This window comes from Diabrotica undecimpunctata, chromosome 5 (assembly GCF_040954645.1).
Source record: "Diabrotica undecimpunctata isolate CICGRU chromosome 5, icDiaUnde3, whole genome shotgun sequence".
Lineage (NCBI taxonomy): Eukaryota > Metazoa > Arthropoda > Insecta > Coleoptera > Chrysomelidae > Diabrotica > Diabrotica undecimpunctata.
The window spans coordinates 20,344,070-20,411,484 of NC_092807.1; the positions used below are offsets into that span (position 1 = coordinate 20,344,070).

General features: G+C 33.1%; 1 protein-coding gene across 1 annotated transcript; it reads left to right on the forward strand.

Moving 5' to 3' along the window:
- The first annotated feature begins 20,068 nt into the window (after positions 1-20,068).
- LOC140442108 (odorant receptor 83a-like) lies at positions 20,069-42,670 on the forward strand. The gene is made up of 6 exons (XM_072533185.1): positions 20,069-20,140; positions 26,314-26,485; positions 28,640-29,015; positions 32,763-32,865; positions 40,185-40,292; positions 42,386-42,670. The coding sequence occupies exons 1-6, from the start codon at positions 20,114-20,116 to the stop codon at positions 42,668-42,670; spliced, it is 1,071 nt and encodes a 356-aa protein (XP_072389286.1). The 5' UTR covers positions 20,069-20,113.
- Positions 42,671-67,415: the final 24,745 nt, after the last annotated feature.

Sequence of the window (67,415 nt, forward strand, 5' to 3'; positions counted from 1 at the left end):
ATACTGTGGTACAAGTAAAAAAAATTAATAAAGATATATTATCATTTACAGATTTATATATCAAATCTCTATTATTATAATGAGATAGATAAGTACATTCGAGGATCTGGAATTGAGGCTAGGGAGTCAGAAGATTCTTTAAAGAAACAAACTGCTCCTTTTTCAGGTGCGATTTACGAAATATTGAATTTAAATCAAAATGTGGAAATTATAGAGGAAAATGAAGAAGCTTCCGATTCACAACTATTACTCCTACAAGATGTAAGTTAAGTAATTTTTTTAGTGTTAATAAGAATGTTAAGTATTATTCAAGAATATAATACAAATATAAACTGCATTTTAAGTTATTTTAAAATTTTGTTTAGTCCATTACATTTACCACTGTACATATCATCAGTATTTTTGCAAAAATTAACAGGTCCATTTATTGAGAGGAAAAACTTGGTGTCCATTATACTATTATCTTTAATTGTAATTTTTTCTATATTTATATTTGACCTTGTTTTTACATTTTTTTTATTATATATGTACTCTTATAATATTTTCTATACAATGGAGAAAACCCAATTAATAAATATCTATCTATCTATCTATCTATAGCCCAAAATCTATTCATGTGTTGAATATAGGCCTCTCCCATTTGTCTCCATTTGTCTCTGTCTTCTGTTTGTCTTTTCCACATTGGACCTGCGCTTTGTTCAATGTCATCTTTCCATCTTATTTGCGGTCGACCTCTTGACCTTTTTGCAGTATATGGTCTCCAGCGGCCAATTTCTTTATTCCATCTTCCATCCTGATATCTTTCGTTATGCCCAGCCCATTTCCATTTTAATTTCAATGCATGTTCGACAGCGTATGTTGTTTCGGTTTTGCATCTTATCCCCTCGTTCCCCTTTTTATCTCTCAACGATATTCCCAACATTTGTTTTTCCATAGCTCTTTGAGTTTTCTTTAATAAATAACTAAATATAAAACTTATTTTGCTTAAAATATTAATTTGGACTTTTGCCAAAATGCTGACAATCTAGGATACTTGTTTTAAATAATAAATAATTCTTTTTAGGCCAATTCCCAGGAGAGTGAAACTATTTCATTGAGTCCGAATGTGAGTTGGGCAGTCACACCACAGTTTCTATCTCACCCACAGAAAAGAAAATGTCGTGATACTGAAAAGGATGCTTTTGCTGGAATGAGAGCTGCTGTAACGGATCTTATAGACACATATAAAAATAGAACTGCAGTACCTGAGGACCCCAAGCCAGATGCTACTGATTATTTTTTAAAATACTGCGGTGCAAAAATGAAACAAATAAAATGTCCCAATATTAAAACTAAATTGGAAACCACAATTTTTTAGGATATCCAACAGGCTGTAATGGAAGACAGAAATAATAAATAATTTGGTTGTAATAATTTATTTGTTTTTTTTACAAATTATGTGTTTGTATGCCATGCTCTTGAAATTCTACTCTCTTATTTGGCGACATAAAATAATCTTTAAACTCATCACGAATTTTTAGATCGGTTATGTATTGTTTTTAGTAATACATCTCCTTCTACCTTCAGTAGTTCCGATGCTATTTGATCCAATCCCTGTGATTTATTGTTTTTCAATTTGGCTACTGCTGTTCTAATCTTGGTTATTGTTGGTGGGCACTTTTCTCTGATGTCTGCTTGGTCTAATTGTATATCAAAGTTCTCCTCCATCGACCTTAAAATGTTCTGTTCATCTTCTTAGTATTTCTTGCTGTTCAGCGAATGTATTACCCTCCTTATCTCTACACATCGTTGTTCTCGGTTTGAATTCTTTTCTATATTTGTTCAGTTTCTTGTAAAACTTCCTTGTCTCTGTTGGCTTACTTAATTCTTGAAGTTCTTTGTTTATTTGTTTTCTCTTCTTTCTACAATGGAATTTTTTTTCTTTACCAAGTTGATTATATTCCTCCTCTGCTCTCCTCTGTGCCACTGTTGCATTAGTATAATATGCTCTGTTCTTTTTTTTGTTATAATCTGACATTCTTTGTCAAACCAGTCATTCTTGTTCTTCTTTGTGTATCTTCAATGCCTAATACTTCTTCAGCTGCTTCTTTTATGACATTTCTGCACTCTTCCCACTCCTCATTTATGTTTTCGTCTGTTTTCCAGTTTAATGTTTATTATATTTTGTTTATATTTCCTATTTTTGTTCATATCTTTGAGTCCTTCTACATTGTATCGTTTATGTTTAGACCCTCTTTCCTTTTTTATGTTTGAAATTCTGGCCCTTACTCTACTTTTGACCAGGTAGTGATCAGAATCTGCATTTGTTCGTCTCCTGGTGCGGACATTTATTATATCCGATTAGTGTCTTGAGTCTACAATAACATGATCTATTTTATTTACTGTAAGCCCATTTGATGATTTCCAGGTGCCTTTGTGTATATCTTTTCGAGCATGTAGTATGTGTTGGCAATCACTATGTTTAGTGATCTTGCTAGGTTTATTAACCTAACGCCATTGTCATTTAATTGGTTGTGGAGACTGTGTTTGCCTATTGTGGGTTGAAATTGCTGTTCTCTTCCAACTGCAAAAATGAACGAAATAAAATGTCCCAATATTAAAACTAAATTGGAAACAACAATTTTTCAAGCTATTGAACAGGCTGTTGCCTGTTGAATACTCAGCTATTTTCTATGATGCAAATATATGAAGTAATTTAAAAGAAAAAACCGAAACAGACTTAAATAAAATTCAGAAAATTTCAGTTTAATAAGCTCACCTTAAATGCAGATAAAACAGAATATATGCCATTTACATCGTGTGTAAGTAACCTCCCAAATCTTGGCTCAAAGTCAATGCAAAAAATGAAATTCCATATAGGTACACACGAGATTAAATAATATCTAGGTATAATAATTGAAAAACATTTACGATGGAATTCTCATCAAATAATATAGTAGTTAAATTAAGAGGGCTACCGTCAAGATTCAAATTTTTAAAACAATTTTTAGGAATAACACATTTAAGAATTCTTTATTATGCACTTATACAATCTCTACTTACCTATGGCCTTTTAGAATAGGGTGGAATACGGAATAATTACTTGCATTCTATAAACATTATTCACAAGTGGCTTATTAGAATTATTTATGAGAAAAATTTAAGATATTTTAACGAGCTGTTACATAATGAATGTAAATTTTTAACTGTGGGTAAATTATTATGTTACAAAGTCCTTATACATATACATGAAAGAAAGATAATATTAAACTTTAAGAATCATGCCCATCAAACTAGATATTCAAGGAATAACGCAATTTTACCTAAATGTAATAAATCCATACTCCAGAGATAATATCTGGTTACATAGGGCCCAAATTATACAATTGTCTACCAAAGAATTTAAAACGAATTTAAAATTATAAAAAACATAGATATAAATATGAAATTAAACAATGGATTGAAAATAAAACAACACAATTCTATGAAGAACTGATTAATGGACAATAGTAATAAATAATAAATATCTAAATAGACTTTGATTAAAAACTACATTTCTTGAATATCCTGCAATTAATATCATGTAGGTATAGTTAGAGTGCCCGCCGGCAATTTGTTTAAGAGATTTATACTCTCTTGAAACTTCTTGTACGGCTTCTTAGACCTAGTCTGCCACAGTTTTCCTCTATGCCTTTTTTTGTTTCGGTGGCGTTTTCCCCCTATATTTTCCGAAACATTTTCTTTTCCGACCGTTTCACGACATATTTATTGAATGGCTTGATTTCAGTGAATAATAAAAGGAAATAATATTCTCTGACGCCTTAGATGGGACGGTAAGGGTGTCCACCGCCCCCCCCCCCCAAACATGACCGAAAAATGGTCAGTACAAAAATGATAAATAACCAGCTAATTTTTTCGGTATGCCTTGCTTTAACGAGGAAACTAACGGTTTTATTATTGTCTGACACCAAGAACAAGCCCTTTTTCCAGTCTGCCCAAAGGTGCCCTTCTCACGCCATCTCTAAAATGATTAATACTCGTCAGATATCGATATATATTGTCAAAAAAAACCAATACTTAATGGATGCTAAAAAAATCTGATGTTTAAATTGAGATAAAACTCGAGTCTGACGCAAAAACCCTATTTTTCTTTAATGATCGTACTGAACTTTTAGTAATCATACACAACATTCATGAATGCAGCAAATTAATTCTACATCTAATATTATTATTAAAATTGCATTTCGAATACTTTATAAATTATGTATGCGTATTTTTGCATTACTTTAATTAATTAATTAATATAGTATATTACATATTTTAAAACTTAAAACTGCAACATTAATCAAGGAATTTTTGTTCCGCGAAACACTAGTAAAATTTTAACACATGAGTAATTTATATAATATGATGCATATGATTTAACTTATTTCTTAAAAATAAAATTGTTTATTTATCAAAAAAATTTTAATTAAATAAATTTAGTTATAATTTTTAATTAAAAAGTTACGTTTATTACGAATACGTGCTATATAATATCCATAAATTGAATGAAGATTCTTTATAAAGATTAGTTTTTATTTATATAAGAAAACGTATAAAAATACAATAATAATTGTCAAAAATAGTAAAAAAATTACAAAAATAAAAAAAAAATAGTTGAAAAATTACGAACGCATAAAAAAATATTAAAAAACATTATAAAGTAATTCTTCTTCACTTTCTTCTTCATCGTCAGAGTCTTCACCACTGGCATAGTCAGATTCCTCATTTTCTGACTCTGATTTTATTTTCAGAATCTGAAATTTACCAATTTTATTTATTTTTAAGGAACTGAGTTAAATATTCCAAAAATGTATATTACATAATATTAATTTACCTTCATCAGCAGATGTTATATTCTTAAACGAAGGGCTTTGGGGACCATCAAACCAATAATGGACATATCCATTATCAATCAATGTGCACCCACAATCCTCGGGTATGTATTTTATTGGTTGCCTTAAATGTGCACTGCACCAAATACTAGAAATTAACATGGTCCTTTTTATTTGCTGGAGAAATTCAGCTTTACTTGGAGGCATACTCGATGCATTTATTCCTTTGACCTGCCGCTTGAAATTAATCTCACTTGTTTTTGAGTATGAAAATGATTTGTCAAAAAGCTCAACTCTCGCTAAATTGACGTCAGTCGATTTTACAGAATACAATTTGCACACATATTTTTCAATGTCATGAAAAACGCCATGATTCCATTTCTGAAGGAGAAATCTCCAGAAGTTGCGGGAAAGCATTTTGATAATTTATATTGCGTTTTAAAAGTTTAAATGGCCTTTTTTTGCATTTAATAAAAAATGAGGGATTATAATAATCATTGCCCGTGAAAACATAACAGATGGTAAGAGCTATTTCCAACTATATCTCCATTTTTATCCAATTTCATTTATAAAAAGCTATTCCTTTTTTTTGTTGGTGCTCAAATCATCCTCTTCATGCATGGAAGAGGAATTATAATCGATGGTTCTGTTCATATGACCATCACGCCCTACAAAAACGTAGCATTGATCATAGTCAAATTTGACAGTTTTGCCATCGCACAACGCCGAGAATTCGTCATTTTTCCAATCTTCTATTAAAAATTCTATAAACTTTCCTTTAATGTATCTGCTTTGCAGTAATTTAGAGAAATCAAATAGACGCCTATTTTCTCGGCTAATGATATATTATTGTGTTTCATTTACTTCTCTTAATTTATGTTCGTAATCTTTAATAGAACGCTGGTTATACTTATCAAAAACAATATATACGTTATTTTTCTAGAAAACTAAAAGTTTGAGTATGTGCTTAGAAAGAGCTGAGTATCTTTCTGGAACATTGATAAAGGTTTGCTCCGGTTCTGCGAACGTTTTAGACTCTATGGCTGGACCTTGTGTCCTACCACCCTTGTGTTTCAATTATTCCTTGAGTAAGAGATAGTAATTATTAACTAAGATGGAATACACAGAGGGTACTTCGAATTAATTGGTCGAAGACCCTCTGTAAGGCACTGTGGAAGTGTATAAGTGGCCATACTTTGACAAGCCCTTACCGCACCTATATGGTGATATCCGAAAAAGAATGTCACGCACACCAAAACCAGTATTCTTACTCACACGTATACATATTTCTCCGACGCTTAGAAGCGCGAAATACAAAAAAATGCTAGAACAGCTGATTATGGGATATTTTATAAATTAAATTAATTAAATTACAGTAAGTATGTTTAAAAAGTACACAATTAAATTATTAAACAATATCTAACTAATCACGATTTTTTTCAATTTTTTAAAATGATTTTTTTGTTTTTTAAGAATTCATTTATTTATTTTCTTATTATTTATTTATTATTTAAACATTGTAATTTATTATTAAACAATGATTGCTGTAATAAATATATGTTTATGAAAACACCTAAATAGACGCATACACTAGGACCAAGTGCTACTGAAAAATTATATTTTAAAAAATGTTTTTTTGAAAATTTTACACTATATGCCCCGTTTTGAGTGTCAGACAAGTTATGAAATGTATTCAACATTTAATTTAAAATAGAAATATGTTTGAAAAAAAATGTTATTATTCATTTTAGAGATGGCGTGAGAAGGGCACGTTTGACGCGTCAGACTGGAAAAAGGGCTTGCTCTTCATGTCAGACAATAATAGAACCGTTAGTTTCTTCGTTAAAGCAAGGCATACAGAAAAAATAAGCTGGATATTTATCATTTTTGCACTGACCATTAATCGGTCATGTTTGGGGGGGGGGGGGGTGGACACCCTTACCGTCTCATCTATAGCGTCAGAGAATATTATATCCTTTTATTATTCACTGAAATCAAGCCATTCAATAAATATGGCAAGAGAATGTATCATTTTGGCACATGTCGTCAAACGGTCATGTTTCGGAAAATATAGGGGGAAAACGCCCCTGAACCAAAAAAAGTCAAAGAGGAAAACTGTTTCAGACTTGGTCTAAGGAAGCCGTACAAGAAGTTTCAAGAGAGTATAAATCTCTAAAAAATATGCCGGCGGCACTCTGACTGGTACTTACATTTGTGTACTCACAGTTGTGTCACATGCTATATTAAAATTAAAATTAATGTATTTAATGTAAGTACGCATGATGTAACTTACTATTTATATTTATACAATTGTTAAATATTTCTTTGTTTGAATATATATTTCTAAGTCTTACGCAAATTATAGTACAATGACCAGTAGAAACTAGTATATTCGACCACGCCATATTCAATAAGAAGTTGCCGCCTATCAGCACCGAACATTCCGGAACCTTTACAACATCAATTGCGACTTACTAAAACAGCAAATTTAGCAAGTGGAATTATTATAAATAAAGCATTGTAAAAACATTAATGTTATAATAATCTGTTATATTTGTATTTGAAGTTTAAATAATATATTTTGAGTTGTAACTAAAATCTTTGCTAGTGCAAATAAAAGTTTATTTTGAGTGTTCGTGTTTTCAAAAAAGGGTTTTTCAAAAGAACATTCATAATTCACATAAGGAGAGCTACTTTTATAGTAGCTCAACTTCAGTGTGTTTTTGTGTTTATTTAGTATTTAGTATGCTTTTTATTTCTTGTAATCTATGTAAGGTTCCTAAATAAACATTATTATTAATATTATTATTATATTAAGATTCTAAATAAAATTTGTCGAAGGTATTATAGGACATAGGTTAATAGTTCATCCATTTGCAAACACAATAGTGAGTACATATGAGTAAATGAGTACATATACGTAGGTGAAAGTAACCAGGAAAAATCTGAATGGACAGAAGTAGATAGAAGGAAAAAAAGAAAGCATTTAGTTGTGGGAAAAAACACTGAAATGATATTAAATGGAAAAGAAATCAAGGGAGTACATAAGTTGATAGACCTACATGTATACAGGGTCGATCCCGATATGACTGCGGAAAATATGAGGGAACTTATGAAGACTACATTTCCCGAAGTAGAGGTAGAATCCCTAAAATCAAAGCATCCTGATATTTACAGTTCATTTAAAGTTACAATTTTTAATAACAATTTTAAAGAAGCTATGTCTCCTAAAATATGGCCATGTGGAGCTCACGTACAACGTTTTTTTCACGTAACACCCAGAAAGCCGCAAGAGATGTAGATAAAAGTGTACGAATAGAATCAGCGGTAGTGCAAAAGAATATAGGAAACACCTGTTTTTGTGAAAGTGATATGATAAGTTCTGATAAACAAAAGTTGGTAGTAAATCCTGACCAAACCAGTTTGGTAAGCATTTTTCATATAAATACACAAAGTTTATTAAATAAAATTGATCAACTTAACATTTTTTTAAAAGATAAAACTTACAATATTTTGTGCTTTTCTGAACATTGGCTTAGAGAATCTGAATTAACAACAGTGATAATTGACAGATACTTTTTATCAACTTGTTACTGTAGAAAAAGTAGAGAACATGGGGGTGTTGCTATTTTCTGCGATGGCAAAATATCTACACGTCCAGTTTCTTTAAATGATATATCTTGTGAATATGAAGGTGAATTTTGTGCTTTGGAAATTATAGATATAAAAACTATTCTAGTATCAGTGTATAGAACAGGTAACGCAGATTTCCAAATTTTCTTAGGCCTATTTGAAAAATTATTAATATTCTGTTCTAATAATTATGTTCAAACAATTATAATTGGGGATTTCAATATTGATTTCAAAGGCACTTCAAACGAATTAAAATATTTTTCCGATCTAATTTCTTCTTTTGGTTTAACTATGAGGATTGATGAATTTACAAGAATCACTGCTACATCAGCAAGTTGTTTAGATAATATTTTAACAAATATAGATAATGAAATAGTTGGGTGTGGTGTTGTAGACCCATGCCTTGCTTATCATTGTGCTCAATTCCTGAATTTAAAAATAAAATCTGATCAAATTGACAATGATAGGATATTCAGAAGACACATAACATGTAAAGGCACCCAAATGTTAAAACAATCACTAAAATCTGTGGATTGGTCGTTAATAAACAATTCAATAACAGCAACGGAATTAGCTGAGTTCATAATTGACACATATGTAAAATTAACTGAAGTTTGCTTTCCAGTAAAAAAGTCAAGAATTCATTTTGAGGCACCTGTTTCTTGGTTTGACGATGAACTAAGGAAAATGCGAGTAAACCTTTCGAAGATAAAAATTACTGCTAACCTTACTAGTGATTACACTCTGTATAATCAATTCAAAAAACACTATCAATTAACAATATTAATAAAGAAAAAACTGGCATATGAGCAGTTTTTCTTAAAATCTGATAATATATCTCGAGATTCTTGGAAAGTCATCAATTATCATAGGAATAAAACTCAAAATAAAAAAGTAACTTCATGTAATATTTCATCAAACGAGTTTAATAATTACTTTACTTCGGTAGCGGGAAATATATTGAACTCGTTAGATGAGACAGATGAAAATGATGCCATGAATTTTTTGGAGGGAATATACTCCCCTTGCCACTCGTTGTTTTTAACACCTGTTAGTGATACTGAAGTTAGGAATACATTATACAGCTTGAAAAACTCAAAATGCACTGATTTTTACTTCTTAAACAAACAATTAGTGATAGAAACTCTGGATATTATTATTGATAAACTGGTCATACTTTATAATCTTTGCCTTATCGAAGGAATCTTTCCCGATGTATTAAAAGTAACAAAAGTGTTACCGCTACTCAAAAAAGGATCTCCAGAAGAAATTGAAAATTATCGCCCTATTTCTATTATTCCCATTCTTGGTAAAATTTTTGAAAGTATTTTGAATAACCGCTTAATAGAGTACATAGAAAAGTACAAAATACTTCATTGTAATCAATATGGTTTCAGAAAAAAATGCAGCACTACTCAAGCAATTCAGGAAATTGTAAGGGAAGTAGTTGATGGCCTAGAGAGAGGTCACTTCGTGTCTTTAACATTGTGTGACTTATCTAAGGCTTTTGATTGTGTCTCACACACTTTACTTTTAGACAAAATGCACAAATATGGCATAAGGGGAAATGCTCTTAATTTATGAAAAAGACAGAAAAGATTTTATTTCACGTTCAAAGCGTCTATGTATCTATTGATACGTATTTCGCTTTAATAAAGCTCATCAGAATAGTTATTCATAGCCGTTCTTAACGTGAAAAACAAAATTCTCTGTCTTATTAGAAGTAACAATAACATGACTTCGTTATGGACGCAATAGCGACATCTGATAGAAAAATCGGTAAGATAGTTTCGAAACAAATTCAGATTTCTGCTTTAATCTGGAGCCTTCTAAAAATTGCAAGACATGACCAGACGATGATAAAGATGTTAAAGAAGACATGGGGAATCTAAAATTTGCATTCCACGACATGTCTATTCATCTAGGCAGAAATCCTAACGAATTTGTTTCTCGTACTCATACAGAGTAGATCCGAAGAAAATGAAAAAGACAGAAAAGATTTTATTTCACGTTCAAAGCGTCTATGTATCTATTGATACGTATTTCGCTTTAATAAAGCTCATCAGAATAGTTATTCATAGCTGTTCTTAACGTGAAAAATAAAATTCTCTGTCTTATTAGAAGTAACAATAACATGACTTCGTTATAGACGCAATAGCGACATCTGATAGAAAAATCGGTAAGATAGTTTCGAAACAAATTCAGATTTCTGCTTTAATCTGGAGCTCTTAATTTATTTCGATCGTATTTAATAAACAGAAAACAGGCCGTTTTTTAAATAATAACTACTCCAATTTTCACAATGTTGAACATGGAGTTCCCCAAGGGTCTATATTAGGACCTACATTTTTTCTTCTATATCTTAACAATATATTTCATTATACCCACCCCTTAAGGTGTATATGTTTTGCAGATGCTACAACCGTTATTAGTACCGACCAGAATCAATATAATTTAAATAACAAAATAGGAAACGATGTGCTTAAAATTAAAAACTGGTTTATACATAATAAACTAAAACTAAACGAGGATAAAAATCAAAATATAGTTTTCAGTTCAGATCGAAGACACATTTTTGGATATAGCATCAAATTGTTAGGGATTTTTATGGATGACAACTTAGATTGGGGCATCCATATAGACAACTTAAGTTCTAAACTCGCCAGTACAATATTTGTAATGCGTAACCTGGTTTATTTGGTACCTAAAAGTACCCTTAAAATGTGTTACTTTTCATTGTTTCATAGTCATATACAATATGGAATAGCTGTTTGGGGCAACTCTGGTCATGCCGACAGAATATTTAAATTACAAAAGAAGGTGGTGAGGATACTTGCTGGAGCGGATTTAAGGGATCATTGTAAACCATTATTTTTGAACATGGGTATTATGCCTCTACCTTCGCTTTATATGTATGCAACACTGTTGGAAATTCACGATAATAAAAATAAGTTTACTATAAACTCCCAATTACATGATCATCTAACAAGATCGAGGGATTTAATTAGGTCACAACGATTCAGACTATCAAAGAGCACAAAGAATTCAATTGATATTCACTTGTATAACTATCTGCCTAACGAAATAAAAATTCTGTCTCCACCACTGTTTAAAAATAGGATCAGAAAGCATTTTTTAACATATTGTTTTTACTCAAAGACAGAATACCTCAATACACCTTTATAACGTGTACCCAGTTTGGTCAGAATACTGTCGATTTACTATCTACATATCACATTGTATTATTGCTATTAAAATGTACTAAGTTTTATGTATTAGTTTATTTAGTCCTCGATTCGGGAATATTCTTAATTATTTGCACATTTTTTCGCAAAGATTTTTTATGTGACAGTATAGGTTTGTTTTTTTTTTTTTGTTTTGTTAGAGATTTGTATCTGCTAATACTTACATATGTATATTACTTTAGCCAATATGGTTAAGTTAATTTTAAGTTTACATTATTATATCTTTTATTGTATTTTTTATACGGACTTCAAACTTTATGTAAAGTGGTCAATAAACGTTCTATCATTCTATCATTCTCAATGTCTTGAAAACTTTTACACACAAAGAAGTAGTTCTAATAATGTTCTTTCAGAAATTTATATCAAAATCGAGTTGCTAAGTACAGAGTGTTCACAAATTATATGCCATTTTTTAAAACTTTAAAACGTAGTAGGTCAATAATTTTAAATGGAACACCCTTTATATTATAATATTAATAAAAAAGAAATCAGTTATCATTCAAATAGTGTTAGGGTTTGCTATACCTAAAGTTAATAGTTTTGGAGATAATTATGGTTTAATGTTAAAGATAAGATATTTAATGTTTTATGCTAGCACGATAAAGGTAAAGAGAATGATGATAAAAAAATTTGTTTACCCTTTTAAGTTCGATTCTTTTAGAAATGATTATTTTAGCATGTCTTAGTTGTTCCCAGTTTAAAATTTCTGTATTTGGTATGTTTCAATATTTAGTATAATATTTTAGCTCCATTACTTACCTAGTAGTGTTTATTTTATGTAATATGTCCCTAGTTAGGTATTTGCTCAGATCTACCATTGCCAATTATGTTTCACTGTTCGCTTTCATATTTTACTTATATAACTTACTAATTTTCTTTAACTATCTTATATTATTATATCATAATATCTTAAATATTTTAGAATGCAAACGACAAACACAGTCTGTCAAAATCAAAGACCTCTTATTTTCTATTTTTTTTTTAATTTTAGGTCATGATTATATTTTATTTAAAGGGGTTTTGTGGTATCATAAATAATTTTTGTATATTTTTTATATCTAAATGTACAGTCTTCTTTCTTAAAACGCCCAAGCGAAGTGGCAGTGAATATTAGACCAAAAGCCGGGCTTTTAATAATCTAAAGCACTTTATTTGTCAAACTTTAGTAAAAACATTTAAAATATTTGAAAAGATAAATCATATTTTAAAAAAATACACTTTTTTCGTTTAAGAACATTGCATTTTTTTTGCAAAGTAAAAGTATGTTCTAGATGCTTCAGCTTTTAAAATTCTGAGCAGTTATCTATACCCCTCCATCTTAAGTAACTTTTAGAACATCTATTGAAAACATTTTCGTTATGTATAATGTGATACTTACCTGCTTAGGATTGCATTGGCTGTAGATTTTGAATATTGTAGACAACTTTATCCTGTCAGGGTATTCTCCCATTGTTTTGTTTGGATTATATACAATTTCATATTAAATAAAACCTTATCATATAGGTTTAGCTTTCTTATTTCAATTTGATTTACATAACGGGGATGCATCTAGGATCCGAGAGGTTCAACTTTGGTCCCTCTGTGAAATCAACAGCAAATGAATAGGGCCATTGGAAAAGAAGCTTTTTGACTGCCCAGATTGTCACTCTCGTTTTTGATGGTGTTGCTGGACAACCCCTAGATACTTATTATACTAAGCTACAATTATTAGTAAATTATATTTCTCCACGAGTATAACTGTAAGCCATTGTGAAACTTGCAATGAATTCATTTAAACGTTTGATAAAATATACACCAAATCAAACAATAATATCATTCCTGCCCGTCACATGCTAACCACTAGACGAAAACAGACAGATGAGATTATTAATGCTTACATGTTATTGTTAAAACAGTTAACAAAAGATTGCATAATTAATCTTCGTCAGTATTTTCTCTCTTAATTCGGAAAATATCGACCATACGAAAAAATTTGAAAATCGCAATACCAACAATTTAAGTTTATTGGAGGAATCGTTTTACATCAAAGATTGTGTAACATTAGTGTCAGAGTACAAAGGAAATAACAAACAATGTGTACGAATACAAAACCACCAGACAGGCTTTTTCAAAATTTGGCAGGGACTAAAGTAGAGAGAAGGACTGTACCCAACATTGTTTAACCTGGCACCTGGCACTGAAGTATGCGGGCAAATGCAAACTGGACGAGAAAACCTACTGACCAACCGGTTCAACTGGCCACTTATGCAGGTGATGTTAATATTATGAAAAGAACATCAACAGGAGCACAGGAAACATACACAGAGTTAAAAATGCAAACAAAAAAGCTAGGTCTGTAAATTAACACAGAAAAAAACAAAAATAATAATACATGAAGATGACATTGAAACGGTTGGAAAGTTTACATACCTGGGAGTAGAAATATATGCCGACGGATCAGAAGATGAAGAAATATGGAAGAGAATAACTCAGGAAAACAAAGCCTATTTTGCCCTTTTCCATTTGTTTCGGTATAAAAATTCCCACCAAAATACAAAGATGAGAATTTATAAAACCTTAATTCGACCAATATAAAGTGAAGTGAATGTGAAGCATGGTTTAATAATAATATAATAATTTAATAATAATATAAGTAATAATATAACTTAAGAAGGGGGTGCAGGCGGAGACATCTACTCTTCATCGCGCGGTTTGTGCAGTAGATGACAAAACACCTATCAAACTGAGGAAACAAGAAATGCGCATAAACTATCTTACTATGGACGAAAAAATGCGCATCTGGATGGGTAAACCTCTGCACGGGCGACATCCGAATGAAGTCAGTCAAGACTTTGTCGACAATATACCGTCGAACTATTGGCTGACATCAGGATATATGTTACCTGAAACAGAAGGTTCATTACTCGCCATTCAGGATCAGGTTATACCAACCAAAATTTACCTGAAATATATCGTCAAAGACCCTCAGGTCCAAAACGACAAATGCCGATATGAATATCAAGCCCAAAAAACTATCTAACATCTTACCGGGGGCTGCCAGGCATTTGCTGCAACTAAATATAAGGAACGGCATAACTCAGTAGCGAAAATCCATCATCAAGAGACAGCTTTTAAACTGGGACTTCTACAAACAAACCATCTCCCATATTATCAATACGATCCTGAGAGTATGGTTGAGAATGACAACTACAAGTTATACTGGGATCGCACTGTGCTCACAGACCAAACTGTAGCACATAATAAACCAGATTTAGTGCTAGTTAATAAACTAACAAGACAAACAATATTAATCGATGTGGCGATACCTAACAATAATAATCTGCGTGTTAAGTACAACGAAAAAATAGCCAAGTACAGAGATCTGGAAATACAATTAAGGAGACCATGGAGAATGGAAAGCACCCAGACGATACCTATTATTCTTTATACCACTGGAATTATCCCGAAGAACCTCCTAGAAAACTTAAAAAAACTGGGTCGAAATAAACATCTATATAAGATCATGCAAAAAGCTGTGCTACTTGCGAAAGCTGTACTTTCCGATAACATGGAAATAGTCCCACCACAGCTTAATCCTTTTGATACCGTAAGTATGTGGGATGACTGAATTTTCCCTAGAGGGAGTGTGAGCCGTATGGCTAAATCTAGATAATTTAATAATAATATAATGCCATAATCTATGGCAGTGAAGCATGGGTTCTGAAAGAAACATCCAAAAACATCCAAACTCGATACATTCGAAAGAAAAGTGCTGAGGAGAATACTAGGACCTGTGAGGGAAAACGGAATCTTCAGAAGTCGTTACAACAACGAGCTTTATCAACTTTATAAGGAAGGACCACTGTCAGACTTCATTAGAATACAAAGATTGCAATGGGCCGGACAAGTGATAATAATGGGAGAGGATATGCTACCAAAAAGAGCACTAATTGCTAGAATATAGGGAAAGAGACCGGTTGGAAAGCCAAGAAAGCGCTATGAAGACATAGTAAACAGCGACGCACAAGCCCTGTTAGGAGTCCGTATATGGAGAAGATCAGCCACAGACAAGCAAGGGTGGGGGCAAAAAATAAAGGAGGCCAAGGCTCAATTTTGTCTGTAGTGCGGTAGAAGACGAAGAAGATTAAAGCAAAACTACCAGTCCTAAAAACATCAAAACAAAAGTCAATCTTAGAGGAAATCAGTTCAAAAAACATCGAAACATATATAAATCAACATTAGAGCAGCTCAAGAAGAGTAAAAAATATTGTGTTGACATTGGTAAGATCAATATATCATTTACAGTGAATCTGTTTAAAAGATTATGGTCATAGAATTTAGAAAACTGCTTTAATATAAATGAAGAGATCGATGCGTTTAAGACAAAATGGTATCCGAGAATGAAGCCCATAAAATATACCCCAATTTAACTTGATGAAGCTATATATGTTAAACAATATCAAGATTGTTTTCTCATCAATACATACATTAGGTTAACAAGTGCTAAGGACTGGAAAGCTGTTTAAATTGAGTTCAAACGTATGGTGGCGTATTATTCGGAGATCAAATGACGGAATTTGAAGGTGATAGTAGGGGCCAATCTATGAAAACAAAATAAAGGACAAGCTGGTAAGAACTGTCGGTGAGACTGTTCGTCTACAAGGTATTCGAGAAAAGAATTAAACAGACTGTTGTAAAGACCGATTGCCAACTTCGCAGTAATAGAAGTTTAATAAGAGGATAGGGTTCGCTATAAAGTTCTCACTACCAAAATCTAAACAATTAATGTCTTGAATGAGGAATAAAAAAGTGGAAAGAAACTTATTTATATTTGTTATCACAAGACAAAAAAATATTAATTAAAGCTTTTAAAATTTTACTACATGAATAAAAAAAGAAACATTTAGACTACTATACTATGTATCCGTCATACGGAAACTTATATACGGATTAAAATCTATTTTTAATTAATATATATACAACACGTGTTTCGGTATATGACTATCTTGATAAAATATTAAATTTTATTTTTGATTTTATTACATTTTCCTAACGACCTTCTATATTTATATAAATCACAGTAACATAAATCTTGTTTCAGTGCCTAATTAGCTGTCTCGATAATGGTCTTACACAGTAAGCTGAATTATATTAAATTCATATTTTTATTAGCTTTTATACTACGCAAAAGATCTTCTTCTTTTTAGGCTTCTATTTTGAACGAAGGCCTCTCCCAACTCCTTCCATCGATCTCTATCCTGAGCAACATACTTCCAATTTGTTCCGGCTATTTTTTTGATGTCACGACCCATCTCAACTGTTGTCTTCCTCTTGGTCGTCTGCCCCTGTTACGTTTTAAATACTGTATTGTGATCTTCCAACGTTGGTCTAGCAGTGTGGACTATGAAGCTTTATTTGAGTTTGGCAATTTGAGTTAGTGACATCCTCGACTTAACTCGTTTTTTAACTATCCAATAATTCCTCATTTGATCTGAGAGTCGTATACCTTTTTTTCTCTGTGAAGGTGGAAATTTCTAAAAACCGTACCAGGTTAACACATCTCTAGGGATAGCTGGTGTGTGTTGGATTCAGTATAGAGGGGTATATCCAAGCCCATTTCCCCTTAGAAGAAGGAGGTCCTGCAAACAGAAGTCTTCCTGTTATCCTGCCTACCAACTAGAACCACCCTCTCCTACTTATGCGCTGTTATAGTACTGTTACGGTACTGTAGCACGTACCGTACTTCGAAAGTGGGATGGCCGCTGTAACGCTGACGACACCTTCGGAGCACTACCTTTCCTTATCAATATTTTTTCTCTGTCGTTGGTCCAGTTGGTGTTTCTATTCTTCTTCTTTTTTTTAATTACTGCTCGAATGTAATTATGTACAATATTCCATCACTACTTACTTCCCGTCATCTTTACAATCATCTCTCCCATAGTTACACAGTTCATACCTATTTCTCTATTTATTCTCTTTCTTTTTCTCATCCATAACACTTCAACATTGTGTGAGTAACAGTGTCCGAGTATTCACAGTATAGGCATTTATCTGTATCTGTCTTTCTGAATCTATAAAGATATGTCCTATAAATAACACCCATGTCCTGCGAGCACTTTCATCAGAAAGTAATCCAGTCGCCTGTGACCATAGTCCACCTAGTCCCTTAAGGGGATTAGCATCTTGGTCCACTGAGTAACATCTTCTATGTTGTTCCACTCTTCTTGCCATCTTTCTCTTTCTTCTTTTTTTGTGGCTGCTATTAAATATTCTCTTCTCTCATAGAGATGTCTCCTTTCTACTGCTAATACATGTAGGGAAACACAACATATGAGACACAACATAAGGCAGCCGCAAATACAGTCCTGTAGGCGCATGCTACTCGCAACAGATTTCTGTCTACTCGTAACATGAGTCCCTTGTAGATCGGTATCTCTATCGCCTCACTCACAAGAATGATTTGTTCTCGTGCGCTACCATTCACGCACCAATTAACGTACGAGAAACATTTCCAAACGCGGAAAAAATTGTTCAATGGTTGGAATAACGGTTATTCCAACTTTTAAGCAATTTAATTTAATCGGCCCATTGGCCGATTCTACGGGCCACTTTCCTACGTCATAATCCCGATGAACAAAGGGATTTGGGATATAAAAGAAGGTGGATTTTCTGTAATCGGCCAGTTCGAGCTTACCCTCGTATTATAAGACTCTAGGTACGGTGCTAGTCATCCACCTAGAATCTGCATTTTATTTTTTGCCTTATTTTATTGATATTTTGTGTGCATTTTGATATTATTGACTTGTATTTTTGTACGATCTCTTGTGGAATTCTCAGTGCAGATTTAGCGCTTGAAACGTACACATTTATTTTTGATTTTTGCCAGTTTATTGTGCTATTTTCTATTTTTAAGAATAGCGATAGTCTTGCGATAGCTCAATCTACGTGACCATACACTTGAAATATTCTTGCATTTTTTACATCTTATTATTGTGCTACTTTATTATTGCCTTTATTTGTGTATTTTTATTTTCTTGTGTTTTCCTTCCATAAGTTAAGGAAAAACATAAGGCATATATTAATCATCGGTGTATTTCTTCAAGAAAGTAAATCCGTAAGTCAAGAAATTACCACTCTGTGCCATTTTACTATCGTATGTTTTTTATCCTATAATTTATTTGTTTTGTGTACATAAACATTGCATTCTCTTGTTATATACATTTGTTTATAAAGCTCTAGTAATATTTCTACTCGTCGTAGATCACACGTGAGCTATATTTTGTATATTTTCTATTACTGCATATATCTATTCTTGTTCGAGCACACGGACTGATATACCACGAATCTCGTGTATCTATATACGAATCGTGTTTAATTGTACAAGAAAGAATGGTGAACATCCGCAACACCTCTCGGTCGAACTCCCAAGACCGTAAGAAGACGGCTGAGCAAGATATAGGCCATTCCAGCCCTATCGACGCCTCTAGACAACAGATTGATTACACCGTGTAAGGCCCAAATCCTTTCTGATTTGGGTTCTTAAATGTTAGGCATCTTCGCTGCCTTCTGGGCTACCACCCGTATTATGCTCCCCCATCCGCCATATTGGTGTAGTGTCACTTCCAGATATTTGACGCTTTTCTTGGATGTAAGATGTACCTCTGCACTTAAGAGTTCCATTCCTTGTCTTTTCCTTTTACTCTTTAGACTAATGAATTCGATCTTCTCTGCTGCGAGTTCGTGATCTGTCATCCAGTCTTTCACGACGTTGCTTGTATATCTTACCCGAAATCGGAGATCCGGCTACTATCAGCACAGCGAGATCATTTGCAAAAGCGAAGGGCGTTATACCTTCTCCATATTCGCAGTTCATGACCCCGCCAATTGCCAGGTTCCATAGCGACGGACCCAAGACTGATCCCTGTGGGACTCCAGCCGGTACGTCATCTAGCGTGCCCTTTTCAATCATGATTTTTCTGTTCATTCAATCATGAGTGTCCATGTTTTTTCCCTGTTTTAAATGCTTAACATTTGTAAATGTAAATTCTTTATTTGGTCGTGTTGATCTACAGATTTACATTAGGTCAAAATTCAAGAATTAATGAAAAAACTAGGATTCAACAATGCCTAAAGAAAGCGTAATAAATATTTTTCAATACGATCTAATTTTTTTTTATTTTAGGTATATCAACACTGGTTATGAAAACCAATGACTATTGCAAACTTTTTATTTGGGGTATTAAGTTATACTTTATGGCTGTGTTTATATGGCCTACACTAAGTTTTGCTGTAAAGACCATTTCTGTTATCATCCACTTTTTGGTTACAGCCTTTGTGTTTGTTGGTCTTATTTTTTATCTGTATGACCATATTACAGATTTTGATAAGGCAACGAATGTAATGTGTATGGTTATGTTGGTTTTTATGGTAAGTCAATACTGTTATCTTCACTACAAAAGAAAATTAATATTTTCCCATATTAAGATTTCTCTCGTAACTCTTATTCTTACAATATAAGCTTCGGCTCTACTATATAGGGTATTTAATAAGTTATGACCATTTTTATTTCGAAATCGATACGAAATAAACTCACTGTATATAAAGAAGTAGTGGATAAATAAAGAGATTCAAATTAAGTTTAATAGAAATCGTTAACAAATATTCATATACAGAGTGAACTACAAAAAAAAATTACGATTTCTCCTTATTTTTTAAATGTACATTTCCACATACAATTGGTTCTGGAATGTTATTGGTTCTGGATCAGTACCAGGTAAAATTAGAATTTTCGGTTTTTTCATATTCATTGAATGTTTACTGTCATTATAGGACGCGCCGCTCAGCACAATATTTGTCGAGAGGAATCAGGTCCTACTTCGTATGCAAAAAGAAATGTAAAGAAAAACTATCTGGTAACTGCTTGACATCTTATAATCAACGAGAGCCTGTTGCCATATACAAAAATGCACTATTACAGAAGCACATCGATGTTAGAAAAATGATACATGGACTGTAACTTTAGAAGAACTGAAGGCTGCCGTGCTATTATGTACGAAAGAGGCGTCTACGGTGCCAAAAATTTCCAAAACCAAGAGCTTGTGGTTAACAGTATCAGGTCCTCAGGTTTTTTGGCAAAATATACCACGTGGCAGATTCAAGGATGTTAAGAAATATCTTAGTTTTGACGGAGTATATCTCACAAGACCCTCTGACAACAATAACAGAAAAAGCCAAAATCACAGAAGAAGGTATAATTAAAGCACTAAAAATAGCCAAAAAGAACAAAGCACCAGGACCAGGAAACGTAAAAATGAAACTGCTGAAATATGGGGTATACCGACAAAAGGACGCGGAAAAAAGGACGCATAGAAAAGGACGCGGAAAAAAGGACGCGCGAAAAAAGGACGCGTGGAAAAAAGGACGCGTGGAAAAAAGGACGCATATTATTAATGAAATACTATAAATAGTTTATTTTAATTGACAATAGCAATTACCCCCGTTTATCCCCTATATATAATTACAGAAAATGATTCTACCTAACCTAAAATCGGTTACGGTAAAAGTAAAAAGTGAAAAATATTTATATGAAAAAAACTTGCCTTCACACTTTATCCAGGCTTAGGACTGGCAGCAGAAGCTGGCGTGTTTACAAGTTTTTTTTTATTTTTTTTTTATTTTTTGGAATTTTTTTGTCATTTTATTTTTTTTTTGTTTTATTTTTGATATTAATTTTTTTTGTATTTTTTTTTATGTGAGCAATGCCTCTCAAATATTCTAAAGTTGGCCTGTCAGCATAATCGGCAACAATAGCCCTTATCCTGTTTGCTGTATCTTGATATTTTTTTTTGCGTGGAGGTACATTGCCCGAAATGTACTGCTCTATTTTCAAAACATTTAAATCATATTCTTTTTTTAGAGAATTAATAAATTTCCAAATATTCGGATGTGCACTATTGAGAAGAGAAGAAAAGCTGTTGTGCCATCCTTCGACAGCATTATTAGTTCGAGGTATATCTTGGTCTGGACCAGTGGACCGAGTAAAACAGTATAACTATCTTGGAACAACAGTAAATGAACAATGGGATCACTCACAGGAAATAAAATGTAGAATAGAGAAGGCTAGGAGTGCATTCAATAACATGGCCAAACTCTTTAAAAGCCACAACCTTAATCTGGAGATAAAAGTAAGGCTCCTACGATGTTATATCTTCTCAATATTGTATTACGGAGTTGAATCCTGGACACTAACTGAAGCAATGGAGAAAAAACTTGAAGCCTTCGAGATGTGGCTATACAGGCGAATTCTAAGGATATCATGGACAGACAAGATAACCAACGAGACCGTATTACGAAGAGTGGACAAAGAAAGAGAGGTGATGTATACCATTAAAAGGAGAAAGTTGGAATATCTCGGACATATAATGAGAAACAGCACTAAATACAGATTACTGAAGGTAATCCTACAGGGTAAAGTATTCGGAAAGCGAGGAATTGGGAGAAGGAGAATATCATGGTTGAAGAACCTGAGGAAATGGTTCTCCACAACAACAACGAATCTATTTAAAGCATCAGTCAATAAAATAATTATAGCCAGAATGATTGCCAATATTCGGAACGAATAGGCACTGAAAGAAGAAGAAGAATATCTTGGTCGGCCAAATCGTAACAATTCCATACATTTGCTGGAAAAAGGGGTTGTCTTCGATTTCCTCTTCTAGCTAATCTCCCTATCCAAGTGTCTTCAAAGTAATTAATCAGCGGCACTAGTAGTTCTTCATTTTGTGTATAAAAATCGCTATTGAGCAACTCCTCGTACACTCTGACTACATGGTTGTCTGGAACAAACGCAAGAGCTGTCAATGATCTTATGTGAAGGGCGAAGTCAGGATTCTCAATATATCTACGTTGCAATCCGGCACTTTGAATATGGCGCCACATACACTGCGAGAAATAAAAAAAAACATCCGCGGATTCTCACATTTGGGAACTCAGTTTGTGCAGCATTCATTGCCGCTCTTTCAAAGTCCATCATTATTGTTAGAGGGCGCAAGGCCGGATTCAACACCTTTAGTTGCTGAAAAACACGTGTATAAGTCTCTTGTGTTTTGTTCGTTAGAAGTGCAAATACAGTCGGGATTACATTACTGTATCGCACTCCATGAATTGTGTATATTTGAGAAAACAATGGTGGTGCTGAGTTAAATGTTCCATCGGCATACCAATGATCGCATTGTTCCATAAATCTTAAATTTCTTTGTGTTGAAAATAACAAAATACGTTCTTCTTCTGGCCCGCTATCAAATAATAGAAATAGCTCACCGCCTGTAGTTGTTTTATATTCTTCAGGAAGCACAAGTTCTTCTAAATTTCTCGGATTTGCGGGCGTACCTCCTAGCTCGTTCCGAACTCTTTGCACAGTTTTCTTTAACGACGACACTGATGGAAGTTGTGCCGTAGCAGCTAAGGAAAGTCCTTGAGAAATTTCACTTACTACACCTTGGGTGGAGTGTTCCAGTTGTTGTGCAACTTCTTTCATCCGGTTACAAGCTTCTTTTGCTTCAATCTTTGCCGTGTCTGCAACGTGATTATGTTCTGTGGATTTTGTAATTTCATCCACAACGGTATGCACTCTTCCTGTACATTTGCACTTATTATAAGTAGCACACTTCCAAATTGTCTTTTCACCAATCATCTTTTTTTATGGAGAAATCCATTATAAAGTAACAAGTTGTTGCCTTTTTGGCTTTTCACAAACGCTAACACCATCTTAACAGACTGATATCAATTTGTAAAATGTTTTCTTGTTAAGAACAGAATAAATTACCTACCGCGACAAGTTTCCCCTATATAAACAATTTGGTTAATGATGTTTTGTTATATCGGACCTTTTGTAATATTCATTTCTTAAAAACAATTATCAAACAATTAGAAAGTTTTATTTTCTTACTAATCGTTTCTATTTACATTCTGCGGACATTACCTGCGGAATTTACCAACTTTCCGGGTCGCGTTAAACCCTCATTAGACCCCTTACTGGGCTGGTACTTGGGTTTTTCTAATCCCATACATAATTCTGATAATATGGAATCTAACCTGTTTCAATACCAGAAATCTTGAATCAACATTATATTAGTATTTATTATTTTACTTAAGATATTTTAGTCCTAAGCCTCGATAAAATGTGAGGGCAAGTTTTTTTCATATAATTTTTCACTTTTTACTCCTACCGTAACCGATTTTAGGTTAGGTAGAATCATTTTCTGTAATAACATATGGGGATAAAAAGGGGGTAATGGCTAATGTCAATTAAAATAAACTATTTATAGTAATTCATTAATAATATGCGTTCTTTTTTCCACGCGTCCTTTTTTCGCGCGTCCTTTTTTCGCGCGTCCTTTTTTCCGCGTCCTTTGGTCTCGCGTCCTGTTTTCCGCGTCCTTTTGTCGTAGATTCGAAATATGGAGGTGCAAGGGTGGTATCATTCATATGAGTATTATTCAATAAAATCTAAGCAGAAAAGGAGATACCAGAGGAGTTAAATATATCATATATGTTCTTCATTTTCAAAATAGGTGAAAAAAGGTCGCCAAAGAACTATAGAGGGATTAGTGTAATGCCTTTAATAGCAAGAATCTTTTCCACAGTAATAAAAGAAAAAATAGAACAACACATGTACCATTATGGCAAAGAACAAACCGGATTCCGAAAAGCCATATCGTGTCTAGATAATATATGCATCACGAAATAGTTGATAAAGAACAACAAAGAAATATATTAAAACACATATGACCTTTAGTTGGAGAAATCACATGATAGCGTGCCCAGAAAACAACTATGGGAAGTAATGAAAAAAATGTACGTAAAAGAGAAATAGGTGTATACAACACAAAAAGTATATAAAAAAAACAGAAGTGCCAATTAAAATAAGGCAATAAAATAACAAATACAATCACTGCAACAAAAGGTCTTAAACATGGATGTGCTTTATCACCTACACTTTTTAACCTATATATAGATCAGGCTTCGAAGATATGGTATAGAAAATGCGAAACAATGGGCATACCAGTACAAGAGAATATATTTAATTCACTTCTATTCGCAGATGACCAAGTCATTTTTGCACAAGACAGGGAGGATATGTAATATATGATAAGGAAAAAAAGGAGGACTATGAGATATGGGAATTTAAGATAAATATGTGTAAGACCCAATACTTGTATTGGATCCAAGGATGCAGATTTGGACATTGAACTTAAGTTTAGAAGAAGAGACTATTAAGAGTTGTAAGGTTTTTAAGTATTTAGGATTAATAATAAGCCGAGATGGGGCTTGAAAATTACACTTGTATTGAAGATATAGAAATAAAAATACCACGGGAAAACAAGCCACAAAAGCAAGGAACGATATGGAACAACACCTTAACCAAAGAAACAAAAAAAAGGATCTTTTAGAGCATACTGATGAATATAACTTTATATGAAGTAGAAGTTTGCGAAAATAGGAACAGTTGAACTGAAGTTTAATTAAAGTAGAATGTTTAATTACAAAAAAGTTAGGAAACAGAGCCTTGCAATGGTACCTGCATATACAAAGAATGCCAGAGCCCAGAGCCAGAGAATTGAAAACCGACAAATTTCCTTTAGCCTCTACGGTTTGGAATGGATTTATAAAAAATGGTGCATGTTACAAACCGGGAATGAACCTCACTGTAAAAGAACAACTACTGTCTTCTAAAGCCAGTTTATTCACACAGTACATATTAAATAAGCCGGATAAGTTTGGCATAAAATTTTGGCTTTTGGCTTGCGTAAAATAAAAATATATTGTAATATATCCTTATACTGGTACTGATCATCTATCTAAGAAAGATGAAAGTGTTAATGGACACGTTGTTTTGCTGATAATATAAAATCTACTGGTATTGTACTGGCAAAAGTATTACTACAAATAACTACTTCACATCGATGAAATTGGTCAAAGCCTTAGAAAATAAATCAATAAGTCTTGTGGGTTCTTTGAATCGCAACAGGGACGAAGTCCCTCTAAGCGTAAAGCGTGAAAATAGAGAACTGTATGTTACCCATATATTCCAGAGCAACGAAAAAATAACACTTACTGGACACCAAGAAAAGAGTTGAAAAATGTGCTTTTGTTGAGCTCGTTACATCAATCAATGAATGTTGCTGTCGATAGAAAAAAACCTCCTAAAACAGTAAGTTTTTATAATCAAACCAACTGCGGGGTTGATGTACTATTACAAAAGTTGCTTTAAGACGATGAACTGTACGTATTTTATAAAATTTATAAGAGCAATACATGTATGTAATATATATATATATAGCAGACTCGGTCAAAAAATAGGTTCCTGTTATAGAGATGCATACTACACAACAAAACTGTCGTTTACCTGACTGGGTAACTGTCATGAAAAAATCCTATTTCCCTGGTCTATTTAGGATACAAAAGAAATTAAGGTCCTATTTTTAATTCCTATTATTACATAATTATATGTACATCTAAGATACTTTTTTTATTCAGACTGACTTATGGTTTGATACTTTATAAGATATTTTATCTTTAATTTTTTAATTTATTTTTAGGGTATGTACAAAACTGTTATTTTATGGTACAAGTCAGATGAACTTAAGTCTGTATTCCATATAATATTAACCGACTTTTGGCCATATGATTTAATTAATTTAGAAAGCAAAAGAAAGATTAAAGATATGTACCGCTTAATGAATGGATTAATATGGTGGTTCTTTTGTGCTGGTAAGACTTTTTCAATTAATATCATATATACATATTAAATTTATACGATAACAATTCGAAAGTTACAATATGTCGGTCATGTAATGAGACATCCAGAGAGGTATAATCTTCTAAACCTCTAAACCATATTGGTGTCACATGCGTAGCATATTCTAGGAGGTTCCTTCCTTAGTAGGTGCTCGTGAGTCAGTCTGGTATGTCCTATTCTATTCGAATATGATGTAGTACAACCTGGTCTATTCGCTTTACTAAATTTGGTGTTTTCGCTGATAGATTTGGGTTTGCTTACCGCAAATTATTATTTGGTTTTTTGTGTACTCATTGATTCATTTTTTCATATCTAAGTGAGGAATTTGGTTAGTTCTATCATCGAGTCTCTCCATTTTACAAGCTTTTTGGCCATTTGATCAGCGATCTCATTTCCTGGTATCCCCACATGACATGGTATCCACACAATATATAGTTGTTTATGATTATTTTGTAGAGTTACAAGGTCTTTTTTAATCAGTTCTAAAATCGGATGATTCGGATATTAAGTAGTCCTTAGGTAGTGGAAACTTGAGCAGAGAATCCTTTGTGACAATGGCGGATCCTACTGTTTCCAATTTGGGTGTTTTTGATGTCTCGGTATAAACTAGTTGACAGGATGAATATTTATTTTTAATATTTTAGAAGTATTGGAGAAAAAGATGAAGTGGTATTGTCCTTAGTATAAGTTGACAGATCTGTATTACAATTCGCTCCGTGCGTGACTGACGCGACACCTACCGCCTTCATCTGACAGTTTTGGACCTAACAATTTTCAGGTTAAACATATGACATATGTTTGACATTGTTAAATACATGCGAAATTGACAATTATTAATAATTAACTTTTTAATTATACTTTTTTAGTTTATGTACAAAATAAATGTAGTATTAAAAACTGGGTTTCTCAAAATTCATCAAAATATATCTTTTCAACCACAAACGGAAAAGAAAGGGAAAAATCTAGTACTGGCAAATCAAGTTTTTCACGTGAAAGAGCATATATTTAAAAACAGTAATAGTAAAAGTTATAATATAAAAGCTAAAGTCATCAGGTACTCTGCAGTTAACTTGAAGCCTTATAAAAGATCATTTAAGGTAAATTATTTAAATTTTTCCTATTTCAATTGCATAAAAATGAAGTTATGTGATATTTACTTTTTCATATTAATAGCACGGATCCATCTTTTTCTTTTCTCTAATTTATATGTAATCTTTGGGAACCTATAACTATACACTTACTATTTTTGCTATTATTAGCACAATTAAATACCCAATATGTATTTGCACACATTTTTGATAAAATTTATGCGTAAAAAGGTAGGGCCAATTTTGTCATATTTCGCCGCTACGCACGCTGGCATCGTTTCAAAGTACCCCTACCATGGTCACGCACGGAGCGAATAGTCCAAGGGGGAGCATAAGCATAATCAATATTGATATGCATAATACCCGGAAATGTGAAGTTCCTAATTCTTTTGCTAAACGATGGTCGAAGATTAGGATTTTGATTGTAATTAGAATGTGTGGAGAAAGCATAGGGGTAGGTCGGGTTGTTTGGATTAGTTGATAGCTTGCTTACGTATTGTAAACTGAGACGTAATCTTCTAATAGAAAGTGGAGATTCATTTTCTTCGACAAAAAGACTGGACTGGTTCTGTAAGCTCCTAGAGCTAGTCTTAGTGCGATATTTTATACAATATCTCATTTTTTAATGTTGAGTCCTTAGCTGAATTATATACAATTGATCCATAATCTAATTTACTGCAGATTAAGGATTTGTAAATATTTACTAGCTGTGTTGTGTCTGCGATTTACTTCTTGTTACTATGTATGATGTAAATACTTAGATACTTGTTTGAGTAAAAAATATCACGTTAAGGTAAAATTAATAAAAAAACTAATATTAGTTAACAATGCGGTACGTAAAAGTGAAAAGCTGAGGAAAAGTTTTAAAATATGGATTAAGAAATCTACAAAAAATATTAAAACTGACCAAGTAAAAAAATAAAATGTTTTAAGTCGCTCTCCTCTAAACTAAGCAAAAGTGAGTTACAATGCTTTTCATATCAGGTGTCGACACACAGTTTTCACTTAATAATTACTTTTTTTAAATATGTTTTGTAGGCTTTCTGTACGCTTCAATGTTCTTAATTCCATCATTGTTTTCCACTAGAGGACTCCCGTACATCATTTCATATCCCTTTGACTGGACAGTTAGTCCTTGGTATGAAATTATTTACTGTACACAGGGATTTGCTCATGGAATAACTATAACATTCATTGGTACTGGAGCCAACTTTTTGGTTCTGGGTACATTATTGAATATAAGCAGTCAGTACTGCATCCTTCAAGAATGCTTCGAAATCTTCAATACTCCTGAAATGTACTCTGCTAACAAGAAATTAAGAAAAATTATGAATGATGGTTTGGAGAATAAATATACTGACGAAAGAAAGGAATATTTTGTTAGGTGTGTTAGACACCACCAGCTTATTTTAAGGTAGGTTTAGCGTTACACAATATATACACAATATATACAATAGATATATTTGAATACATAACGTTTTTGACATTTATATTCTTTATTAGCAGTAAGCTTGGTTTTGCTTTTCTTCGTCAATATGGGAAATTATTTTCAGCAACTTAATAGTATATTACTTTATGAGGCGGAGAAGCATGACTTTTCTTGACGCGCCCGATAGAGGGCAAGTCAAGAAAAGTCGCTTCTTTGCCGAATAAAGTATACTATTTTTTCTTCAAACGTAGCAATTTTCTACCGTAAATAGTACAATTCATACGCTATTTTTACTCGAAATTAACTGTGACAACTATCAAAGTCGTCTAGATGTTAGAAATTAAAATAATTAAGTCGTCGGTGGGATTTGCGTCTCCCTGGTTATAAGTGTTTGACAGTTGTTTGCAATTATTAAAGACAGCTTATTGTTGTTGCAACCGCAAGCGCAAATTTAGTGCGAAAATGGAAAACCTAAACGAAATTGAGTCCGCGGCTAATGATGCAGTAGCACGTTTGGGGCCCTCCAAGTCCGGAATAAAGTATCGGTTAGCGTACAAGCACTTCCAAGAGTGGTGCGATACAAGAGGAGTACGGCAAGTTACCGAACACGTTTTACTGGCATATTTTAATATAATGGAAAATGAAAATAAATGGAAATCTTTTACAATGTGGTCACGATACTCTATGATAAAATCCGAGTTAGTTATTAGAAAAAATGTGGATATAAGCAAATTTTTAAAGTTACGTGCCTTTCTGAAAAAAACAAGCGAAGGATATACTGCAAAGAAGTCTAAAGTTTTCACTAAAGACGAGTTTGATAAATTTTTGTTTAAAGCGCCAGATAAGTTGTATTTGGGATTAAAGGTAAAAAAATTATATTGCAAAGCATGTATATATACTCTACTAAATTATAAAAATATTTCAGATTGTTTTGTTAATTGGGGTTACCGGCGCCTGTCGATGCGACGAAATGGTAAAAATGAAGACTGTGGACATTGAGGATAAAGAAAATGTAATAATTATCAAAATCCCAGACAGTAAAACACGACAAATTAGATCTTTTACAATAATTGGTCAAAACTACATTAAACTGTATAAAAAGTATGCATCACTGCGGCCTGAAAATTTCACAGAAAACCGATTTTTTATCAAGTACCAAAATGGAAAGTGTTACCGAAGCGTCATGGGAATACATTCGATCAGCGCAGTAGCCCAAAAAGTAGCTAGATATTTAAATTTAATCGATGCAAGCGCATACACGGGTCACTCTTTACGACGAACTTCAGCAACACTTTTAATTGATGGAGGCGGAAATCTAGAATGCCTCAAACGACATGGGGGCTGGAAATCAATCACGGTTGCCGAAGGATATATAGAGGATTCAATAAGAAATAAGAACGATAATGCTCAAAAAATTTTAAACCCTCATGATTCGCTAACATCGGGAATGATTGCTGAAAGTTGTTCTCGACCATCAGTATCATCAACAATTACCAATGCGTATCAAGAGTCGGGAACATTTTTGCACGATTTCAATTTTGAAAATGCCTCAATAACTAATTGTACTTTTAATATTACTATAAATAAAAATGATGTTTAATTGTTGTTAATGACATTTGTATTGTTGCTTTGTGACATGTTTCATATTGTTGCCATGACAACATTTTTCCCTCCGCCGTAAAGAAATGGGAAAAAAACTGCTGCCGGCGGAGACATCAAACTTTGACAGGATCAAGTTAGATAAGTAACGTCATCATTATTTAACGTTTGAAGAAAAAATCTTTTTTGACGTGACAACGTCTTAAATTAGGTTGTGGCTCGGAGTCATTCATGAAAAAGTGTAACGCCCGCTCACGTCTGTTACGATGAGTCACCGAACGAGAGAGAGGCCCGCCGGACCGGCGAATGCCTTTCTCTCCCACTCAAACATGATCGGTCCGCTGCGCGCGCAGCACTAGAGAATTAGGCGCGTTGAATCGGTGCGTGCTTGTGTCTCTGGGAAAAGACGTTGTCACGTAAAATCTTCGCCCGTAAAACCGACTTTACAGGCAATCGATTTTTTTTTTCATATTGACTTTACCAAGTACTTTTAAAAATCGATAAAGCGCGTAAAGGATATTTTCTCTGCTTACGAATTTTTTGTAACAGAACGTCTGTCACCTTATAATACAGGCAAAAAATGTTTTTGTTCATGTACACAGTACATTTTATTCGCTCTCTCTCTCGTCTTGCTTGGGTGCGCGCCGTCTGATGTTCCAGCGAAACACTTTCATCCAGTAAAGCTCTTGTTGTTTGACTTGCTTATTGCTGTTGTGCTGTAGCTAATTATATTCACAAGGAAAGTTAAATTCCTGTAATTGGCTGTATAGCATTAATCACATCTTAATGTATACCATGTAGACCTTCTGTCTCGACGATTAATGCGGCGTCGTCCGCATAACATAATAAATATTTGGATTTCTTTGTTCCCCATTCTGTAACCATGACCTTTACGTACTGCTTATATCATTTCGTCCATTATTATATTAAAGTGGGCTACAGAAGTAGGCTTAACGAGTCACCCTGTCTGACTTCGCTTTGTACTGTTATAAACTGTGTTAGTGTTCCATTTATCTTTGCCTGCATTCGAATATGTAAGTAGATGTTTTCGATGGTTTGTATAATATTGATTGGTATTTTTCTTTTATACAGTAGATTTAAGACGTCTTCGACTTGGATGCGATCGAAAGCCTATGTCAGGTCTATAAAACATAGATATGCTAGTTTATTGTACTCGATGGCCTTTTCTGTGATTTGTCTTAGTACAAATATGGCGTCTATGCAGGATATTCCGGATCTGAATCCTTGTTGTTTATTTGATAAAGTTGTTAGTTTATTGATTTTGTTGGTTAGGACTTTTCTGGTAAGCTTAAGTCCGGTCTTCAGTAGATTTATACCTCTATGATTGTATGGGTCTTCTTTATCCCCTTTCTTGAACATTGGTATCATTATGCTGTCTCTCCATGCGTCTGGTATCTTGCAGTGCAATATTAGTTTGTGTATAAGTTTTGTTATCTCTAGGGTTATATTTTCTTCTCCTTGTTTTAGAAGCTCGTTAGTTATTCCGTCTGGTCCTGGTGACCGAAAGTGTTCTCACTCATTTCAGTTTGAACTGGAGAGTCTTCAGTAGGACTACTTGTCCTCTATTCAATCATTTCCCAGTTAGCACCTTTTAACCATTGCTATAAAATTCTTATGAGAGTCTATCATGATACTTATGTCTTTTATATCAATTGGTAGAAAAAAATATTGCGGTGTGTTCTGTATGGTATAAGCAACACAGTAATTTTGTGAATTGTTACCATTGTACTGCCCTCCATAGATATGATTTCTGTGGTTGTCGGATTTTATATTTAACAAATTTAATTTTTATGTTTTTCTGTAGAGTTGGTAAAACTGCATGGAAACCAACAAAATTATGTTACTTTTTAAGAATTTTAAATCATCGACCATTTTACAGAACCTTCACAACTTAAAAAAATATAAATCTTTTGAGTCTTTCTCACAAAGATCCATAATTACAACTCACTCTATATATTCATCATTGATTTAACTGCCTAAGAATTTTTATTTTCTTTTCCAATAATGCTGGTTTTTGGATGCTTCTAGAACTATAAGTTTTACATTTATTTAAGTAAAACATCTATATCAAACTTTAAAATAAAGATTTTTAATATACCTATTATATTTTAGATTTACCAAACAGCTTAACAATGCAATGAATCCTCTAGAGCTATATCAGTTAGCTGTAAGTATTTTTGCTCTTTGTCTTGGCGCTCTTCGTATTGCAAATATGGTTAGTATTTTTTATACCCATATATTTTCCCAAATAATGAATAAAAGATAAAATAAGTAATCCCCAACAACTATCACTTATTTTGTAAACTATGTTATAAACATTACTTTCTTGTTTATGATCTTCAAATAAATAGTTTATTACTATTTATATTTTGTTCATTTATGAATTTTCTGTTTTGTTTTATTATCTTTTTTCTAAAAATAGTTAAAGCTAAAACGTTCTTACGATTAACGACCTACATATCCTGTTCAATAATTGAGGGGCTCGGTAGTAAACAATGGTATTGGACAAATTTGGATTTTTCCCGAAATATTATTTAAAAGATGACAAGGGACATGGCAACGCGCGAAACTTGACTTATTTTATCCTCCGAATAATAGATGGCGCCAGATTTATTGCTTAAAACTTGGTAAGAGACATGCATAAGCATGAAAATAATGTTATGTATCCATGATGGCGGAAGACAAAGCAGGTTGTTCAAATCTAAATGGTTTTTTTTGATGTTAATAGTGACAATTCTGAGAGCTACGATGATTACGACTCAGATAAAGATCATGAATTTCAAATATTTAGTGAAGCTAGCTCGAATAAGTTTCTACAAAGAAGGTAATCTATTTATATTCTTAGAATAATTGTTTTGCAAGTAAAAAATGGTAAAAGGTGTACTTACCATTGTTTACATCCACATTCGCTTTGCATAAAAACTTAATATTTTTTACTTGCAAAGATGAAAATGGATTCTCTGCAGCTATAATGCTTAATATTATTTTTATTTATGTTTTAGAAAACCTTTGAAAGAACATGGACTTCAAAAAATGTCTTCTCACATATACCCAGAGTCCAGTACTGAAGAAGAAGGGGAGGAAGAAAAAAAAATAGAGAATTAAATAAACACAGTAAACAAGAAAAAAATGATTCTATTTCAGGAAAAAAATCTAGAAAAAGGAAACGCAATTGAAGTAAGCAATTAAAAACGAAAGAGCTCAGAAATCGCGGAAAAGAATATAAACAATACAGAGGTATGGAAAATATTGTTTTATTAAAAACACAAGTTCCACCGTGTAGTTGCCCCAATAAATGTTATGAGTTATTTGCATCTCATGAAGAACTGTAGACAATTTTTGTTAATTTTTGGGACATGAACAGTTTTCATACACAAAATGCTTACTTACAAGGTTGTATGGGATCTAAAAATGCTACTAGGAAGAAAACTAAAGCACTAGTGTCAAAAAGATCTCACATCATTGAATATAAATTAAAATCACAAGGAAAAGATGTTAAGGTATGCATGGCTTACAGAAAATCGAAGACGAAATTCTAGAAAAACAATTAAAAACTGAATCAAATACTCCAAAATCAGATCTAAGAGATCGACATTCAAATCATCCTAAAAAATATTCCAATTCTGATATCAATTTTTTGAAATCTTTTATTGAAAGCTTATCTAAGTACAAAAGTGATAATTTACGGCTCATTTTAGGAAAAGTATCGATTTCGCCTATTTTACTTTATACAGACATGAGAGTTACAGCCTTATTTTCAAATAAAAATGAATATACAGTTCTATGTGAGATATGTGTGATATTTTTCTGGGCTTCTTCCAACTTATTAGGTTTACGTATGCGCTGATTTGTGAGTTTTTTCTCGAGCACAATACGGTCAACTGTTGCCACTGATACTTTTGTTAAAAAGAGAACATGTTTGCTCACTACAATAAGGCCAGGAAATGTATATTTTGGAAAGAGATATGTGAAAAATTTAATTTCGCACAGATTAAAACTATTCAATCGATCTGGTCCATCATTTGCACACAATTCAAACACGATAAAACTATAAAGTTCATGTAAATTTAACTTAATTTTATTTAATAATTAAAAAGTTATTAACAATATTCAAAAACAACGATTTTGTTGTTTATTTTGCAATAATTTTTTTGTTTAATAACCAATTTTAATTTAGCGTCTCTTATGTTGTGTATTTTTTTTGAAAAAGTTATTTGTTAAATCTCTGAATAGGCAAGTTTTTAGGTAATTTGACATTTGTAAAATAATAAGTTTGACGTTTTAATTGTATATTTAAAAATATTTTCACTAAAAAACTGTATATACCGTTGATTGGTCTAGTGCTACAATAAATTTAGATTATATTACATTTTCCAAATATTTATACAATTCCTCGAATTCCATTGAATCGACAAATCCTTTGTTTTCGTTTTATGTTAACCCTCGAACCTATTGCATCAGCTACCTTAATCTCATGATGCAGGGAGGATACAACGAAAGATAGCAAGTAAAGACACGTTTCTAATAAAGAAACGCTTAAATTTTTTGAACGATTCTCTAGTGTTTCGGACAAACTTTTGAATTTATAATGAAATGCTGTGCTATCAAGCTCAAGAGCACAGAATATAAAAAACTTAAGCGCCACCTATATTTAGAAAAAATGTAATAAAATAAAACAGAAAGTTAACAGCTGATCAAAATTCAAAGAAGTTAAACTAATTACTTGAATATAATTAACAAAAATTTAATGTTTATAACATTACAAAACATAAACATTGTTTTCAAACAATTTTTTCAATGCTAACCCGGCGCCAGTGTGGTGGGGTATGAGATACCCCAGTAAGTTTAAAATTAACTCCAATATTTTTATCGGTAAATTAGCGCGACAGGCATTTTAGTATCTTTCGTTAAAACCTTGGAGGAGGTCTCGCAGTTGTTGATTTACTTTAGAAGTGAACGCACGCATCGCTGTTTTGATCCAAACGTCGTTGGGGTATCACATACCCCACCACACAGGTAAGTGAATATATTTATGGTAGTTTTGTTTGAGTTGGGCATTCACATTTTTATATAATTTCCGTTGAAATTATTTATTTTTAATGAAAATGTGAAATTTTATACATAAATTATTTATGTTTTTGTTCTAGATAATGGCTTATCGATATGAACGGGAGCAGGCGAGGCTTCAAGCTTTATGGGACGATTCTCAAGACAATGATGTAGTAATTGGATCGACAAGCGAGAACGAATCCGACAATGAAGACAACTCTGACAGCGGGGAAGATGCTATTGATTTAGAACAGTCGGTGGCTGATATAAAAATGGAAAATGAACTTTTGGGGCAAGGACAGCAGAGTCAAAAGGCACTAAATGGCCTTCAACAAGCTTTAGTATAAATTTAAGAACACGCTCAGTAAATATCATTATGCATTTACCAGGTGTAAAACGAAATGCAAAAATGTCGAAAACTCCCGTGGAATGTTTCAATTTACTTTTTACACCTAGTATGATGGATGATGTCGTAACTTGGACTAATATAAAAATAAAAAGGAAGTCCACTTGCTACGATGAAAACCATCAGTATGCAGTTCGCGAAACCAATGAAACTGAAATAAGAGCATTGTTTGGACTATTGTACTTGGCTGGGGTGTTTAAGTCTGCTCGGCTTAATTTAGAAGATCTTTGGTCTACCGATTTAACCGGAATAAGCTTATTTAGAGAGACGATGTCTTTACAACGATTTATTTTTTAACAGTCGATTTATTTGTGTACGTTTTGACAATATAGAAAATCGAGAAAGAAGAAGAAAACTCGATAAAATGTCTGCAATTAGAGCAATTTTCGAAAAATTTGTACAAAATAGCCAAGACGTCTATACGAAGCAAATACCTTACTATTGATAAAAAGCTGGAGGCATTTAGAGGCCGCTGTGATTTTCGCCAGTATATGCCGAAAAAGCCTGCACGAAACGGATTAAAGATATTTGCTCTCGTTGATGCAAAATCATATTATGTTTTGAATTTAGAACTATACGTGGAATTGCAGCCAGAGGGACCCTTCCAATTGAGCAATAAACCTAAAGACGTAGTTCTCCGACTTGTAATTTCGATATCTGAAACCAAACGGAATGTAACATTCGATAATTGGTTCACAAGTTATGAGCTGATGCTAAAACTTTTAAAAGATCATTAACTGACCTCTACTGGAACTGTAAGAAAAAACAAAAGGCAAATACCTGAAAGTTTTATAACATCTAGGCACAGGCCAGTATATTCCTCAAAATTCGGATTTCAAGAGAGTATAACGTTAGTTTCACATGTACCAAACAAAGGAAAAGTAGTTCATCTAATGTCAACTGTACACCACACTTCTGTTATTGAGGACAATACTGGCGAAAGTAAGAAACCAGAAATAATTTCTTTTTATAACGCTACAAAATGTAGGGTAGATGAATTGCCGGCTTCGTACGATGTTTCACGTAATAACAAAAGGTGGCCCATTACAATTTTTTATACGATACTCAACTGTGCAGGTATAAATGCTAGAGAAATTTATCAACAAAATACTGGCGATTTTCAGTCAAAACAAAGGGAATTTTTGAAATTATTAGCAATACAGTTACGGTTAACAGAATACAAACAAATGCGGTCTACCAATTTAACGCTTCCGCGAAATTTACAAGTCTATTGTGAAGGAACTGTAACAAATGATGAAATGCAATCAGATAAACGAATGAAAGTATCCAAAAGATGTAATATTTGCCCGAGAAACAATAAAAGAAAGATAATTGTGTGATTTGTAAAAAAGCTATATGTTTAGAAGTATTCGGTGGTGCGTTATGATTCTTGCTATTTAGCTAAAAACAATTATAATGTATTCTGTATGTTATGGTTTTTCCAAACATTTATTTATTTTTACTAGTTCTCTGATCTTTTTTTTATAAGCGAGAAAAAATGAGTGTGATGTTTTTTTATGCTGTAAAATAAGACAAAAGATGTGCGAGTCAAAAGAGGAGCAGAATGTGGAACGGACCATAGACTACTGACTCAAAAATGAGCATTAATTGGAAACATAACAAGACCCCCTCCACAGAAGAATCGTTGAACACTATAAGAGAAAAACAATACAATATAGAACTACTCCAAGAACAATCAATAAGAGAACTATACCAACAACGTCTAGACCAAAAATTAATAGAATTCAGATACGGCAACATCGAAGAAATATACGAGCATATAAAGGCGAGTATAAAGCAAGCAGCATTTGAAGTCCTTGGGGAAAAAGAACATATAACAAATAAACAGCACTATTATGAAATAAATGAACCAACAAAAAGAATAATTCAAGAAAAAAAGCAACTATACAGAAAATGGCTGACTACAAACAACGACGAAGTTTATAAAGAATATAGAGAAAAAGATAGAGAAGTGAAAAAACAAATAACACAGCAAAAGAATGAAGAATGAAAAAGAATCTGCTTAAATATTGAAACATATATAGGAGGTACAAAAACTTCGGAGTCATGGAAAGTACTGAGAGGATTGAAACAAAACTCAAAAGAAAAAATTAAATTGGGAAATATACAGGACAAAGAATGGAAGGACTACTACAAGGAACTATTAATAGAACAAAGACCACAATTCATTGGAAAAGAAAACAGGCGAAGACGAAGCAGATTCCCACAACAAGAAATAGAAATAACAGATAGGGAAATGAGAACGGCCATAAAAGCAATCAAAAATAAGAAAGCACCGGGACCTGGAGGCATCTCACCTGAGCTTATAAAATACGGATCAAAAAAATTACACCGGATGATACAATGGATATTTCAGAAAGCCATAAATGGAGAACAGCTCCCAAAGGAATGGACGGCGGCATATATGACATCTATATTTAAGAAAGGAGATAGAAAACGATGTGAAAACTACAGAGGAATAAGCGTAATATCATCAATAGGAAGATTATATGGGAAGATACTGCGAGAAAAGATAGAGCAAGCGATAAAAGGCAAAATCGGAGAGGATCAGGCAGGCTTCACGGCAGGAAGATCATGCATAGACCACATATACACACTGGAACAACTGTTGGAAAAGAAAAAAGCAAAAATAGAGATATACACTTGGCATTTGTGGACCTGAGAAAGGCGTATGACTCTGTACCAAGGTCAGAACTATGGGAGGCGATGTACAAATTAGAAATACAGACGGAACTCATAGAAGCTACAGAAGCTCTGTATAAAGAAAATAAAGTGTCTATTAAAATGGGAACAAGAATCATAGGAGACTTCACCACAACAAAAGGGCTCCTGCAGGGTTGTTCCACATCTCCAACCCTATTGAAAATATACTTAGAGAAAGCCTTGACTACATGGAAAAGAAAATGCGAAAGCATGGGAGTACCGGTACGGAACGAATACCTTTATACATTAAGTTTTGCAGACGATCAAGTAGTGATTGCACAAGACCAAGACGACCTCAGCTACATGATGAAGAAACTACAAGAAGAATATACCAAGGCTGGCCTAGATAATAACCTCGCGAAAACAGAGTACCTATCTACAAGTGAAGAAGACATAGAAGATCTACAGATTGATGACAACGTAACAATCAAAGGAAAGGATAAATTCAAATACCTGGGGTTTATAATCACGAAAAAGGCAACAACAGAGGAAGAAATTACACAAAGATTAGGACAAACAAGAACAGCAATCCGACAACTTAACTCAGTATGGTGGGATAGACACCTAAATATGAAGACAAAAACGCAGATTTATAAAACATTAGTGGTATTATGTATTAAGTATTATGACGTATGGGGCTGAAAATTGGATCATAAACAAGAAAAACAGCAGTAAGATAGTAGCACCAGAGATGGAATGCCTGCGAAGATGCTGCAGAGTAACAAGAATGGATAGGAGAAGTAATGACGAAATAAAGCAAAGAACATCAATAGAAACAGACATACTAACATATATAGAACAAAAAAGACTAAAGTGGTATGGACATGTAAGAAGAACTAGCGACAGCAGATGGATAAAGAGAATAACCGAATGGAGCCCCATAGGAAGGAGGAAAAGAGGACGACCCCGAAAATCCTGGAGGAACGAAGTAGACGACGCCATGAGTAAGAGAGGACTAAACGATGGAGAATGGAACAACAGAGAGAGATGGAAACGGTTGAGCGAGGGAAGGCAGTGAATACTGTAGAATCCCTAAATATATATATATATATATATATATATATATATATATATATATATATATATATATATATATATAAATAAGACATTTTTAAAATATTCAAGTATTTAGTTTGCAATTTGTTTCTAAATACTAGCTCCTTTTGATTTAAGTTTGTTATATGTTAACATACAAATCACAATAAAATTTTTCTAAAAATGTGTTATTTTTATTTCAATTTTTTTTTTAATTTGGGGTATCTGATACCCCACCACCCAGGTTTTTACATTTTAGTCTACCACAATGGCGCCGGGTAAATGAAAATACCTTTTTTTAAATAAACTTTTAATTTTAGGAATCTTTAGGTAGCGTTGCAGAACAAGCAGTAAGTTTCATATATTTAATTGGGTTTACAATGCAGCTATTTATCGACTGTTTCTTTGGAACATATCTTTACCATCAAGTAAGTGGACAAAACAGAAACTAACTAACAAATCTAATTGGCTTTGATTTTATAAATCGCTTGTACCCGTGTTTGCCAAAGTATCAAATTATTGACTCACCATACGACAGGTGCTCAACGACAACAAAATGTTTATAAAAATTACCATATTTGTAAGAGGTGGAATTTTAACGAGTTTGTCATTAAAATCTACTTTAGAGTCATCTGTGGAGTGTATAAACCACATTACCTGAGCGAGGTACTGGCTGACTGTCCCAAAAATGTCGCCTGCTAGGTATGCAATCATATCCACTCACGATGAGAATGGCAATGAAACATCGAAACTCTTTCACCGTAATTTGAGGATCTTGACAGAAGCCTTCCTTATGTTTGCTTTGAATGCCTTACACCGCCATTTACGTAACTTTAGTTAAACTGAAACTTCATGTTAAGCCGACTAAGTACCTCTGCAAGCGTTACATAATACTAACACTCGGTCATAATGGATTAAAAGCTTTATACAATATCAAATTGTTTTGCCTTTCGAAATGATCTAAATTCATGTTTAAGTGGTATGTTTAATACTATTTATTGGCATATATACTTTGTAACAAAAATCAGCTTAGGTGGTCAAAGAGAAGATTAGGTGGTAATAAGCTGATCGAACGCATGTCGAATATTACAATGAAATCGTTGTTTACAATGAATTACAATGAAACCGTAATTCGTATTCCAGAGATGCAGATACGTCAACTGCGACGTATACGCATATCTGGCTGATTACGAGCAAGCGTTTGATCGACTACAGCACGCCAATATGATGCAAATACTAAAAGAAACAGGAATTAAGAACCAAAACCTGAAAATAATTAGAAATTTTTACTGGAATCAGACAGCAAATCTCAAAGTAGAAGGTGAAAAGTAAAACTGACTATGTGAAAATTATGCGTGGAGTGAGGCAAGGCTGTGTTTTGTCTCCTCTAATCTTCAATCTGTACTCTGAAAGAATATTTATTGAAGCTTTGCACGAACCTGAAAAAGGTATTCTACTAAATGGTTACCGGCTAAACAACATCAGATATGCAGATGACACCATAGTATTTGCGGACAACTTAGAATACCTACAAGTTCTTATGAACAAATCACGTATTACAGTCAACAATATGGACTAAATATAAACGTTAAGAAGACAAAGCTTATGATAATTACCAAGAAAAGGATAACAGAAGATTAACTCTACGCCAACCAATCTTCTGTAGAAATAGTGAAGCACTACAACTATCTCGGCACCATAATAAATGAAGAATGGACCAACAACCAGGAGATTAGAGCACGCATGGTAAAAGCTAGATCCACCTTCAATCGGATGGAGGCCTTCTTCAAGAGTCACAACCTCTCTTTTGATACAAAAATAAGAATGCTGTAATGCTACGTCTTCTCTGCCCTTTTTTATGGTGTTGAATCGTGGACCTTGAACGAAGATTTGTGCAGAAAACTGGAAGCATTTGAGATGTGGCTATATCGGAGAATGCTTAAGATCCCGTGGACTGACCGAGTCACAAATGATGAGGTTCTCAGAAGAATGAATAAGAACCAAGAGGTACTGACCACCATCAAATCTTGAAAGTTACAGTTCTTCGGACATATTATGCGAAATGAATCCAGATATGCTCTCCTTCAAGCCATCCTGCAAGAAAAAATATTTGGAAAACGAGGTCCAGGAAGAAGAAGAACATCTGTTAGTTGTTGCAGAAGAGTTGAAGAGTTACACTGTTAATAGAATAATGCCAAAATTTTATACCGTCAATAAAATAATGCAAGAAGGTTATACCGTTAATAAAATAATGCAAAAAAGTTATATCGTCAATAAAATATTGCAAAAAAATATGTTGTCAATAATAATTTTAGGTTTAGGACTCGCTAGGTAATGTTATTTGCTTATTTGGACTTTGTTTATTAGTTTAATCCATTCTTTACCCTTTTTGGATATTTAACTGTTTTAGATACAAAATTTGCTTTTGCATTTATGTTTACGCTTTAATTTTTGTTCATGTGTCATAACTTAAGTGATAAGCTCTCGAAAATATCATCAATACAATAACTTTCTTTGTTAGGCAAGTCTCTTGCCAGATGCTATATTTCATAGTAAATGGAGGACTTTGGAAGATGAAGAATTAAGAAAAGATTTTGTATTTTTATTACAAAATTCGCAAAGAATACCACAGTTTAATGCTTATAACGTCTATGATATGCATATGGTGTCATTTATTAAGGTGAGTATGCTAGTTAAAAATAATAAAATTAGTAATCTTAAAAAAGCAATGCGAATCACTTTCATTAGCATCATCAGCTTTGGTGATACGGACCTAGTTGAGCCTCAACCTTCTTCAACTTTGTAGTTCCGTTCCAATAATTTTCCGTTCAGTAGCATTCTTTATAGTTTTGTGTTAGGTTACCACACCGATTTTTCTGACATCCTTATCCACATCCTTGTCTATTTTCCACGTGATTATATTTATGTGTTTCTGTGGGAAATAGGTGGTAGCAACCAATATAAATAACAATGTGTGTTTGATAGTGACATTGTTTATCATGTCATAAACATATTGCAATTGTTTATAAAATTGGTCCTTTTTTTCTTATTCTTTTTATATTCAGATTTTCAGAAGAATTTTCCTTTGATTCTAAGAATATTTGTTTTGTAGTCATCAGTTTGAATTCAAGGACTTATAAATACACTCCTTTTGATGTTCCTCAATTTATATTTTCAATTGACAATCAGCAACTATAATTATATTAGTAATTTTATATTAAATTGCTGTTTCTACTTATGTCAAATCAGTGCCGATCATCGTGCTTAAAAATATGTTAATGGTCAAATCTTTTATCATCAGCCATTTACATAAATTAAGTAAAAGTTATATAATTTAAGTTAATATTGTACAAATACAAATTGTTACAAATCCTATTTATGCACGAACAACATTTTTCCAGTCTTAAAAATTTGCAATATAGAAACATTTCTTAAATTTACATATTTTCATTACTTTTAAGTTTGTTGACAAACTAATTTTAACTTTCAGGTTATAAAAGTGGCATTTTCGTTTTATACGATGTTGTCAAAACTAAAATAAGAAAAGAAGAATATTAAACAAACAAGCACTTTTAGGTTGTTTAGTTGCATTTGTAATTGGTGTTTAATAAAAGTTATTCAACGTTATAATGTTTTATTTTAATAAAAATACCACACATAATTAGTATAACCAAACGTTTTGTCGTATTCTCAGGGTAAAACCGTCCTCGCTAAAGTTCTTCGAGAATCTAATATGTTTTTCAGATCATGTTTATCAAATCAATTTGATTAATTTAGTAAAACCCGCATCTAAAAAATTATGTAAGTTGAAGAAAGATTATCATGAAAACTGTAAATAAAAATTGCATATTCAACTGACGACGATCTATTACAATAAATTTGAATTGTTTAAAGAACAATTAGGAAGAGATTGAAGACACCATTTATGTCTTAAATACTTACTGTTCCGCTTTTGGAAATGACCGCGCAGGATTAGTCACATTACTGAGACCACGATACAGAAATACCGGTATGCTCACGATACACTTACACTTACGTGTAAATATATCGTGGGTATGCTACTCAAGGAAAAGAAATGTGTACTCCAACGCGCATGACGTCAACTGCGAAGCAACAATACAGGGTACTACGGTGTTCGAGATATAAGATTTCCTGTCCCCTCCCGGTAGATGTATTTGTGCATCGTACGGTAGCTGAATTGTTTTTACAGAACTTCTCATTTCGATCTCTTTTTCTAGTGTTTATTCTGTTTAGTTCTATTTTGCTAGTAGCTACATATAATATATGTAAGTGTATGTAATTGTAAAAAATTATAATATCCCCACATAAGATCACTTGTGACATGGATATTGGAAATACTGCCTTTGGTCTCAGCTGAGTGTTGGATATGACAAAAACTGTTTTATTAATCACTCCTCTGATAAGTTTTTAAATATTTTTGTTTTTGAAAATGCTCCCCATTTGATTTAACTTGCCCGAAATCAAATAATTGATCATGGCTTTGTTATTGACAATAAATTACTTTCAAGCGCTACTAAATATATCGACTTCAGAATTGACAATTCATCATCTCTGACGATTGACGCATAAATTGACACTACATCACCTCTGTTTAAAAGGCTCCATGAAGAGTGAGACCTGCAATTCAATTATTGTCAAATTCTGCAGTAGAAGCTATTAGTTAGCTATTATATGCTGGAGAAAATGTACTTATGCCAAAAAATAGTTACTGGAACACGAAATTCATATAATACAGATTTAGATAAGCAGGCACGTCTACTGGATGAAATGTCAGAAATGGTCAATTCAATGAGGGTCGATAAACATAAATGACTTATTCCATTTAAAACAGGAATATTGTCTACTAATAGATCCCTGAAAGAGTAACTGCCTTACCTAAAAGCAAAATACAACGTTAACTATACTTTAACTTAGATGTTGAATCAAGACGTACTAGAGAACTTTTTTTCTTATATTCGAGGAATGAGGAATGAGTGGTGCAAATGATTATCCTTCGTCAATAGATTTTAAATATAGATTAAGGTGGTATATTTTAGGAAAACATTCGGCAGCCATTGTTACATAATGTCGCAATACTATTGAAACTTTGAAAGTCCTTTGGTGATGAGTCGTTTTTTTAGCGTGAGGATTTTCGTCGGCCCAAATTTGCTCGTTATGATGGTGTGTTATTCCATTTTTACTGAAGGTAGCCTCGACGAGTAAACAAAATATGTCTAATAAAATTAACATTTCGAGTGTTTTCCATTAACAACCATCACGAAATCCAATCGTTTTAGGATAATCTTCAACCAATAACTCTTGAACCGTTAAGTGATAGGGTTTAAGCAGCTGATCTTTCAAACGCCTCCAAACCCTTACGTGAGGAACATTTAGTTGGAGCAGCTATTACCCTTGTACTTGTTCCAGGGACTTCTTCAATGATTTCTAAAATGTTTTCATCAGTTGCATCCATTATTGGACGACCACTATTGCCAGCAACTTGCGGTTGGAATGTACCCGTTTCCCGTAAACGACGATCAATGGTCAGAAATAATCGTCTATCGGGTGTATTTCGATTGGGGTATTTTACTGCATAACGCTTTGCGGCTGCTGCACTATTTCCTTGACATTCACTTATAATATTCCCGATAGTTTATTGAAATCATAATTTAATCTGATCCAACTTACCAAAAGTTAAATGCATATCTGCCATTTCTTGAAATGTGTAGGCCATTGTAATATCAAAATTTTTAATATTAATCTTATTCACACAATAAATGATAGCTTCAAATTATTGATTATTATTGATGGAACTGTTTGTAATTATTGTATCCATAGAAACTATTTGTAATTTTATGGCCAACTAGAAAAAAACTAGTTTTTCGAAAAAGTGATAAAAGGCAAAAAAGTTTTAAAAATAATGTGTTAAACTAATGATGCCACAAAATTCATTTATTTTTGTTCCCGGAATGCGTGTTTTAATTTATGACATACCTTTTTGAAACACCTTGTAATATAACTTTCTTATTACTCTATAATTTGTGCAGTTCTTGATGTTGTCAGCTATATTTCTGTATATACAATAAGTTTATTCTTATTTTTTCATTTTGGTTTTTGTAAGTTTTTTTTAATATCTCTTAAATAATATATGAAATGTGTACATATTTTACTTAATTTATTTTAGGTTAACTATGATATTTTATTTAAAAGGCGTTTATAATTATTGTTGTATATTTAACTGACAAGCCCAAACGAAATGGTGGTGAATATTATACCAGAAGCCGGACTTTTAGTAAGCTGACGAACTTTTTTGTTGAAGTTTAGTAAAAACCTTTAAAAAAAGTTATCTATAGTGACTGGAGCTACACAATATACAAATGCTAATAGATCACAATACACAGGAGCTAATACGTGCTAATCCGATCAAAACTGGACTACGGCAGCTTCATATACATGTCTGCATCAAAATGTGACTTAAAGCTACTGAACTCTGTGCATAACACTTCTATTCGTCTTTACTTAGGCGCTTTCAAATCTAGTCCCATAGACAGCCTTAACTTATCTTCTTCAATCTTAGTGTCCCATAGACAGCGTATCTTCTTCAACCTTATTTTGCTTCCGTGTCCGCAAATCCATCCAATCCAGTTTACCATTTAATTACTTCAACATCGCCTGTGGAGACTCCGCAAAAGATCCAATCAAGAATAGACATCCAGAAATTAACTATAAGAAAAACCATCGCCCTTTCTAAAACACATCCCCTGCCAATCCCGGATACTTCACCTTGGAATAGACCAATCCCACATTCAATCACTTATCTATTAGAATACAGTAAACATGAAACCTCAAACCTTCTTATAAGGCAACACTTTGAAGAAATCATAAGCATGAACCAATTCCAAAAAATTTTGTATACAGATGCCTCCAAAAGCGAAGCAGGCGTTGGATGTGCCGTTACCCCATATGATGAAATAATAAAATCATCTTTTTTACCGAATTTATGCAGCGTATACACTGGAGAACTTTATGCGATACTAGAAGCTTTTAAAAAACTAAAAACAGATGATAAAAACCAAGCAATATGCACAGACTCCCTGTCGTCATTACACTCGATAAAAAGTCTATACTCTCAGCATCCCTTAGTTCAAGAAATCCATAGGATTTACAGTGCACTCGCTTTTCAAGGTGTAAGTGTCACGATCATCTGGCTACCATCCCATATCGTCATCCCCGGTAATGAAAAAGCAGACCAAGCAGCCAAGCAAACTTCTTATGTAGACAGTCAATCCTCATATTCAAATCCGTAATGACCTAAAGCAAATATTCAAGAAATAACATATCATACCTGGCAATTCCACTGGAACACAATCAAGAGTGCATTACATGAGATCCGACAGACTTTTGAAAAATTTGAACTTCCAACAATCTCTAGAAAAGAAAAAGCTGTCATCCAAAGATTAAAATTAAGACATACCTGACTCACACATGAATACTTAATGAAGTCTTAGCCGAAGCCCAATTGCCAAATCTGCTTAAGTGTATTAACTATGAAACACATCCTGATCGGTACACAAAACACAGAATGCAACATAAACTTAAGTCAAATATCAAAGACGTTCTAAACTCATCCGATCACGTCTTTAACCTAATTGGTTTCTTGAAAGACATTCAGTTGTTCAACAGAATATGACCCCTTGTTGTTCATGTACTTTAGCTTTAACTTATAACTTAGTGATAAAACTGTTGTATTATTTAGTCATAGGTTCTAAGCTTATAGATTAACTGTAGCAATTAGTAACATGTGCTTTTGAAATTATTGTACACAATATTGTTTGTGTCAATGGTCTTTGCAGCCGAGACATTAATTTAAATGAAAAAAAAAAAGTGTTTTAATTTTATTTTTAATTAAATAATTATAAATATTTGTATATTGTGATCTATTAGCTCTATATCTTCTTCTCATTGCGCCGTCTCCTTTCGAAGGTTGGCGATCCAAATGGCAATTGTAGTTCTGGAAACTGCTGCGCGAAAGATCTCTGCGGATGAGCGGTCGAACCATCTCCTCAGGTCTTTCAGCCACGAGTTCTGGCGTCTTCCTACTGATCTTTTGCCCTGTACTTTTCCTTCCAGTATAACTTGAAGTAATTCATATCTTTCGCCTCTCAGCACATGACCCAAGTATTGCATTTTCCTCTCTTTGATTATTCTTAGTAATTCTTTTTGTTTACACATGCGACGAAGTACCTCAACATTAGTAACTCTTTGTACCCATGGAATCCTCAACATTCGTCTGTATATATACATCTCAAAGGCATCTATTCTTTTTTCTACTTCGGAGTCCATTGTCCAACTTTCACAGCCATACAGTAAGACAGAAAAAACGTAACATCTGATCATTCGGATTCTAAGCTGTAGACTAAGGTCTGATCTTGTAAAAAATGTTTTAATGCTCATGAATGTTTTCCTTGCTTGTTCGATTCTTGACAGGATTTCTTTTTTTGGATTACACTGACTATAGATATTTGTTCCCAAATATTTTATGGAATTTACCTGTTCTATTATTTGACCCTTGGCATACACCTGTACGTTTATTGGTGTCTTTGAAAATACTAAAGTTTTAGTTTTGGAAACGTTTAGATGTAAACCGAACATTTCGCTGTGGTGAACTACCGCATTTATTATATTTTGTAGTTCTTGTGCGTTGCTTGCTATTAAGACGGTATCATCAGCATATCTGATGTTGTCTATGCTGATTCCGTTAATCTTAATTCCGCCTTGGACCTCGTCTAATGCTTCTCTGAATATGGACTCCGAATACAAATTAAAGAGTAGCGGTGATAAGACGCAACCCTGTCTCACTCCTCGTCGGATTTGTATGTCTTCGGATGTTGTGTGCTCTATTTCAATTGTTCCGTTTGGTGCCAGTATAGTTCTGAGATAATTCGCAAGTCTTGTTCGTCAACTCCAGTTGTTCTCAGAATTTCGATCATCTTTTGATGGTTAACGCAGTCAAATGCTTTTCGATAGCTCTATATAAAGCTCTATATATATATTAAGTAAGATGGTTTCGTCCGCACCTTATGTGTACGTTGATAGTGCCTTGATGATATTGAGTCTCTTCATTGCATTGCCCTTTACTACACTAATATGCTGTTTCCAAGTTAGCCTACTGTCAAACGTTAAACCAAGTATTTTGTGATGAGTAACTAGTTGCAATGGAGTTTCATTAAGGGTGATAGTTGGACTTTGGCTGCATGGTCTTTTACGTTGCATGTGTCAATTGTACTTTTTCCCTGACAATATAAAATAAGGTCTTTTTCTTCTCATTGCGCCGTCTCCTTTCGAAGGTTGGCGATCCAAATGGCAATTGTAGTTTTGGAAACTGCTGCGCGAAAGATCTCTGCGGATGAGCGGTCGAACCATCTCCTTAGGTCTTTCAGCCACAAGTTCTGGCGTCTTCCTACTGATCTTTTGCCCTGTACTTTTCCTTCCAGTATAACTTGAAGTAATTCATATCTTTCGCCTCTCAGCACATGACTTAAGTATTGCATTTTCCTCTCTTTGATTATTCTTAGTAATTCTTTTTGTTTACACATGCGACGAAGTACCTCAACATTAGTAACTCTTTGTACCTATGGAATCCTCAACATTCGTCTGTAATATCATTTATTGCAAGAATGAACAGTGTTGTACTGAGTACTAAATCTTGTGGGACTCCATTATTTTGCCCGAATGTCGCCGAAATTTCGCAATTGTTTTCACTTTGAACGTTCTTTGTTGTAAAAAGTTTTTTATGAAGGAGAAAATATTTCCTGTTATCTTGTATGGCCGAAGCTTTTCAAGGATGGCTTGGCGCGAGATAGTATCGAAAGCTCCTTCTATATCAAAGACAGTAGCGATCAGATCTTATTTATTTGAAATAGCGGAAGCTAATTGTGTTTGTAATAGCACTAAATTGTCAAGGGTTGAACGGTGACGTCTAAAACCGGATTGCGCTGCGTCAATTATTGCATATTTTTCGAGAAGCCATGTTAATCTTAAATTAATCATTGTCTCAAACAGTTTACATATTAAACAGATAAGGGAGATAGGTCTGTATGATTTTGTTAGGTTTGAAGGTAGATCAGATTTTTTTATTGGTATGATAATTGATTCACGCCCCAGTCTGGGTAATTGTTGAGTATATCATATCTTGTTATAAAGATTTAGCAGTGTTGCAAGGCTAAAATAAGATAAATATTTGATGAATATAATTGGGATACTGTCTGGTCCAGCGGCGGAGTTTGTACAAGAGGATAGTGCAGGTGCTAATTCTTCTTGTGTAAAAGGAAGGTTGATAGCGTCAATGTCGTCTCCACTAATTTGTGGAGCAAGAGGAATTTGTAGATTCTGGTCATTTGGACTTTAAATTTGTTCGACTTCAGACCTGAATTTCCATGCAAAACTTTCAGCCGTGATTTGAGCAATTGTTTGATCTGTTGTAACTTTTCCATTCAATGATATTGCTGGAATTTTTGGAGGAGTTTCATGACCTTTCATTTGTCTTATTTTTGTCCAAACTTGAGATGGTGGAGTATCACTAGTAAGTGTAGAAACAAAATTTTGCCAGGAATCTTTTTTGCTTTCTTAAGGACATATTTCGCTTTGGCTCTTAGCTTTTTGAAATAAATCAGATTTTCTTGAGATCTTCTTTTTCAATATCTGTTGAGCACCGTTTTGCATTGACGTACAGTTAGTTTACATTCTGAATTCCACCACGGTACTGCTATTTTAGAGGGGCATATTGTTATTTTTTTAACATTATTTTCTGCAGACATAATAATGCAGTTATTAAAGAGAGTTATTGCCTCGTCTATATCTTCAGATTGTTGAAGCAATAAGATATGATCTTCGGCGCTAGTCTGAAAATTATTCCAGTCCGCTTTAGCGATATTCCATTTAGTAATGGTGCAAAAATTTATTTTGATCAGATAAAAGGCATATATCGAGCACAGTTTAATTAAATCTTGCCCTACTTTCGATCCCTAGATCATCTTCAGGGGCATCTGAAATAAGCCAAGAAACGTTTTTTTATAACCAAAGAAATTTAATAACTTCGATAAAAACTCGAAGTTTTATGGTTGAAAAAAGGTTTTTTATATGATTAACGTTTATAGACTTACTTCGTCAATTGTGGCCTATCCGGCAAGAACAAGATGTCATAAAGATTTAATTAAACTGTGCTCGATATATGCCTTTTATCTGATCAAAGTTCATTTATTCGAACATTCAACCTTATATTTAAAAATTTATTTGTCTCCAAATGTTTATTACTTGTGAATAAATATTTTTTCTACAGAAGTTTTCTTACATTTCATTATTTTGTGCAAATCCTTCAGGTAGATCGCACCCTCGAGGTAGAACGCATACTATAGTAGCACTTTTTTTTAATCTAGACAATTTAAGTTTAACTTTAATAAAAGATAAAAAAAGAATATTAGAAATCTATGTGTAAATATAAACAGTACTGGCAAGAACTATTTGAGCGCAAAATACTAAGGAAGATATTTGGACCAACCCAATGCAGCGATGGTTCGTGGAGAATTAAAATGAACCACGAGCTGGATGAACAAATGCAGAGCGCAGATATTGTCATATTTATAAAGTCACAAAGACTAAACTGGCTTGGTCACCTAGAAATGCCAGATAATCGAGCTGTAAAAGTAGTCCAGAGATGGAAGCCCTAAGGAAACAGAACAAGAGGAAGGCCCCGTAAAAGATGGATAGACGATGTAGAGAGGGATCTTAAAACCATGAACATCAGGCAGTGGCGAAGGAAAGTATCCGACAATGCAGAATAGAAGAACATTGTTAAGCAGGCCAAGACTCACAAAGGGTTGTAGCGCCATTAGAAGAAGAAGAAGACTTGCAAGAACAGTGGTGGATCCAACGGATCCGAGTTACCTGGTTACGTAAGTAAAATGTGTTACCCGGATAAGGCTTAACCACTCAAAATAGAAAAAAATCTTTTTGTTTAAGTACTGTCCCAAATTAGACAAGGGTAGCTTTCATGACTATTTGCCGATATTGTTATTGATCTTGCGCGGCATGTAATAATTCATCTAGTGATAATCCAATCCACTGACGATGATTTCGGAGCCATGAATATTTCTTCTCATCAATTCTTCTTTTTCCTTCGATCTTTTCGTTGGGTATTAACTGCAGTATCTAGTATAGAAAAAAAGGAATGCTATACCTGTTGTCAATTGATAAAATATAAATTATGCCAATACTAGTTCTATGGTAAACAAAGGTTTATATAATATAAGTGTATTGCAAGTATACTTACATAATTGTACAAGGAATTTCATCTGAGCCATTTACTCTCTTGACTTTAGCCAGGACGATGTTTTTAAATATATTCGCTTGTTAAGTACAGAATTTTGTTTTCTCGAAAATTACTGAGACACTTATTCAGATCAACGCTGTCAATTATTGTCGAGATCTTCGCTTAAATAATCTAAAACCAAATTAAAAGATCTGTTGTGACTCAAACAAAGTTTCGGGGACTGGCTTGGCTTAATACGATTAAGTTGAAAAGCAGTGCTAGAGTGGTGCCTCCCGGTCTCTCCTGGTGAAGCCGTATGACTCTGTTAGGGGACCTATATATTTTATTAATCTAACCTTATAACTAGAAAAAATCTTTACACTTCATAGAAGATAATTGATAGCTTTTATCTATAACACGGGACTTCTTTGTGAACTTGAATGAAAAGCAGGATTGAGTACAAATAACTCGCGATGAAGTACCAATGACAACTTCAATTGAGTCAAGTAAAGATACATTTATTATCTTTTCGGTTATCACTGGAGAAAATATTCGACTATGTAAACAAAAAGAAACATCTAAACTACTATATATCCGCCATACGGAAACTTATATACTATTAAAATCTATTTTTAATGAATATCTTTTATAAAATATTAAACAAAATTTTTGAATTTATTATGTTTAATGTCCTTATATATTTATACAAAGCAAACTAACAAAAATCGAGTTTTTAGTGCTTTAATTAGTTGGTTTGAAAATGGTTTTATACAGTAAGCTAAATTTTTGTAATTATGTAATTAATTGTAATTTTGTAATTACTAATTTTAATATATATATATATATATATATATATATATATATATATATATATATATATATATATAGGTGTGTGTGTATCTGTCATTATCATCATCAGTGTCAAGGCCCGTTATGAGCCACAGCCTTCTTCAGCATAATCCTCCATTGACCATTGTCTCTGGCAACTCTTCTTCATCCAATAGATTTTAAATATTTTTTTAAGTTGTTTTCATACCTAAGTCTCGGTCTTCCTTTAGCTTGTTATCTAATCGGCCCCCTTTGGTAAAAAACTTTTCTGACTGTTGCCCCTTCCTCTCGCCTGATTACATGTCGTATCAATTTAAGGCATGCTACTTTAATGAATTTTACCAAGTCGGGTTTCCCGAAAGTTCTATACAACTTAAAGTTGTAACGCATGTGCCACAAACCTTGCTCTGGTATTCCTCCATATATTCTTTTTAGGATTTTTCGCTCGAAAAATTTAAGCAATTTCCACCTCACGTGTTAGCACTGGTCCTATTAGTGTTTTATAAGCGGTCACTGTAACCTTCCACTAACGCGTTTGATTGAAATATAGAATTTCTCGCATATAGTGAGGGACAAGATCTATGCAAAATTTTAAAAACCGACCTATTGGTAATCCGATATTGATACTTATTGTAACACAGACTCCCAGAGAGACATTTGCAGAGTTGTACTAATCTGTATCCAACATTCAAATAAAATTATGGAGAAAGTGTTGAATTTCAAATTATTAATTTGTATACTGTGTTTTTACTAATTGATCGAAATACTGATTATTTTTAAAGTAAACTACCTCATAATATAGTATTGAGAAAAATTTACCTTCACCTTTTTTCAAAATTAAGACTATAGACAATAGACAATATTTTTTCAGTTACGAAAATAAAAGTTTTTTTATTAACCGTGCCAAGTTTGTCAATGAACACTTAATATTAATATAGTATACAGTGAAGTCCTAAAGTAACGGATAAATGTAATTTCTACATAATTATAAAGTTGATGAAAACTACTAAACCAGGTCGATTTTTACACACAAAAATATACATATTCATTATACAAATTTTGAGTAAATATCTATCACCATCCTAATATAATTGAATTAAAAAAAAACACTAATATATTTTTTTTCACACTTTATTTGCATTAATACCTAACTTAAAAGATTTAGATGTAGCAACTAACTTCATGCTGTGAATATGCGCGTACTTCATACTGTAAATTTTATAAAAATTCACTCTCATCCATTTTTCCCAATCGCGCCTAAACAAGTATAACTTCAAAAATAGTTTTTATTTACTTACATGTCACATGTGATGCCACAAAAAGTTACCCATTGGTTTTTTTACTATTATAAATTAAATGGTATACTAACCACTTCTGAAATTCACATTGATTTGGGATCTTCCAGTTAGAGTTAACAGTTATTCCAATTCATCGTTATTATCGTTCTCTTCATTACTCTCAGCCAAATATATAATAATTTTCTTCAAGGCTGGGACATTTTTCATGTAATCTTTTTCAATCTTCTTTACATGTTCTTTTGCATTTTGCTAGTTTTGAGCACTGATAATTTTGAACTCTGGGATTCAACACACAGTAATATGGAGGTAATCTTATAACCATATATGTCCATTGTTAGTGGCTAATTTATCTACAATATCTTCTTTAGTTACGACTTTTGTATGAAGAACCTGGATTAAATGATCTTTGGTGTAATGAACCTCAAAATATAGATCTGCGGCTATTAAAAATTCATGAATCTCATCCATCCTACTCTATTTGGTTGGAATTTTTTTAATGCATCTGGAATGATATGATGCATTGCCCATAACAATTATGCTATTTTATTTTTTGCAAACCACGATTCAAAAAGCGTCCCTTCGATGCCTTGGTGGTAGTCTAGAGAACCGTCTGTAATACTTTTGGAACTCAACAATAACGCATCGTTCACCCATCCATGTTGTCATCTGCAATGTAGCATACAAATTCGCTTGCCTCTAGAATGGGGTATTTGGCATTTTCTTGTACCGTTTGTCCAGGCTTTATTTATCGTTTCGTGAGAATCAAACCAAGTCTCGTCCAGATAATAAATTTCTCGACACTCACTGCAGTGTTGTGAAATTTTTTCAATATATTTATTCCTCCATTTTATTAGGCGGCTACTTTCCATTATGGTTTGTCTCTTACTGACAGTTTTATATTTAAAACAATTTTTGGTCAAAAATCTTGTGGAACAATCATCAACAATATGTTTTTCTTTAAATTTTGCCATGATGTTGTTTAGGTTAGGCATAACTTTAGCTGCATACATATTACGAGTATATATTGTCTCACTAATAGGTTCCAAGAGGTGAGGTTGAATTTTTTTAGAGCTTATCAAACGGTACACTGTTGCACAATAAATTTTTGTTAAAACCGCCGTTTGCTTAGCAGCTTCATGTTTGGTCATTTTTTTAGAAAGTTTATCAACTACATCTACTTACATCTTCATCTTCTAAATTATCCCTAGGTTCATTTTCGTCAGGTAAACGCACATCACTTTTCCATGGCCACCACATATTTTTCTTTGATAAATACTAAATATATCACAACAATTTTTTTCGACAAACTCTGGCTCAAAGAACCACAAAATATATTCCTTAAGAATGACTAATTCCGTTATTTAAATATTGTGACAATGATCCCGCCCCATTTAATTATTCTACGAAAATGTACTTATTAAGTACTTAGCCATTTCCGGAAATATAAAATTGTTTGTAAATTTGTATTTAGGTCAACCGCAGAAATTTCTCCTTAAATATTTTTAAATGTTATAAACAAAGACATCATATTTTTGATAACATTTCACAAAAATATTTAATGGCGATGATTTGAAATAAGTTTTACTTCTTTTAGTGTATATCAATAATTAGTGTTCATTGACGAACCCACAAAACAAAATTCCTACTTATTTTCGTAAAAAATATTTTATTTTGCCAATCCTAAGTTTAGAAAAAAGATGAACGCAAGTATTTTTTTAATGGTATATTGCAAGATTGTTAACTGCTAAAAACCATTGTTCCGATCAATTGGTAAAAACAGTTAAACAAACTAATAATTCAAAATTCAACACTGCTCCGGTAATTTTATTTAAATGTTGGATAAAGGTTAGTACAACTCTGTAATGTTTCTCTAGGGGTCTGTGTTACAATAGGTATCAATAGCGGATTATCAGCGGGTTGATCTTTAAAATTTCGCATAGATCTTGTCCCTCACTATACCTACCACTATTTACTGCAGCCGCTTTGTAAGTCTTCATGCACTCGGCTGCTTTATGTCATGCTAGTCTAGGCTGACAAGTTAGTACGTTAATTTGTTTCCAAATTATAAACAAATGCGGATTGAGAATCCGGGCGCTTAGACTGGTGTAACTGACATAGGTTTTATATTTATTGGAGTATTTAATTAACAAAAAAGAAGATCATATGTTTTTTAACTTATATTAGTCCAGTTAGTATGTGGGCATATATTGAAGGTGGAGGAGTGGGCATGATGGAGGAAGCTTTATTAGATGATGATGATAACCAAGAAGAAGATTATGTAGAAGAAAGAAGTGATAATTCAAAGAGCGAACAAGATATTTCGGATATTGAAGTGAAAGCATCTTCTGTTACAGAAGCATTTTTATTGGCAATAACAAATCTAGTGGAAAAAAGTAGCACCATCAAAGATTGTTAAAACCAGATCTCTAAATTTATTAAAACATTTAAGTGGTCCGAAAACTTTAATTAAAAGATTGAAAGATCCTCTTGAAATCGGAAAATACTTTTTTAATACAGATATGTTAAAAATTATTGTCGAATATACAAATCAGCATACTGCTTCAACTGCAGTCAATTATTCTCATGAAAGAGGACCTACGGACATGTGCGAGTTTGAAGCACTCTTTGGATTGTTGTACTTAGCCGGCGTTTTAAAATCAAGTCGCTTAAATTTACGAGACTTATTCAAAACCCAAGTAACAGAGGTGGAGTTATTTCGACTTGTTATGTCTCTAAACAGGTTTTAATTTCTTTTACGGCACTTAAGATTCGACAATTTTAAAACTAGCGAAGCAAAGCTGGACAAGTTAGCACCCATACGTTAGAAAATATTTGGTGGCTTCGTTACCAACTGCAAAACTGCTTACAGTCCTTTTGATTTGGTATCAGTGGATGATAAACTAGAAGCCAGAACTAGTTCCAAATAAACCCAATAAAATATAAGACTAAAATTTTCGCTTTAGTTGATGCCAAGTGTTACTTTACTACAATTCTTAAAGTCTATGTAGGGCAGCAACCTGATGGCTTTTATGCTGTGAGCAACTCCTCCAATGCGGTAGTCTTAAGATTATGTAAACCGATATATGGATCAAAAAGGAATGTTACTACCGATAACTGGTTCACAAGTATGAATCTCTATGAAAATAGAATTACCACCTGAGTTTTTCAAGCTCCCAAAGTCACGGTTAGTTAACAGTAGTTTATTTGGTTTTTAAAAAAATGCCACTCTTGTGTCCTACAAACTCAAGAAAAAATAAAAACGTCCTACTGTTATCCAGTCTTCATTATGATAATAAAATAGATGAAGTAACAGGTAAACCCGAAATCATAATGTATTATAACAATACTAAAGGGATGTTAATACCGTGATAGGTTGTGTACTGCCTACAACACTGCAAGAAATACCAGGAGATAACCAATGGTAGGTTTTTATTCGATGCTTAATATTGCGGGTATTATTGAAAATTTCATTTTTCATTGCAACAATCCCGATAATGTAGAAGATTTTTTTACAAAGTTTAGCTACACAATTAGTTGATAATCAGCTTCGTGCTCACGCTTCTCATGCTTGTTTGCCATCATCGATGAAATTAAGAATTACAGAAATGTTTGAATCTAAAGATCCATTACCACCTTCAGCTGGTAATTTTGGCCAACAAAGGTGACCCTTCACTCTGCAGTTACTGCGACAAAAAATAGACCCGTCCGACCAAGTATTCACGCATTAAATGTGGAAAATATATTGCACAAAAACAAAAACATTGCACAAATATTTGTAATGAATGTGTATAACATGCCAAATAATTAATAAATGATTAATAAGTGTTTGTAATAGTAGTTTATTCTATTTATCAGAAGAATTTTTTAGTCAGTATCATACTTGCTATTTCGATATGTGGACTCACAGTCCACCGCGTGTACTGGGTAGGTTTTCTGGGTAGTTTTGAAGACATTTGTCTTCTCAAGCTATAATTACATTATTGGCAAGCACAATTGTTATATTTCGTCAACAGCGAGCTTAGGTATATGGAAGTGTCCACACCTTCCAGTTCTAAATCGTCAATTACTATTTTTCTAGGTATCTGGTTACTTGACTTACTATAATACATATATTTGGCCTTTTGGGCATTTATATTTAGTTCCATTCTCTATACAAATGCTCTTAATGACCCGAATGCATCGGTCAGAGACTCTGTAGACCTAGCAATCTTAAATACAAGATAGCCCAGCACCCTGTCTTAGTCCATTTTTGCATTGAAAGGGTCTTGAAAGATCGTTGTGGATTCTGACCTTGCTCGCTGCTCCTGTGAGTGTAAGTTTAGTAAGTTGAATAATATGAAGCGGTATTTGGAATTTTGCGATAGCCAGAAGAAATTAATATAGATTAACTGAGTCGTATGCGGCTTTGAAATGCACAAATATGCACTCTAGTAGAAAATATCTGCTAGCTTCTACTCTAGCCAAGTTTTCGGTGTTTGGTCTGTTGTTTCTTCAATGCTGGTTCTCCATGGATGCGCTTGGTCGCAGCGTAAAATCTCTCAGAAACGTCACTCTCTAAATGGGCCAGATAAAATTAAATTACTAGAAGAATTTTTTAACAAGTAACAGAAAACAAAATTTGTTTAATTTATTAATGTTTGTATTTTGAGAACGATTAGCGAAGTGGAAATTGAAACTTCAATAAACTTATCTTGAACTTAAATTGTGGCTTATTCCCATTAAAATAGTAATTGCTTTAAGATGCCACAAGAAAATAACTTCAGAACAATATTAAAAATTGTTACGAATTTCGTTGTTTCTTTAACCCTTTCGAGACGGTTTTTTTTAACGAGCTTTAAAAACATATTTTTGTGGTTTTTTATTTTTATATACACAAATATACCCTTTTTTAACAAAAAATGTTAATGAAAACGTTAGGGTGTTCGTGGGGGTAGTGGTACACATATGTACCATTAGTCTTGTGTATTGGTACATATGTGTACCAACAGTCCCACATAAAAATATTATTATATACCACATAATATATTTGTATTACTTTATTACTCAAAAATACAAAATATTATTTACGGTGATATACTGCGAAACAGTTTTTACATAAAGGAATGTCACACTCTTCGCAAAGGGTTTTTGTACGTGTTTGAGTTTTATTATCAGTGCACATTTTACATCGTCTTCTTGTGCTTCCTTCAATTGGAAGATGTAATGATACACTCTCGAAACGTTTTCTTTTCATAGATATTCTTCCCTTCTTAGATAAACGTCGTATAGCAGCTATTTTTTGTCCTTCAGCTATCATTTCTTCTGCCAGAGGTACCAAAAATTGAATCAGAGGAATTTTTTTCTTATTTTTTTCATTATAAATAATCCATGAGTTTACAACTGACATCATAAGTAAGCGATGGAATACTTTTTTCCACCATTTGTTTGATTTACGATCTAAATCGTACAATCCTACCATTTGGTCTGCTAGATCAACCCCACCCATAATTTTCCTGTAGCACGCTATCATTTCTGGACAGAACACATTTACTTTCGAACCATCTATCATGGTTTTATTGATAGATGAAACACTGTCATTATGGCAATTACTCAGCATCAAGACTTCCTTGGTGTCCTGCCATTTCACAAACATTAGTCCGTTTTCACTGAACTGAAATACGCATTCACCTCTTTGCAATTTATCTTTTATTTTTGGCAAGTTTTTTCTATTTTGGTTACAGGTCCCTATTGCTGCGTACTCTATATTTTCCAACAGACAAACCGAAGTAAAAAAACGATCAAAGCAAAAGGTTATATCTCTTTCTTTTGCTGTGGAAACAAGTTTGTTCTCTACACGTTCCCCAAGAGTTCCTTCTACATATTCAGTTTCGCGACCTGTATAGATGTTGAAGTCGTAGGTATATCCAGTAAACGAGTCTGACCTAAGCCACATTTTGATTCCCCTTTTTACTGGTTTTAGCGGCATATACTGTTTGAGTGACGATCGACCTTTGAATTTCGTCATGGACTCGTCGATACTTTGAAAACTGCTGTCTTGTCGATATTTTTGAAAGGTACCTTTCAAGCATTGTACAACGTCATCAATTTAATACGTTTTTGAGGCTTCTGTTGGTTTCTTTGGTGATGCAAAATACATTTTTGACGATATAACTTTGAATCTGTCACGGGATATTGCATTTTGAATTGAAACGTTTCCCAGTGAAGGATGAGTTGACCAATAATTACTGATTTCTGGTACACGGTTGTAGCACATAACTAGCATACAACCAAGAACTATTTGAATTTCTCCTAAGTCAGTTTCTTTCAGACGAGCGTTTCTTCTTGACTGCTTACATATTTCAATCCTTTCATTAGTGCATTGAGCAATATACATATACAAAGAACGTGGAAACAACTTTTTGAAATATTGGTATGGCGTCAAGTTAGATTGTATGCCAGCATCCAATGTACAACTACGTTGACTTGAAATTTGTTTTTTCGGAGCAAAACCTTCATTTGGTGTTGACCACAACACAAAAGAACTAGTAGGTGTGGCAGTTTCTTGTAAAGTTTCCTGTGTATCACGAACTTCTAACTCTGATTCTGATTCTTCATCAGAAGTTTCGTGAAAATTATCTTTGCAGTCCTCGTCTGATTCCGATTCATCATCAGAAGGCTTATACATGTCATCACTACTTCCAGACTTGGAAAATGATAATTCTGCATAATATTGAAGTTCTTTCTGTGTAAGTGGCCTTTTCTTATCCATATCTAAAAATGACATGAATAAGACTAATGATACACTTACATACCGTACTATAAGACTATTGGTACTTATTAGTACCATAGATTTTAAAAACAGTCAAATGTTTATTTTACTATAAATAAATAACAATCTAAATATACTTACTATAAAAAGACACAAAAACAAACAGTCTGTAAAATGATATAATACAATTTAACTATAATTTGTATCAAAAAACAATGTATTTATGCTGACTGTAGCAACCAACACATCTAAAACTCGCAAATTCTAGGTTAACTAAAATATTTTACGCGGCTACACGTGAACGTGACTCAAACGATGCAATGGAGAATAGACTGGTACATTTTTAAATAATATTTAACGGCAAAATATCACTTTAGGCTTGTATGCAAACATAGTGGTACACATATGTACCTGGAGTCTCGAAAGGGTTAATATTGTAAATATATTTTTTGTGGAATATTGTAATACAATTTAGAAACTGTAAATCCTTTATTTGGTTAGTAACTCGAGGATTAATGAAAAAAACTAGGATTCAACAACAATTGTTAAAGCTATTATTATTATTAGCCTAATGAAAGTGTATTAAATATTTTTTAAATAAAATCTAATTGTTTTGTTTTCATTTTAGCTATATCAACGATGGTTATGAAAACCAATGACTATTGCAAACTTTTTATTTGGGGTATTAAATTGTACCTCATGGCTGCGTTTATATGGCCTACACTAAGTTTTGCTGTAAAAAGTATTTCTGTTATCATACAGGTTTCGGTGTCAGCTTTTGTATTTGTTGGTCTTATTCTTTATCTCTGTGATCATATTACAGATTTTGGTAAGGCAACTAATGCTATGTGTATGATTATGTTGATTTTTATGGTAAGTAATTATTTTTATTTTAACGAAATAAGTAATACCGAATAAATATTACCACCATTTATCTCAAATATATAATTATATTCTTTTTATGTAATATACTTAGGTGATAGGATGTCGTGAAAAAGTGTATAACATGCTGCATAATCCAATAAATTATTACCTTTTATGGTAGGGTTTTGTTAGAAACCGATCTTCCAAATATGGCCCACACTTGTTTGCTAATATTGCCCACCTAAAACTTTAATTTAACGAAGTTAATGGCAAGAAAACCAATGATATCACTTCTCACACCATGGACATAATAAATTCGGCACTTTGTTTTGGATGTGAATCCTACACATTCCTTGTCAACATATTTTTTGCATTTTTTGCAGTGCCATGTCAGCTGTTCTGTCTTCACGGCATACATGACAAAATCAGTTTACGACTTTTGATGTTTCAGTAAAGCTCGGAGCAGAACAGTCGTTTTCATTGCTATATTTCTTCAGATGTTTCTGTTTCGCCGGATTTATTTTTCCTTTTTGGACTGAAACCTCCCAAGAGGCATTATTTATTTTGGGACTCTGTTGCTTTTGTCTTTCAGCGAATAGTTCCCCACTTACTACTGGCGCCTTGTAGTTTAGTGCCTTCCGTCTAGGGGTTTGGAGTTTCTTAGCTTCCTCAGCTTAAAATTTGCTGAAGGAAATCGTCGAGTTCGTCAGAATTTTCGCTATCATCATCCTTATCATCAACATTAAGACTGACGTCACATGAACTATCACTTACAGAAAATGGCTTAGTTTCCAAAGAAGTAGAATTGCTGGATTGACGTCTCTTCTTTTGGGAACTCCTTTGCACTGTTAGAATCTTTGATGCTTCAGCTGGTTAGTGATCCGTTGGCATGCCCTCTTCTTGATCAGGGCATTGTGAGGGATCAGAAGGAGCGACTGCTTAACCAGGTATAGATTTTGAATCAAAAGAATAAATCACAGTATCTCGGAATCCAGACGAGACATTAACTGGGGACGCTGGTTTTGGCCATATTTTGCTGAAGATTTTTTCAAATCCACAAGGAATCTAAGTTCCTGTAGTTGGCTGTATACCATATATAATATATTATAATATAATAATATATAATAATATAATAATATAATAATAATAATATTATAATATATATACCTTTATAAAAGGTATATAATTTAAAAACCCAATCGGGGTATATCACAAAACGTTTTCGGAATCCATATTCCATCATCAGTGCACCTAAAAAGTATATAACCACTAAATAAAAAAGAACGTGAAATTTAAATTTTGACCAAGGTTAATACAAAATGTGGTTAATACTTACTAGGTGGGTATACATGTATTGAGCCACTAAATATGTGGGTAAAAACCCGTTAAAAATTGTTATTTAAATTTAGTTTACATTATATGGTGATACATTCTATGATGTTAAAGTTACCATTGGATTTGGTAACATGGCGACGTATGACTCCAAGTGAAGTTGCTGGTCCTGAGACGATGTGTCTACGAGGACCTGATGAAAGCAACTGATTGAAATGACAATCTTGACAAGTTAGGACGGAAGTCCGAACAAAACAGTCAGTGTAACTTTATGTGTTAGTCCAATTAAGACAGAAGCCAACGCTATTTAAAAATTGAAAAAGTTAAAATTAAAATAATGTAACAGTGGTAACCATCAATGTTGTTGTTTTAAGTTGGTAATTTGTCCTGAATTTATTTTTAAGAACATGGTGGAAATTGTTTTATTAATTAGTGTATGTGGTATTGTTAGGCAACCAACTATACATACGTCTTACAGTAGTGTTAATTAGAGATTCTAATATAAGGCCCCTTATGTTTTTTCAACATTTGGTAATCTCATCTCACGTTCCTTTTAATTAAGTGGTTATATACTTTTTAGGTGCACTGATGATGGAATATGGATTCCGAAAACGTTTTGTGATATAGCCCGATTGGGTTTTTAAATTATATACCTTTTATAAAGGATTTTTAATAAAAATTTTTCAAATACCCGTCTATTAGTTACTCTATTTTCTTTTCCTTTATTTGTCGATCAATCTAATTGGACTTCGTCATCCCAATATGACTCGAATGGTTTAAATAGTGACTTGTCCATGGGCTGTAGCTCATGAGTCATATTACTACGTAAGCAGTACAGTCTAATACTCTGACTTTCAGTAACGTCACAAATATCTGGATTCAAATGTGACGATGCACCATTAAAAATCAGAAGAACTTCTCCTGCAGGTTTGTATTTGGAAAAATAATGTAGCCACTTGATAAAGGTCAATGTAGTTATTAAGCCCTTCTACCGCTGTTCCAAGTGGCAAATATTCTTCCCATTTTGGCCTCCGTCGCTTTACTTTGAAAATGATTATTGGAGGAATCACCTGACCAATTGCATTTCCACATGACACAATAGATACATTTTCCTCATGTTTAGAAGCAACAAAGTGTAGCAGTTTTTTACCGTTCTACTTGAGGAGGCTTGTAAACAGACAGGCGGCAACCCTTTTCATCGAGATTATAGATGAGCTGTGGTTTGTCAAATGCCAGGCCTGATTAATATGTTGCACCTTCCTTCTGGCAAACTCTGGGTTCCTCAGTAAGAATAATTTGAGCCATTTCCATTCAGCCAAACATTTTGCTTTGTTGAACGGATTTAGCAAATTATTTTTTTCTTAGAACACGAGTACACATCGTCGGAAAACTTTAGCTGTAACTTCAGCACACCGAAAAATTCTTTAAGAAAGTTTTCTTTCTTGAGCTTCTTCCAAGCAAGGTTTCCTAACTTCTTGATTGCTGCACCGCTACTTACGCCTGGAGATACCGTAACTTTTGGATGCAATTTTGACTGACATCCCTTCATCAACAGCTCCCATTGCTTTTTTAAAATCATTCTTACTCCAGTTTTCACGTTTTTTTTTAATCCTTTTAAAACTAAAAAAATTCAATAAAACAATACACTCACACTTTTTAAAAATTGTAGGTATGCTAATATTTATAGTTTATAATTATTTTGAAAAATCATTTAGGCATTCAAATAAATTGCCGGATAAACAGAAAAAAATAATTTAACTTCCATTATACATTGTAAAAAACTGTATTATAATATTGTTTATTCAATTTAATTGTTTTTAGGATACTTGTATTATTGTACATTTAGTGTTTTTTTTTATCTGTTTTTTTCCTTATATAATTCTAATTCTTTATATTTAAAACTGTAAGTGGTCCCTTATCCCAATAATGCCGAAATGTGTTACCAATTAGCTCTTCCAATTAGCTCTTCCAATTAGTAATTTGAATTGCACACTTGAACTTAATTTCCAAATTATATACTCGATAGTATATAAAAAGAGGAGTGCCCTGAATAAAGCCGTCCCGGGGATTGCTTGGAGCGCTATGGATGGACCTTATTAGGCCCATCGGCTTAACAGTAGCTGAAATTCGTGGACTGTTAATAACTTTGTAAGTACACGATATTTTAGAAAAATTAAACTACCATATTAAAAAGCACAACTTTATGTTCTTAAATACAATACAATACAACAAGCGGGTATAAACAGATGTAACACACCTTACAATTTAGAAGACATCTCTGCTTCCTTGGTTGCAGCAACACAAATAAACATGAAATGGCAGACACAGAAATGATTGCCAATGTAGTTGCTGTCTCGTCTACTAGATGCCAGGACCTAACTGATATTAGGAGCAATTATTCATGTGAATCACGAGGGTGGACATTGTTATGCATTGGCCTTATTTGGTACATGTATCTTATTGCTTCCTAAAGCTCTAGAAATCTCTCCGATATATAAAAAGTAGAGTTCCAACGAGTTGGAACATCATTAAGCAATTTTAAGGGGATTTTTCCCAGGTTACATTGATAAAACAATAACCTCTCATTCGCTGTATAACTCTTTCGGAAATGAGTTAAAATCGTCTTGACTTTAAAAATAATTTCCTCAATGCTTTTCAAACCATCTTAGGCAATTCAATTTATTATATGCGCCATGCAACCAAAATGATTCCAGTTTAATTTAGAAATTATTGCATTTTTAATATTATTGGCATTATCAGAAACTGCAAGCACTATTTTACCCCAAACCTCTACAATTCGCTGAAGCTCTTTCGACAAATTCTCTGAAGTATTCTTCTTCTTCTTTAAGTGCCTCTAATATCGGATATTGGATATCATTAGAGCGATTCTAATTTTATTTACTGCCGTTTTTAATAATTCGTTAGTGGTACAGCCAAACCACTCTCTTAAATTTCTCATCCAGGACATTCTTCTACGGCCTGGATTTCTGCGTCCTTGGATTTTTCCTTGCATTATATTTTGTAGGAATGTGTACTTTTGTCCTCTCATCAGGTGGCCTAAGTATTTAAGTTTTCTCTTTTTTATATTCAGTATAACTTCTGGATCGTTATTTATTCTGCGTATTACCTCTTCATTTGTAATTTTATCCATCCAACTTATTTTTAGTATACGGCGGTAGCACCATATCTCAAAGGTTTCAAGATTTTTAACATTCTTCTCTTTAAGAGTCCATGCCTCAACACCGTAAAGCAAAGTACCGAATACATAGCATTTTAATGGAATCATTGTTTTAGATATGGAATGTCTACTTGACAGTTCATAAGATGGATTTAAACTGGAGAAAAAAAGTTTGAAGTTTGAAAAAGTAACTTGTTCTCTATGTCCTGTTTTGATTTCACGTTCATTTTTAATTTAAGAAAAGTGGTAATCTTTTTTTGTTGACCAAAAGTAACTGATATTGATTGTTGGAATGATGTGGACGGTTCCTGTGAAGTTTGCCCTTGAAGTAGTGGATGACTGTTTAAAAAAAATTGATTATTTTTTCTTTGTCTCCAATTACCATTCCTTATATCTCAGTTGTTTGTTTACATACCGTTGTGCCCTGCGTAATTCAAATTAAACCAAAATGAGATATGCTGAATGTTGTGTAAACCAAAACAAATACGGTCGCATGGAGCCGACTATCCAGAATATTTTCCTATTTGGTTTATTTCAGTTTAATTAAAACAAATACATTAATAGTTTGTGTCTATTTTTAAAAATTAAAAACGAAATATACTTACTTTTTTTGCATTTGAAGGAGGCGCGATTCCAGGATATTTATTTAGCATATATACGATTTTAAATTCGTGACAAAAGTTTTATACGATAATTTTGTCTTGCAAATATTACATTTCGCATAAACTTCATTAACGGGTTCAAAAAAGTTCCACATTTCACGCATTTTTCTTTTTAAAGACATTTTTTATGTAAAAAATAAACAAACACCAACTCTTAAAATAGTAATATGTAACAATGAATGCTTCATTCACTCGATACAGTTTACGAATAACCTGTTAAGGACCTATTTTTAATTCCAATTACAATTTATATGTATATCTTTTATTATCTACTTTATTTTTAGGGTATGTACAAAATTTTTATTTTATGGTACAAGTCAGATGAATTTAAGTC

Coding starts and splice junctions, on each gene's coding strand:
- LOC140442108 (XM_072533185.1), top strand. CDS start 20,114: ATGTGTATGGTTATGTTGGTTTTTATG. Junction 32,866..40,184: donor CTCTTCGTATTGCAAATATG/GTTAGTATTTTT, acceptor TTTTAATTTTAG/GAATCTTTAGGTAGCGTTGC. Junction 40,293..42,385: donor GAACATATCTTTACCATCAA/GTAAGTGGACAA, acceptor TTTCTTTGTTAG/GCAAGTCTCTTGCCAGATGC.